At 43.0% G+C, this 72,089-nt stretch overlaps 1 pseudogene; it reads right to left on the reverse strand.

Moving 5' to 3' along the window:
* Positions 1-12,244: 12,244 nt before the first annotated feature.
* Positions 12,245-12,342, reverse strand: LOC122933597 (annotated as a pseudogene).
* Positions 12,343-72,089: the final 59,747 nt, after the last annotated feature.

The raw sequence follows: 72,089 nt of genomic DNA on the forward strand, positions 1-72,089 counted from the left end.
TTCAATTACACGTGGTCATCACAGGTGTTGAATTCCTCCAAGATCCATGCCTCATTCATTTTTAGAAAATGTGAGGTAGTCCACACTGTCGTGAGCTAGTCGAGGGCGCTTATTGGTCATGATCCCCCTTGCTTCACTGAACGTCCTTTCAGAAAGGACACTAGACGAGGGGCAAGTCAAGAGTTCCATGGCAAATTGTGCCAGATCTGGCCACAGGACAAGCCTGCACACCCAGTAGTCCAGGGGTTCCTTGCTTCTCAGAAAATCCCCATCGGCCATTAACCCGATGTATTCCGACCACTGTCAGTCTAGGCGTTCCTTGAGGCTGGATCCGTATGGCGGCTGTCAATGGGTTTGCTGCAAGAATTATCTCATATCCAAAGTGACTAACACATCTTCAAACCGCCCTATTCTTGTAGGCACGGTAGGATTGGTACCCGCACCTGTTTCGCTGTGTGTGTAAATTCCTCTGCCAGCGCCTGCAACAGCAGAATACAGCTTCTCTCGCAGCAAGGCCTGGAAATGCTGCATTCCATTTTGTGTTTGTAACGGGGTCTAAGTACGATGCCACCCAGTACTTGTCCTTGCCCTTTATGCTTTTTATAAGGGGGTCCCTCTTCAAACACTGGAGCATGAAGGTCCCCATTTGCACTTAATTGGAAGCGGTGGAGCGGCCTGGCTCCTGCTCATCGCCCAGCAGAAATTTGTCCTCGGTCTCCTCCCCCCCAGCCACGGACAACACCAAGGACCCCCGAAAAGTTTAAAGTCCCCCTCAAAACCTACTCTTCTTGCTCTTCCTCCTCCTCCCCCAGCACCATCCTTCTCTGACTCCTCTTCAGACACCTGCTGATTTGTCTCAAATGGGGTAGCCCCCCCTGGGAGTTCATTCAGCATTGCGACTTCCTCATCTTCCATCTCCTGCTACTCGCCAGCTTGATCAATGACACAATGCAATGCACTCTCCATGAAGAAAGGTACGATGTCACTGATGGCACCCTCACTGCGACTGACCAGTTTGGTGATCTCATCAAATGGCCGCAGAAGTCTGCACGCATTGCGCATGTGCAGCCACTGACTGGCACGGTGAAAACAAACCAAGCTCCCCAGAACCTGTCCTGCTGCAGAGTTCCTACAGGTAGTCATTAACGGCATGTTGCTGCTGGAGCAGCTTATCAAGCATATACAAGGTGGAGTTCCAGTGCGTCCGGCTGTCACAAATCAGACATCTGATGGCATGAGGTGTCGCCGCTGAACGTCAGCAAGGCGAGCCATGGCTGTGTAAGATCTTCTAAAATGGCCAGGAAAATGTTCCTGGCCTGCCGTAAGACGTCCTGGACCCAGGGATATTTGGCAACACAACACTGCACGACTAAGTTCAGGACGTGTGCCATGCACGGCATGTGTGTCATTTTGCCCTGTTTCAGCACGTTTAGCAGATTGGCACCGTTGTCGCACACCACTTTACCAACTGTCAAATTGAGCGGGGTTAGCCACTGATCGGCCTGTAACTGCAGAGCTGAAAGCAGTGCAGGACCAGCGTGGCTCTTGGCTTCCAGGCACAACAGTCGCAGCACAGCATGGCAGCGTCTCACCTGGCACGTCAAATAGGTTCTGGGGAGCTTGGGCCTGTTGTACCACGCCATATGTATTTACCACTCAGACCACTGTATATATTTTCTGTTTATATTGTGTTATGTCTAGTGAGCCCTTAAGGAAATTAAATATATAATTTAATATTGTGCTGTTCTGGTATCTCGAGCGCGAATCCCCACATCTATGTTTCAGTCTAGTTATAAGTTACTGCGGGTTGGCTTCTCACCCTATATAATCCCGTTAGCAGACCGGGCTTATATCAAATGAGAAGCTGGTGGCAGTTTTCCCGGGCTGAGGAGGCGCTGTTTCACTGGGGCAGTGAAAAGGCTCCCTCAGCTTGTTGCCTCTCTGTGCCCGTGTGGACAGGAGTCTGTGAACACTGTACCAAGGTGACCTTACCTGCTCCTCAGGGACAGCGTAATGTCACGCCTTGGTAACCAGTGACTGTACGGTATCTCGCTGGCTCTACGTATTTGATGTCTGACGTCAGTTGGGGTACAGTATTCGTCACATATTGGTGCCAGCAAAGTGGGATCGAGATTCTAGTGTGTGTGAGTGTGGTACCCATTTTCCCAGACACTAAAGACTACCAGCAGTAGCTTTTGCCACTGGAGTCTTAAAATCAGCTCAACACTAGACAGTCTGAGTGCAAATACAATAAGGCGTGTGTGTGTGCATCAGGTTGCAGTCTGTGTCAGTGATCATCCGTGGCAATGATGGTCAGTAATATAAGAAGAAAGGCTAAGAGGATGGCCGAGGATATGAGCTGTAGTGGGGAGGATGCAAGTCAAATAATGGGCCAAGAGGAGATGGAAGGCAACTTTATTCAATGCATGGCCTCATGGCAGCTGCAGAGGGTCGCCAACAAGCAGAAGCTGCAGAACTTCGCGAGCGAGCACAAGCTGAGCGTGAGCACCAACTGCAAATGCTCCAGCTCCAACTGCAACAGCCCTCCTCAGCCCGATGTGAGTCTCCAGAGATCCGGATTCCAAAACTGCAGGCAGAGGACTTTCCCCCTGCTGGACAAAGATGGGAACTTGGACACGTTCTTGTTGGCATTTGAGACAGCCTGTCATCAGTACCAGCTGCTGGAGGAACAGTGGGTCAGATTCCTAACGCCGCATCTCGGGGGAAAAGCTTGTGAAGTATTCGGGTACCTGCTAGTGATGGACAAACATCTGCCGGGGCGGTTCGCGAACGTGTTCGTGCAAACGCGATCAAATGTTCGCGAATCGCAAGTTTGCGGCGGGTCCCATTCATTTTAATGACAGGCGAACCTGAAAAACTTTCAGCTTATATTTGCAGCCAAGAAATAATAACTAGAAGTGCACAAATAGTCCCACAACATGGACAGTGACATACCAGATATATTATTCAAATTTGCAATCTCCATTCATTATTTTTTTCAATGCAAAATATCGGCAATATAATTTTCGCGTACGCGCATGCGCAAATGCACTATACAGTACCCAAATGCACTATAAAGATAAAGGGGGACAACTGGTATATCACACTAGTAGAAATTATTGGTTCCAATAACGCTTGTCCCTCTATATACCTGCAGTATCGCAGCAGAACCGCACACAACTGCCGCACACTGCAAAAAATGCACTATAATATACTGTCTAACATAGAAAATATATTATAACATTGTACAAGGAAGGCAATCCATTAGAATATACATAAAGATAAAACGTAACCTTTAATAATGTTACTATGAGGATCCATTCACACGTCCGTAAGCATTTTGCGGATCCACAAAACACGGACACTGGCAATGTGCATTCCGCAATTTGCGGACCACACATTGCCGACACTATAATAGAAAATGCCTAATCTTGTCTGCAATTGCGGAGAATAATAGGATATGTTCTATTCTTTTGCGGAAACGGAAGCACGGATGCGGAAGTGCGGATCCGCAAATGCAGATGCGGATGTTGACAGCACGTTCCGGCCCCATTGAAAATGAGTGGGTACGCACCCGTTCCGCAAAATTTGAGAACGGATGCGGACCCATTTTGCGGACGTGTGAATGGAAAATATATCCCTCAAAATGAAAATAAATTAAATTATTAAAGTTAAGCAAAAAGCATAGATGTGGTAGGCAATAACAAGTGCTCGGCGGCACTAAATCAGGTGTTCGACGGCCCCAAATGAGAAACCATATGTCCTACCACAATTTGGGGGGTTCCAGTGCACATCCATAAATCCCATAGGGAAAGCAAAAAACATCTATCCCTGGGCTAGACGATGTTTTATTGAAGGACATGGTGGGCAAAGAACTGTCCCTGATATTGCCTTACGGGGGATGCTATTTTGGCCCTGATAGCCTAACCACAGACCACCCGCCCTGATAAGAGCAACCCCGTCCGGAACCTTACCCTATATAAAAATGGCCCTAGTAAGCCCCTAGCCCCTAGGCCCCTGGCTTCCAGGTGATCACTATATAGATCTATGTGTTTTTGACTCATTATAAAAGTATATTATACGTATATTGCTCCCCTCTGTGTAACACACATATACCAGTCCTTTAAAAGGCTTGTGTGGCCCTATTAGCTAGCGTTTGGTGTCCCTGCTCCACACAGAAACCTCTCCCTACACTGGCAAAACACTGAATGTAAAATGGCGGCCAGATCAGGTTTATTTATAAGGTAGGGGGTTTGTGCTGTATCACCTGATGGATGTGTCATGGGTCAAAGTTCTTCACAATGTAAAAGAATATGGCGGGCGTGAATATCTCCATATGTTCGCATGTTCAGCAAATCGCGAACACGCAAAGTTCACCACCGGGCGAACTGCAAGGCCATCTCTAGTAACTGCCCAGTGAGACCGTCCTGAGCTATGAGGACATCAAGCATTCTCTGGTCCGGCAGTACAACTTGACCACTGAGTCGTACAGGAAAAAGCTCAGAAGTTTGCAGCGGGGTCCTACCCAGAGCTGGGCAGATCACATGCGGGCCCTGCTGAGAGCGGTCGACCAAAGGACCACAGGATTGGAGCTTTTCACAATCCTACAGCTGAAGGAGCTCATCGCCACAGAGCAGTTCTTGTGGAAATGCCCGGAGGACCTCCAGCAGTACCTCCGTGACCGGAAGCCAAAGGGGGCCTCCGCAACAGCAGCCCTGGCCGATGAGTACACCAACAACAGGACTTCAGAGGCCCAGAAACCTGTTGGCTGGAGAGGGGGTAAGACACACTCTGTCCTTGCTGCCCCGAGCCCCAAGTGGGCACCGGTCTCGGCTTCCCTTTCCACTTCGGTTGGGAAACCCCGACTTTGCCACCTATGTAAGCAGCCAGGACACTAAGGCCATGTGTCAACAGCACCCAAGGGACCCATCCCAGTCATCGACCCGGAAACCGTCCACTGTGTTGTGTGTGGGTGGAGGTGGTGGGAGATCCCTGGACAATTTTCAACCATTCCCTGTGTGCCAGGCCGTGGACATTGGACTGAGATGACTCTGGTACGGCCTGAACTGGTGGGACCCCACGATTTATTGCCCGGGAGATCCCTTACTGTCTCCAGGATTGGAGGAGTAGAACCGGTGCTGCCCGTCTGGGGCAGTGAAAAGGCTTCCTCAGCTTGTTGCTCTCTGTGCCCGTGTGGACAGGAGGAGTCTGTGAACACTGTACCAAGCTGATCTTACCTGCTCCTCAGGGACGGCGTAATGTCACGCCTTGGTAACCAGTGACTACAGTTTTTCTCTGGCTCTACGTATTTAACGTCCGACGTCAGTCGTTGTACGGTATTCATCACAGAACCCCTTAATCAATATTTGGTGGAAGCAGGTATATCGCACCCCTTAATCTGTATTTTGTAGAAGCAGGTATATCAAACCCCATTAATCAGTACTGTCGCCATATGTTCGCATGTTTGCATATGTTCGCATGTTCGGTGAATCAAAACTAGCAAAGTTAGCCGAAAAATGACTGCTGGGCGAATCGCAAGGCCATCTCTCTCTATATATATATATATATATATATATATAAATATCAAAAGGATAAGGCAGCACTCCAGATAAAGTGAAAAAAGGTGGATCTTTATTCCCTCTGCAGAGGAAATAAAGATCCACCTTTTTTCACTTTACCTGGAGTGCTGCCTTATCCTTTTGATATTTATCTACATATAGCCGCCTGAGCCCACGGCTGTGAGGACTTGCACCGTTTTTTTTGTCTTGTGCTGCTGAGAACCGCATTTTGTTTCTATATATATATATATATATATATATATATATTGTAAGGGATCACTCTCTCTCAGGGGGTTGCAATCACAGTCTTATCCTCTGACAATGGGGATCAAGTCCAAAAGGTGCTTTATTTTGGCACTTCAGCACCATCACATACATAAACAATGAAAATAAACACCTGCCCGTCTGGGCTCTACCTAATACACATGTTGTCTCTACCTCACCTATAGAGCGGTGTTCACACATGGGATTAGATCCGGCTTCCTCAGCCATATACGGTCCAGCAGCCTCCAGGCTGTGACCACACCAGTACCCTTGGGGGAAGATGGTCTAGAAGTCCTCCCGACTTACCGTGCGACCCTCTTTCTGTAGGCGTCGCTGCCCCCCCCCCCCTGAACTTCAGGCTTTAAAAAGCCTTGTGACCCCTCAGCCCTCCTGGCTGAAACCACACAGAGTCTCTACCAGAGGGTTGTTTTATCCCACCTTGATTATAGCAGCAGGCCTCACCTGCGATCACCTCCGACAAAAGACAATATATGTAGTGGAAGGGTGTGGACTAGCAGAACCCACTAACAAACCTATCCCCCAGTTTACATGAAATCCAGCCCAGAACAACATCTTGACAAAACTGTCTCAGCAAACTACACTTTGCTGAAACCACAGCAGCATTCTGGATTTCAGCTATCTCACCCAGCTGAGGTATCTGGGTGAGATATACACGCCTCCCAGCACTTTTACTGTACACATAACAAATATATATACAGTACAGACCAAAAGTTTGGACACACCTTCTCATTCAAAGAGTTTTCTTTATTTTCATGACTATGCAAATTGTAGATTCACACTGAAGGCATCAAAACTATGAATTAACACATGTGGAATTATATACATAACAAAAAAGTGTGAAACAACTGAAAATATGTCATATTCTAGGTTCTTCAAAGTAGCCACCTTTTGCTTTGATTACTGCTTTGCACACTCTTGGCATTCTCTTGATGAGCTTCAAGAGGTAGTCACCTGAAATGGTCTTCCAACAGTCTTGAAGGCGTTCCCAGAGATGCTTAGACCCTTTTGCCTTCACTCTGCGGTCCAGCTCGATTAGGTTCAGGTCCGGTGACGGTGGAGGCCAAGTCATCAGGCGCAGCACCCCATCACTCTCCTTCATGGTCAAATAGCCCTTACACAGCCTGGAGATGTGTTGGGGGTCATTGTCCTGTTGAAAAATAAATGATGGTCCAACTAAACGCAAACCGGATGGAATAACATGCCGCTGCAAGATGCTGTGGTAGCCATGCTGGTTCAGTATGCCTTCAATTTTGAATAAATCCCCAACAGTGTCACCAGCAAAGCACCCCACACCTTCACACATCCTCTTCCATGCTTCACGGTGGGAACCAGGCATGTAGAGTCCATCCGTTCGCCTTTTCTGCGTCGCACAAAGACACGATGGTTGGAACCAAAGATCTCAAATTTGGACTCATTAGACCAAAGCACAGATTTCCACTGGTCTAATGTCCATTCCTTGTGTTCTTTAGCCCAAACAAGTCTCTTCTGCTTGTTGCCTGTCCTTAGCAGTGGTTTCCTAGCAGATATTCTACCATGAAGGCCTGATTCACACAGTCTCCTCTTAACAGTTGTTCTAGAGATGTGTCTGCTGCTAGAACTCTGTGTGGCATTGACCTGGTCTCTAATCTGAGCTGCTGTTAACCTGCGATTTCTGAGGCTGATGACTTAGATGAACTTATCCTCCGCAGCAGAGGTGACTTTTGGTCTTCCTTTCCTGGGGCGGTCCACATGTGAGCCAGTTTCTTTGTAGCGCTTGATGGTTTTTGTGACTGCACTTGGGGACACTTTAAAAGTTTTCCCAATTTTTCGGACTGACTGACCTTCATTTCTTAAAGTAATGATGGCCACTCGTTTTTCTTTACTTAGCTGCTTTTTTCTTGCCATAATACAAATTCTAACAGTCTATTCAGTAGGACTATCAGCTGTGTATCAAACTGACTTCTTCACAACGCAACTGATGGTCCCAACCCCATTTATAAGGCAAGAAATCCCTCTTATTAAACCTGACAGGGCACACCTGTGAAGTGAAAACCATTTCAGGTGAATACCTCTTGAAGCTCATCAAGAGAATGCCAAGAGTGTGCAAAGCAGTAATCAAAGCAAAAGGTGGCTACTTTGAAGAACCTAGAATATGACATATTTTCAGTTGTTTCACACTTTATTGTTATGTATAGAATTCCACATGTGTTAATTCATAGTTTTGATGCCTTCAGTGAGAATCTACAATTGTCATAGTTATGAAAATAAAGAAAACTCTTTGAATGAGAAGGTGTGTCCAAACTTTTGGTCTGTACTGTATATATATATGTATATATACATTATATATAAACCCAACCTCATCACTGACTCACACTTCAGAGGAATCTTGCCTTGCACCTCAAAACCTAATACCACCAAGGGTACCACAAACTACCATCAGGCAGCAGAATTCCTCAAAGCCAGGGAGTACTCTTAAAGCAAAAAAGGTGTGCTCATCTCATCACTGCATGACACAGGGAGTGACATAGCAACAAGTACAACTAGTCCCTTTCTTACTGCTTTCCCTGCAGTTTTTGCCATCACAAACAAGATCATATCTGATTGCTGTGAACCCTCTTCTGTGCATGTGGTTAAAAAGAGACTTTTTCCAGAAAGTTGCCAGAATACTGCTTTCTGTGGGCTTATTGCAATCTTCATTTCTCTGAAAGAACCCTTGAGAGGATTAAGAACTGTGTGGTGGATGTAATTCAATTAATACATATTTGCAGCATCAACAGTTGTAAATAGTCGACTTTGTGCATCACTACTATTGCTTTCTGTCAGATAATGGACTATTGTGCTGTACAGGTTGCCACTGCTCAAAAATAGTTAACTTTAGAATTCTTGTTTCTCCATCATTGCTGGAAGAACTGCAACTCTGGAAGTCAGATCTTGAAAGTGCACATGGAACCAGTACTTCAACTCTGCTATGTGTGCACCACCTGAAAGCACAGAGAACGAGCTTCCACATCCAGAAAAGTGAGTACCGCTGGGGAAACAGTACTATCTAACATATCTGGGAGCATCACAGTGCAATATAGACTGTTCAAAGATTCTGCCAGGATGTTACTCAAGGTAGGACTATACCTATATAATAGATGTAACCCACAGCAATGTTAAGCTAAAGTTTTCAATTGCCTAATTTGACCTGCAGAACTGTGAGAGACTTTTTGAGCAATATCTGACCATACGGATATTGATCAGACCAGCTATAACTGGTCCCCCACAACTACAGCACCGTGTATGATGATGTTAACCACCTCGTATTAGTTTGGAGCACCATGGTTCGCATGCTACAATGTGGAAGCCTACACTCTGAGAGACTTTAAAGAGAAACTGATTGCCATATTTAAACTGTAGCCAGTTACTGCCGAACACAAGGTAGAAATGCTCATCAGCCAGCTAGAAGGTGCTGCAATGAGAGAAGTGAAATTCCTGTCCGAGTTCAGCAAAGAAGACTGTGGAAAAGATACTTGATAAACTATACACTATCTTTGAAACCAGAACTGCGTCCGAGATCAAGATGTGTTTTTTAATCACAAAACAGCAGAATGGTAAGACCCTCAAAGACTTTGTGTTATCTCTATAGGAGGTCCGGAAAGTCGTTGTGCAAGTAGACCCCTGTGAATTGGAAAACATGGATAAGACCCTGCGTGAACAGCCTGTAGTAGGTGCAGGAACAGAAACTTTAAAGAGTCTGATAAAGATGCTGTCCGCCTAACATCCAAATACCACCTTTCTGAATAGTGATAAGCGGCAGGGGAAATATTTGAATTTGTGATATTTTGTGAATATTTGGGCGAATATTCATCATATATTCGCCAATTCGCTATTATTTTCTTGATTGCGAAAATCGGCAATGTAATATGCACGTATTGAGTGCACAATACAGGCGTGGGTCACTGTTGCTACATTTTTAAAGCTTCTAAAAGTTTCCTGAGACTGGAGAAAATGGTTTAAGACTGGAGAAAATGGTTGGCAAGGAAGAACATCACAATAGCTTTATATGCAGATAGAGTGCTCCAAGATATTCGCGATTGCGCAAACTGCCTATTAATGATGTGCATATTTTGGCGCAATACGTGCAACTTCACATTTTAGCAGGACTACATATTACTGATTGGTGCACTAAGTATTGTTGTGAATTTGTGACATCACAGCACTATGTATGTAGCATGTATGTATGGACAGCAGAACCTATCAGCTACACTATATCACTATCTAACCTACACTGACTATCTCCCATTAACTATCTGTGTTTTATAAATATATATATATATATATATATATATATATATATATGCTAACTATCTATCTAGTGTAATTAAACAGTAAAGCACAGAGCACAGCAATGACACTGCTGTCTCTCTCAGAACTGCAAAAAAAATGCAGAAAATGGCTGCTGGGGAGTTTCTTATATAGTAAAGGGGTTCTTATATAGTAAAGGGTTCGCTCAACCCTACCCTTTAAGGTATTCAGAACTGACATACACACACACGCATCCACTCAGCTTTATATATTAGATATATATATATATATACATTGTAAGGGATCGCCTCTTATTTGGGGGGTCATTCTCACAGATACGACTTTAGGACACCAGGTTTCAGGTCCAAACCGTGCATTTATTGTGCACACTCCAACCAATACAGGTTATCATGAAGTCGCAGCTTCACCTAACACATGTGACATCCACATAAAATAATAAACACTTGCCCGGCTAGGCTCTAACTAACACAGAGTTTCCTGACTCACCTAAGTCCTTGTTCACACCCTGTGAACACATGCGGCTTTCTCAGCCAATGTCCCACAGCCTCCTGGCTGTACAGAGCACAGTACGCCCACTGTCTCCAGTCCAGTGTCTCAGCACATATGGGGAATAGTGGTCTCTCAGCCCTCCTGGCTTGGACCACACAGAGCCTCCAGGCCTCTGTCCACAGGCACACTCCCCCCTTGCTGACACCCTGGGAGGTGCTTTGTACCAGCCTGATTACTTCCAGCTGGTCTAACCTGTGGTGGAATAGGGGTGTGGACCGAAATATCCACCCCTTCCTTGCCTCTAACCTGCATGAGACCTGTCACTGTCTCACAACATACATACATACAGTATATGCAGTCACACATGGTGTGTTATCACATCTAGTTAAGACATTATGACTTATCTTTATATTTACTCACCTTTTTTGTTTCCTTTGTCCCCATTTATGTTTTTTCATGCTGTATTTATATTGGCATTATTGTCATAGGTCTATACACATTGATGCTGTGATATTGTTTATTTGCACAGAACATTATATTGCATATTGAACTTCATTTTCTGAAGCTTTCACTGAGAATTGGATATTCTTGTATTTCTAATATTTACTACATCTACATTTAATATATATTGTTGCCAATTGCCATAGATTGGTGTTATAACCTTGCTATAGGTGGGCACCCCTGTGGGGTGGCATTATTTTTGTGTGGAACCCAGGGTATAAATTTAAGAGGTATTTGGCGATAGCTGAGTGCTGTACTTGTCTATCTTCAGAACTTTCATATAAATTAATTCAGTGGCTGCATGCATGCCTGACTTTTTTTTTTATAAAGCCAGAGGAGTGTGCTTTCTATACCCATAAAACAAAATCGTGCAGCGTGCCACACAAAAAACGTGCGCTAGGTTACGGTCCATCGCAGACCCTCTCCCGAAGACGGGCCCCCCATAAACCTTTCCCAGTCCCTCCAGGCCAGAAGGCTCCCGCAAGGGACCGAGACAAAATAGGCAACCCATAGCGGAAGCCGGGGGTACGCCCAGGCAACCCTAAGATGAAGCCGAGGGTACCTAAAGTCTGTGCTCTGGCTTCCACCTAGGCTGCCACCCAAGGTGTCGGCACGGAGCTTGAACTACTAGGCTGGGCTCTCCCAAAGGGAGAGCCCAAGGGGTTTTGCAGGAAGGAGAGGAACCCGGATGGCCACACACAAATGGCCTAGACCTCTAGGGGGTACCCATAAGGGCGCCGCAACCCAAGAAATCCTAGTGAAAAGCAAACGTGGAAAGTAAACACACAGTGAACAAAACTTAAATAAATAGTGGATGAGTGCTGAGACTCAGCCCAGACATCCGGACGGAATTATAAAAATTCCTCCTCATTATGCCAGGCCTGGCGGCCGGGCAAAGAATAGAGGTGTGTGCCAAAATGTGAGAAAGTGAAGTGCGTGCAAATGTGTTATTGCTCAGTGGGATCCCATCCCTAGTGAATTCAGGCACCCCAGGGTCACCACTCTTGGGGCACTTGTGCACCTTGGGCTTTCAAACATCTCAGCCCCTGGCTCTGATCCAGCAGAGCCCTTGGTCACCTAGCACTGGGCACTAATGGCCCAAGCCGTACACCCTAGGGATGCTGTGTGGTTCTCTGCCCTACATTCTGGAAGCCTGGCCTACCTCCAGAACTGATAAGAACAGATTCTACACTTTATCTTAGCCAAAAGGCAGAGAAGCAACTCTCACTGATGTAATAGCTATTTCCTATCCACAGGATTATTTTATATAATTGGAATACCCCTTTACGAGGTCTCTTGTGTTTGTCTTGAAGGCAGTTGGCTGTATCCTTCCAGGTGAACATTTCCCCAAAAAAAAAAAAATTACAAAGACTTCACTATGCCAGCACTGTCAACTAGTTATATGAAAATGTCCAGACTAGTGTTGATCAAACACCAAAGTGCTCATGTAGAACACTTTGCGATGCTGGGGTGTTCTACCGAGCACAATGAAAGTCAATAGGAGAACCCCAGGCACCCCCTGCTCTGAAGAGGGGAGGGTGTCTGGACTCTAGTTCAGCTTAGGAGTCCCTGCTCTGATGCTCTGACTGCATATATAGCTATGTCCATATATGGAGTCAGTGATTGGGGACACCCCAGTGTATTTAAATCAAATTTTGCCTGTATTTCAGAAAAGCTTCTGCTGGGATTCAAACTCGCGACCTTCTGTATTAGAAGCAAGGCACTTAACCACTCAGCTATAATAGCTGCATAGCCAGTTATTGGGCTATGATGCAGAAGCTGTGAGTCTAAATCCTGTCACAAAATTTTTCAGAAATAGAGGCTAAACTTAATTTAAACATCTATATAATTTAAACACACATATATATATATATATATATATATATATATATATGTTTTTAGCCATAATATATATACACATATTATTATATATTCAGAATATATAATATATGTAAATATATTATGGCTAAAACATCAGTAGTAGTTTCCCACATATTATGCATTCATATATTTCAGAAGTATGAATATATATATGACTAACCCCCTTTTCTTTGCATATATATATAAAAATTGTAATTACACATTAATTTTGTGCCATACATTTTTTTACCTTCCACCACTGAGGAAGGGGTGAGAACAGACCCCGAAACGCGTTTGGTGCCAAGATCCCCCAAATGGACATTGAGAACTTACACTGAAGCACTACAGAGACCCGAAATTTACCCCGATTAATTCAGGACCCGACGCGCACCGCAAATAGGAATACAGCTGGAGTGCAACACGTGCACCCATTCACAAACGAGGTCCAGCGCGAAAAGAGGGGATCCTGTATACTCAGCAAGCGCCGGCTCTTACATCTACGGAGCGGCGCACAAGAGTGAGAGAGGGGAACGGGACAAATGCATTAAAGGTCCGAATTGGACAAACAAGCGTATTAATACAAGTGGAGATTTCCGAAGATACAGCCATTTTATTACAGCAGAACAGTGAGTACAGCGGGACGCCGCACTAACAAACCACTGTATCAAATAGCTGTGTCTTTACTGCGATCACATTGGATAAGAATCCTAACAGTGGGGCTTATTTTCCAACGGTCAGTCCCTCCCCAATTCAAGCATATTGATGGGGATATAAATTGAGCAGGAGGACTTCCTTGCCGAACCCTGAGGGGATCATTGTCGATGCACAGAACATTTTTATTTTATTTTCACAGTTTTAGATATTTTATTGCAGATAGTTCAATCCAGATTTTTATGGTATTAGGATGTGTTTAGAAACAATGTTCATGTATTGTTATTGTTCATAAAGTATATATACATTGTATTAATAAATTGTGTGGTTACATATATTGAGAGAGTGCCTAGTATTTTTTAAACTATTTTACACTTTACTAGAGAAAGGGTGAGACCTCTGTACTGAGAGCACCTCCACTGTTGTCTGCATCAATCCTGTGCGTCACCTACTTTACATTTATAAAAAAAAAATACTATAGCACTATATTAGCTAAATTGCAGTCTATATGTGTATTTCACGAATATTCGCTATATTGCTATAACTTTGTTTTTTACAATATTCATAATATTCTAAAGCAAGACTATATAGCAATATAGCGAATATTCGTAAAATACACATATTAGCCATAGCCAACCAATAGGAAAGTTGCCTTATACAGTTAAAAGAAAATCGCAATACGCGAATAATTAAATTGCATATTATTCGCGATAAATAGAATATTGACAAATATTCGATTTCGACGAATATAAGATGAATATTCAATCGAATATTCGCGAAATATTGCGAAATCGAATATGGCACCTCCCGCTCATCACTAGTTACATAGTGTGGAGATGGCAGCATCAGGAGGCCAGAGTGGCAAGATTACATAGTGTGGACATGGCATCAGCAGCAGCATGATACAACAGAGTGGCACAGTGACATAGTGTGGACATGGCAGCACCAGGAGGCCACAGAGTGGCAAGGTGACATAGTGTGGAGGTGGGTGGCAATACTAGTACTCGCTGAAGATGGTGGGTGAAAGAAGGAGCACTTGGCATCAGATGTTTGGCATCAGGCGGGTAACAGCATCAGAATAGTAGCTGAGGCAGGTAGCCAGAAGAAAACGGTCTCTTTTGTCAAAATGTTGGTGTGGCACCATGGATGATCTAGTCTGATGCATCAGGCATTGGTGTGTTGAAATCCTGGCTGATCCACACCTGATTCATCTTGATGCAGTGTTCCACTATGTGCTATAAGTGGGCACTTTAAACTCTTACTAAATGTCATATAAAATGTATTGTGGTATCATGCTGTAGTTCCCTTTAACAGACTGGCAGTATCATTTACCTTTATTCGCTCCTAGGTGGTGCAGGAACCACTTAGATATATAGCTGGGAGGGAGTATAAAGTTAGTGTGTCTAATGTTAATGAAGAGATGAGGAAGTTAATGGAAAAGGTGGAAATTTTTATTTCCGCCGAAATAATTCACAAAAGATTTTACCGCATATAAGTGCAGCGCTTAATGCAGAATACAAGTTTTTTTTCCACCCAAATATTTCAAAAGAGATTTTAGCACATATCAGTGCAGCTCTTAACACTGAATACAAGATTTTTTGCCACCAAAATATTTCAAGAGATTTTAGCACATATCAATGCAGCGCTTAACGCAGAATACAAGATTTTTTGCCACTCAAATATTTCAAAAGAGATTTTAGCGTGTATCAGTGCAGCACTTAACGCAGAATACAAGATTTTTTTCTGTGCTGGAGAAAAGTCCCTGTAGTGTCCAGTAGGCAATACTGTAGGTAGATGTGGGCTGGTGTAAATTATTTAGCATTTTTGTGCAGGGTTAATGCATAGTGTATTCACCTGTATTGGTTGTGCAGCTCTTATGGACGTCGTCACGTAAGTGCGCAGTGTGTTAAACTTGAATACAAAATTTCAACACAACGTAATTCAGTCCATACCTCAAAAAGGACTTTCCCACATATAACTGCAGCGCTGAACGCTGAATATATCTTGATTTTTGTACAGAATGACGCCACTAAAGGCTTTACCTCATATAACTGCAACAGTGAACGCTGAATATATTTTTATCTTTCTACTAATATACGTCAATAAATGTTTTTCAAGATATAAGTGCAGCAGCGAATGGAGAATGTATATTTCTTTTTCTACTGCTATATACGTGAATAAAGTTTTTTCAAGATATAAGTGCAGCAGCGAATGGCTAATGTATATTTCTTTTTCTACTGCTATACGTGAATAACATTTTTTCAAGATATAAGTACAGCAACGAATGGCGAATGTATATTTGTTTTTCTAATGATATACGCCAATAAAGGTTTTTCTACATATAAGTGCATCAGCGAATGGCGAATGTATATTTATTTTTATACTGTAATACGCCAGTAAAGGCTTTACCAGATTTAACTGCAACAGTGAACTGAGAATATATTTTTCTTGTACTACTGAAATAAGCCCCTATACACTTCCACCAGAAATAACTGCAGAAGTGACCTGAGAATATATATTTCTTGTTGGACTCAAATAGTCCACCACTATACGCTTTCAACAGAAATAACTGCAGAAGTGAACTGAGAATATATATTTCTTCTTGGACTGAAATAGGCCACGATATGCTTTCACCAGCAGTGCATATGTATTTTTTTTTTTTTTAATGAAATAAGCCCCTATACACTTTCACAAGAAATGAATGCGACCATACAGTGCGTTTAAATGTTTTGTGTATTACTGAAATACCGCCCTATGCTCTTTCATAAGAAATAACTGCAAATTATTTTAGCGTAAATAACAACAAAAGTGACCTGCGTATATATTTATCTTTTTCCACAGATAAAAGCCACTAAAGGCTTTTCTACATAGCACTTACACCCCAATAACTAATTGCTGGATTGACAGAGAGGTATTATGAGACTATCTGGATCCCCATGTAATGTTTCCCTGCACTTGTAAATCGCTGGTTTTCACAATGAGGAATTTACTATAACTCTCCCTAGCATCTGCACATGTATGTCCCTCACTGTGAAATGATTCATCTCCCTGTTCTTTCCCTGCACTTGTAAATCGAGGGTTTTCACAATGAGGAAATTCCAAAGACTCTTCCTACTAGCATTTGCACATGTCTCTCCCTGACTGTGAAATGATTCATCTTATTTATCCTTTCCCTGCACTAGTAAATCGCGTATTTCCTTTTTTTTTTAAAGCAGTTTTTCTTTCACTCTCCCTAGCGCCTGCATACACGTCTTTCCCTGAACAATGTACGATGGTGAATGGCAGCATCTAAGATGGCCCCTGTATTTATAGGGCTGTAACATCACCGGGCTGGCTGCTGATTGGTGCTTGCATGGCATTATGGGTCATCCCGCCTTCCCAGAGTTCATTGCCCCATGTCCTCACATGTGTAGCTGCCATTTTAGACGCCATTTTAGGAAATAATGCGATTCGTTATCACGAAGCTTGAGGAAATTCGCATTCATTCAGAATCAAATTTTCCTTAAATTCGGAACAAATTCGACTTTGTCAGCTTCGATTCGCTCATCTCTAATCACAAAAGTTGCAATTAGTTGTTCCAATAGCGTTTGTCCCGCTGTATAGCTGTGGTATCTCAGCAGAACCGCACACAACTGCTGCACAATACAAATGCACTATATAGAAATTATATTATTGGTATATCACACCCCTGCCTCAATCAGTTTTTTGGGGTGGCAACTGGTATATCAAACCAGTTGAAATTAGTTGTTCCAGTAGCGTTTGTCCCTCTGTATAGCTACGGTATCTCAGCAGAACCGTACACAACTGCTGCACAATGCAAATGCACTATATATAAATTATATTATAGGTATATCACACCCCTGCCTCAATCAGTTTTTTGGTGGGGCAACTGGTATATCACACCAGTTGCAATTAGTTGTTTCAAACCAATGCTGCACTACCCAACTGCACTACATAGAAAGTATATAATTGGTTTATAACCCCCCTGCTTCAATCAATATTTTTTGGGAACAACTGGTACATCACACCAGTAGAAATTATTTGTTCCAATGTCGTTTGTTCCTATCTGTAGCTGAGGTAACGCAGCAAAACCGCAAACAAATGCTGCACTTCCCAAATGCACTATATAGAAAGTATACAATTCGTATATCACACCCCTTTTGGGGGGCGCAACTGGTATATCGAATCAGTAGAAATGATTTGTTCCAATAGCGTTTGTCACTATCTGTAGCTGCGGTAACGCAGCAAAACCGCAAACAAATGCTGCACAATACAAATGCACTATATAGAAAGTATATAATTGGTATATAACACCCCTGCTTCAATCAGTTTTTTGGGGGGCAACTGGTATATCACACTATTAGAAATTATTTGTTCCAATAGGTTTGTCACTATCTGTAGCTGTGGTAACGCAGCAAAACCGCAAACAAATGCTGCCCTACCTAAATGCACTATATAGAAAGTATATTATTGGTATATAACACCCCTGCCTCAATCAGTTTTTTGAGGGACGACTGGTATATCACACCAGTAGAAATTATTTGTTCCAATAATGCTTGTCCCTCTATATACCTGCAGTATTGCAGCAGAACCGCACACAACTGTTGTACAATACAAATGCACTATAATATAATTTCTAACATTATACTATAATGTTAGAAAGTATATTATAAGTATATTATACCCCTCAGTAAGTCATACTATAGATAGCATACCTATATCAGTCCTTAAAAGGACTTTTGTGGCCCTAATAGTAAGTGTTTGGTGTCCCTAACAGTCCTGTCCCTGCTCCACACAGCAACCTCTCCCCACACTGTCAAAAGACTTAATATAAAATAGCGGCCAGATCACAAACAAGCAAACAAGCAAAGTTCGCCGCAAAATGACTGCCGGGCAAACCACAAGGCCATCGCTACATAGCTATAGCCGCGGACTCACACTGAGGTAGTCCCTCACTGTACAGCAATCTTCTGCATAGAAATGGAGGCTAAATTAGATTTAAATACACTGACTTGAGCATCTGGTGTTCGGCTGAGCATGCTCGCTCTACACTAGTCCCGACACGTGAAAGGTCCTCTTTAAAGCAGAAATGGAAAGTTTGTATGGTCAATGTGTATACTAGAAGAAAAGGAAGTCAGAATAAAGACAATTAATATGCTTACTTTTTCCCCCAAATATCTATTTATTACAAGTGTGTTTTCAGTTCAGTAAAAATAGATATCTGCACGTAAAATCCAGGTGAATGGATTGTAAAAGTAATTCACTCAGTGGTAAGAAATTCAGTTAGTGAACCTTAAATTGGTATTGAACATGTAACTTTTACATCAATTGCCAAAAGGTCTGCTTTTCTCTCTTTTGTTATGTCAATAACTATTCTTTATACAATTTATGTGATTAGTAAAGAGTCCATTTTTTTTTTAACTACAGAAGCAGTTATAGAGTACAAATACGAGCTATATAAGTAATCATGTCAGGTCTTGTTCTGGAAAAGAAACGATTAGAAATGCATTTAGTGACATGCACAATATCTTATTAAAGTTGCAAGCTATATAAAAATATTGCATTTGTCATGTAAAAGTGCACTTTATAAAAAAAAAATCCTGGACATATACACTTAGGTCCAATTATGAAATTAATGTTTTAATCTGTAATACATTTGCAGACCAAAGGAAAACACAGTTTATTAGAAATATGACCTTTTATCAAGGTATGTATAGGATACGTGATTTATGCACATGGCCAAGCAGCTCCACCAAGAGGAAAACTTATACAATACACAGATAAATATTTCTAAGATGAAATGTAAATGTACAGTATGCTTTTCCTATGTTGATTGAAGAAAAAAATAAAACATTTAAGAAAAAATGTTATGTAGAGTGAGAAAATGTATTTTTATACATAATACATGGAGAAAAGTGATGTATACAACTCAACTGAAATAGTAATACACTAAAGATACACCAAATCTAATAAACTGTATTGCCCTAAGGCAGCATGATAACGGCAGGTTAGATCACATAAAGATGGCTACAGTTAGCCTCTGGTGTCCAGTGGTGAAATGCATAGTCAATTAAAATGCACTAAAATAAAGGGGGTAATTTATTTAGACCGACCTTTTAGATACCGATCTTAAATAACTGTAGAGGTGCCAGCTTCTACATAACTCCGGCACATCCACCGCCGGTCTAAATCTACGCCAGCTTCCTTACTGCTGTAAATTTTGGATATTTTCTACGCCTAAAACAGATGTAGAAAATTATAAATAAGTTGGGTCGGACAACCGTTCCCTGCCCACGCCGTGCCCCCTTTTTTAGACCTGGCGTGAGCAGAGAAAAGTCGCAGATTGCAGAGCAAATAAACTTTGCGCCACAATCTACAACAGATATACGCCAGAAAACTGATGTATATCAGTTAGTAAATAACCCCCAAAGTCTTTTACTGACAGCAGCACCCACGTATCCTTCAGATTTTTTATTACAAGCTCTTCCTAGTGCATTTGATTTACGCCTCATTGACACGTCAGTGTTCTGTCAATGATTTCCATCAGTGATTTTGAGCTAAAACCAGGTGCGGCTCTAAACATAGGACAGGTGCAGACCTTTCCCTTATACCTTATGTCTGTGGAGGCTCCAATCCTGGTTTTGGCTCACAATCACTGATGGAAATCACTGACCAAATACTGACATGTGAATAAGGCCTTAGGGTGCTTTCCCTCATTAGCAGCACTTTTCTCCATGTTTGTTCTTTTTCATGTGTTTTTGCACCTGCATTTTGATGCACTTTTTGCAGTAAAAATACCAGCTCCAGATGTTAGCTGAAGGTCTATGGGAAATATAAAATTCAGGAAACACGTGTTCTCTTATAACAGTTTTTTTTTTATTTTCATTACTTGGCCTTTTTTCCATTCTGGGTTCTTTTAAAAAATGATGCAGGTGGCAGGTGTAGCATTTTTCAGGTGCTTTAGCATCACCTTTTCTAGGGGGAAAACACCATGAAGAAAACACCAGTGGTTAAACATTAATACCTTAGTGCAATACGAATAATATATTCGTCTTGGAACACTGCGATGACAAATATACTTGTCATGGCATTAAACTGTCTCCATGTCTGTAACGGATCTCCTGGCAACCCGACTGGGTACCTCCGTTAATGGATGCTCCTAGTGCTCCTGAGGGCTCCAAGCACTCCACTTGACACTGTAACCACCACAGACCCCATGAACCACCACAGCTTGGTTGGGGTCTCACCGTCCTCCACCCACACTGGACCCATGACCGGGCTTCAGCTTTCAGTGGGTGAACCTCTCCAAAATCCAGAGAGCAGAAACCAGGAACAAGCTCTTACAAGAGTTATACTCAGGGGAGTATTGTGATATAGCAGTCTCCAAGAGTGTAGTTATCTCATCACACAAACATGAGCCAATACTTCATTAAGGGTTAATAAGCACAAAGGCATTTCTTATATACAGTTTTCCTCACAAGGTTAACACCCACATGGACCTTGTGGAGTACAGGACACAAAGTCACAACAGCCAATCAACACAGTATTGTACAGTTAGACACTCCCAGCTAATGTACACAAAACCGCCTCTGCATGTGATGCAATTAACAAAATACAATGGGCATTGTCTGTGACGCAATCAACAAAATACCATGGGCATTGTCTGTGACGCAATCAACAAATACAATGGGTATTGCCTGTGACACAACTACCAAACACAATTAACTTAATCACTCACAGGCAGAAAACACACATTTTTCCCAAAACAAAGAAAACACCTCAAAACTCCACATATGCAAATAAATTATACATCCACGGATAGCTCTGATCTGGGCAAACAACATATCCAAAAATCACCCAGATGTGAGCAGAGGTTCCTGAATTCCATGGAAGTCATATTTGACCGACGGCATGCATGGCTTTCCTGCCTAAAACAGTTCCACAGATTTAGGCCTATCTTCTCCTTCAAAGTTAGTATATGGGCCATAATCCTGAGGCAAGAGGCTGGCAAACAGGCCCCTCCAAAACCCAGTGGCGAGGTTATTTTTGACACAATGTCCACGTACATGGTGACAGTGCTGAGATTACGGCTGTTACACACAGACAGGGATCTCAGCTAACCGGCCATGAATTAATGATGGTGATCCCGAACCGGTGATCGCTCTGACTGGATAGTCTGTACAGACTAGCCAATCAGAGGATTGTGATGCCCGTCACAGGTTCCGATTCCAGCAGTTCGTGACTATGAAAATTAGAACCTGGTTAAATCAATAAATGGCACACTGCAGTCGCCAATGTGGCCAATTGTGCCCCCAATCTTTTAGGATGGCCAGTGGCATGTCCCCCATTGGGCCCCCCCCAATCATGTTCAGGAATGTCTACGGCGGTAGCAGCGATTATTATCTGTAATATACAGCTAACACTCTTCTGCAATGAACAACATCAATGCTAGCACGATGTCAGCTGTTTAACCCCTTCAATGCTGCGGTTGGTAGATACCTCTGTATGGAAGGGGTTAACAGAGGGAGGAAGCTCTCTCCCTCTACCATCAGGCTGCTGCACTTCCATAGCAGCATCCCGATGGGTGAACGGTTAACAGAGAAAGGGAGCTCTCTCCCTCTCCCATCAGACCACTGCACTGCTGTGGCAGCATCCTGATAGTTACCATGGCAACCAGACACCTTACAAAGGCATCTAGGCTTGCCATGTACTCTAAGCCTAACAGGTCCTGCCAAAGGCAAGAGCTCGATGAGCCTTAGTGTCAGTGACAAATCACTGCAATACACTAAAGCAGCGTATTGTACAGCCAATAGACCCACTGGATCATCATGAACCATGTGGGTCTGGGTAAAAAAGAAGTTTTAACAGAAGTGAAAAAAGTAATAATAAATAAAAATTTTAATAAAAATATAGCTTTTTTCTATATCCACCTATTTATAATTCCTCCTCTCCTCCCTAAAAATATAAAATGTAATCAACAAAGTCATATGTACCCCAAAATGGTACCAATAAAAACTGCAATCCATCCCACAAAAAACAATCCCTCAGACAGCTATATTGGCCGCAAAAAAAAATTATGGAGGTTAGTATATGACAATGGAGAATATATAACTTATTTTTAATAAAACATGATTTTACACGCACGGAGAACCCATTAAAGAAATATAAATTAAAAACACTGACAGATTTTTAATTTTTGCTCCTCACCTCCCATAAAATAGAATAAAAAGTGATCAAAAAGTGTATCCGGAAATGGTACCAATTTAAACTGAAATCCATCCAGCAACATCTCAACATCCAAAAAGTTATGGTCCCTAAAAACAATGTAGGCAAATTCCATGTTAGAACTCTTTCCCTTCTGAATGTGGCTATGCCCCAAAACAGCAATTTGTGATCACAAATAGTGTTGAGCGCGAATATTCAAATATCAAATTTTTTATGCGAATATCGGCACTTTCGCGAATATTTCGAATATAGTGCTATAAATTCGATATTTCGAATATTCATTTATTTTTTTTAATTTTTTTTTAATTGTTATATTTTTTCCTTTCCCACTTCCCTAAAGTTGATCTTACCTGTCCTTTGGATTCCTGGCTTCCTGGCTGCTCCAGTCAGTGCCTGTTGCCGCTTCTGCCGACTTCCGTGCTCATGGAGCGTCCCCATCACCATGGGAACGTCTCCATATAATAGAATGTACTGTCGGATTTGAGAATTACGTTGAAATCGCAATTCGATTATTTCAAGTTATAATAATCGAATTGCGATTTCAACTTAACACTGCTATATTCCATATTCGTTAATTCTATCCTAATATGGAATATAGCAGTGCTAATTTGAAATCGCAATTCGATTATAACTTTAAATAATCGAATTGCGATTTCAACAGTAATTCTCAAATCCGACAGTACATTCTAGTATATGGAGTCGTTCCCATGGTGATGGGGACGCTCCATGAGCATGGAATATAGCATTACTAAGTTGAAATCGCCATGCGATTCCTTCGAGTTATATTAATCGCATGGCGATTTCAACTTGGACCTGGTTTACTATATGGTTGGCTTCAATGGCTTGGTAGAATTAGCGAATATGACGAATATATTCGTTATATTCCACAAAACGAATATAACGAATGTATTCGTCATATTCCACAAAACGAAGATAACAAAGTATTCTGCATCTTCGTTTTAGCTACCTATTCATCAACTTTGCTAATTCTAGCAATCATATAGGAAAGTTGACTATAGAGACAGCTAAGTTTAATTCGCTATGCGATTATATTACTTTGCTTTTTTATAAATAGAATAATTATAATAATTATCAGGTATTATAATTATTCTATGTATTTTTAAAAAAAGCAAAGTAATATAATCGCATAGCAAATTAAACTTAGCTGTCTCTATAGTCAACTTTCCTATATCATTGCTAGAATTAGCGAAGTTGATGAATAGGTAGCTAAAACGAAGATGCAGAATACTTCGTTATCTTCGTTTTGTGGAATATAACGAATATATTCGTCATATTCGCTAATTCTACCAAGCCATTGAAGCCAACCATATAGTAAACCAAGTCCAAGTTGAAATCGCCATGCGATTAATATAACTCGAAGGAATCGCATGGCGATTTCAACTTAGTAATGCTATATTCCATATTCGTTAATTCTAGCCTAATATGGAATATAGCAGTGCTAAGTTGAAATCGCAATTCGATTAATTCAAGTTATAATAATCGAATTGCGATTTCAACTTGGACCTGCTATATTCCATATTAGGCTGGAATTAACGAATATGGAATATAGCAGTGCGAAGTTGAAATCGAAAGTCAATTATTATAACTTGAATTAATCACATTGCTATTACAATAGCAGAGTAGCCTTAAGTTAAAATCGCAATATGCGATTATTTAAATCGCATATTAATCGCGATAACTAGAATAATGACGAATATTCGATTTCAACGAATATAAAACGAATATTCTATCGAATATTCGCGAGTTTCGTCGAAATCGAATATGGCACCTGCCTCTCATCACTAATCACAAATGGGGTGCTTCCATATACAGGAAGAAATCCATAACAAGTTGTGGGTGCATTTTCTCTTGTTACACCATGTAAAAATAAAAAATTTGGGGCTAAAGCAACATTTTATTGAGAAAAAAATTAATTTTTCATTTTCACAGCCTTCTGTGAAACACTTGTTGGATCAATACACTTACCACACCCCTCAATGAATGCCTTGAGGGGTTTAGTTTCCAAAATGGAGTCACTTTTTGGTGATTTCCTTTGTAGGGGTACATCAGGGTCTCTTCAAATGTGACATGGCATCCAAAAACCATCCCAGCAAAATCTGCCTTCCAAAATCCATATGGTGCCCCGTCAATTCAGAGCCCTGCGGTGTGTTCATACGACAGTTTATGGCCACATGTCAACTGCTGCCATATTCAGGATAAAATGGATAACAAATTGAGGGGTGCATTTTCTTCCTGTTAATCCATGAAACATTTGTAGTTCCTTTGCAAAGTTTTTCTATGAAACAAAGTGCTCACTTCCCCCCCTTTGAAATATTCCTTAGGGGGTGTAGTTTCCAACATGGGGTAACGGTTTGGTGGTTTCCACTGTAGGGGTGCATTAGGGGATCTTCAAATGCAACATGGGCCAAGAAAATTATTCCAGCAAAATCTGCTATTCAAAAACCATATGGAAATCCTTCCCTTCTGAGCCCTGCAGTGTGGCCATGCAGAATGTTATGATGACACATGGGGTGTTTATGTAAACTACAAAATCAGGATAATAAATATTGAGGTTTGTTTGGTAGTAAAACCTTGCTGTTTTACAGGAACATTGATTTGAAATGGAAAATTTGCAACAACAAAAAAGTGACATTTTAAAATGTCTCCTCTATTTTCCTTAAATTCATGTAGGACACCTAAAGGATTGACACAGTTTCTAAAATCAGTTATGAAAAATTTGAGGGGTGTAGTTACTAAAATTGAGTCATTTATGGGTGGCTTCTATTATGTATTCCCCACAAAGTGACTTCAAAACTGAATTGGTCCATTTTATTTTATGTCGGGTTGTAATAATTCAATTAAGAATTATTAATTATGGTCATAAAAATTATTAATCATAAAAAAAATTAATTTATAAAATTTTTCATAAATTCTTAAAATCATGACCTGGTGAATTGTAGACAACCAAATTGATACAATTCACATCTGAGTCCGACTATTTCCTCAGATAAATAAGTTATTTTTGACGTGAGATGACGTTAATGATAAAACATGTAGTTCTGCATTATACAATAATACACAGGTTTATAAAAATATGCAGATTTATTGGTTTCAAGGTTATAAACATATATAAGTAAATAAACACAATGATATAGGAAAATGAATATATATAGCGTTAATATAAAGCATTACAAGCTTAACAATACATGTGAGTGGAAATAACTTGTCACATTATAACCAAGCTATTATTAGGTTAGGATATCAAAGTAGGAACATAAGTTATACGTATATATATTACTTTTGTTCAGAGAAAACCTCATGATATCAGGATGGGCATGTCTATTCCTAGACATCAATATGGAATGCTAAATACATTCTTCCCCCCTCTAACCAACTACACATCACATGACTTCAGGCATGGGCAAATCCATTCAAGGATATAGCTTAGAAGAGATAACTGTATCCTTCCGCCCCATCCTGGACTATTTTCACACATATGACTTTGGTAAGACTATTAAGACAAATGACAGGGATATATGATCTTTGCTAGACCAGATCTTAAATGGAAAGGACTTGAAATAAGTCTTTCCTGTGGGAAACCATCACTTAGCTTGGCGAAGAATGTTCTATCAATATATATATATATATATATATATATATATATATCTAAGCAATTATTTACTGTTTTGCTAGATTATGAGTCTTGATTCTTCTGCAGGTAGAATGAAGTCTCACAATATCCTAAAACTACATCTCAATATGGAGATGATCAATTAATTTAATTATGTATTTATTCGCCAATCTAGATGGTATAATTTCACCCACACTATCAAATTAGTCTTAATAAAATGAAATATCATTTTCTGTATCTCTTACCAAGTCCTAGTAGAAATCTCACTTCTGCTCCCAGGAAAGCTGGGTGGTCCACCATAGCACATCTCACCATGGCTTCCATCTTGATAGACCCCTCTAGACAGCTTTACTTCTCTTTCCTCTCTTTCTTGTGTGTGTCCCTCTCTGTTCTCCCTCTGTGTATGGTTTATGAACACAAACTTATCAGTTAGACACACCTTCCTAATTTGGAAGTTTCCAATCATAGTCGGATGGGCGTGACTATTGATAAGAAATGACATCATAACCTTACCCAGAATGCACTTTTGCTACTGTTGTAATGTCACCTACTCATACCTAGGTGGCACTGCTGTGTAAGCTATTTGCATCATAGTATAAAGGGTTAACTTCTGTAAGTCTGAATAAAGGTATAATATACATTTTGACCTTAAAAGCTTTAATTCAAGGCTATAGGGATTAGATTTGACACTTTGTAGCAATTAGAGACAGACCTCTAGGCGCCTCTCTGGATGTTTCTCTCTGTTTATTGGTGTATCGTAAATAACTTGAATCTCCTTGTTTTCTCACAGAGATAACAGTATCTCCTGTTACACCAAAGAGGTGAATAATTGTTACAAAACACACATCTTCACAGACACTCTTTTAGAGACAAAAATTCTCCTAATGAGAAATATATATAATATACTGGATACATGTTGTCTTCATCACATATAACAGTATAATATATATTATATGTTCTACTGATTGTCTTATGCTAAGGACTAAGGCTCATTAAATGAATACATGAATACTATATATTTGCTTCATTGATAAATGCCTAATTGTATAGGTAATTATCACCAGCTGCATAGAGCTTATCTTTACCTCCCGTCATAAATTTATCAGTAGATAAGAAGGCCTCTTCTCAGACTGGTACATTCATGAGAAGAATAACACTAAAAAGTAGAAACCTTCGTGTGACCTTACTTTGGCCTTCTCAAGACATACAAAATTGTAGCTATAGTGGAGCATGGCTCTTAAAGGTAATGAACATCCATCTTGACTAAAAATGAATTGGATATCAATGTATTTACCTATGAAAAAGCACAACATTTCTTTCTTAAAAACTTCAAGATTCGCTTCTAAATTTCTAAACATTCAAAAAATAAAATGCCAACATAAAGTATACATATGGATAATGTTAATTTATAACTATTTTATGAGGTATTACTGTCCGACAAAAAAAGAAGAGAATTTCAAATTTAGAAAATTGCAAATTTTTCCAAATTTGTGGTTAATTTAGAATTTTTTAATAAATAAAAGTAATACTTTTTGACTCAAGTTTAAGTATGACGTGTCACAAGAATCTCAGAATTGGTTTCAGAATTGGTTAAATAAGTAAAACCATTCTAAAGTTATTACCACATAAAGTGATCCATGTCAAATTTGCAAAATTTGGCCTAGTCCTTTAGGTGAAAAATGACTCGGTCCTGAATGGGTTAAACACACTGGGGTTGGGGGTAATTTACTTATATATTTAATGTAAAATTGTCACACTACCCCTATTTTGCAACTTTTTAAATACCTATATGAAAATATTCGTTGCATGGATGTTTTTTTTCCAAGTTTGAAACATAGGAGTGTCAATGGAGTAGTGGGGGTAGAGCAGGGGCATGGCGGGAACTGGGTTTGGACACCGGCCCCAGAAAATTTACTTATTTTAAACCAGAAAAAAGATGTAAAATTTGCTGAAAAACGACACCAGCTATGGACTGGCATCGATTTTCCAGCAGGTCCAAGGACTACCAAAAGATGCACCATAATTTTATGAAGAGGCACACATCCCATAATAAATTAGGTGCATCTTCTGTCAGTAACACCGTCACAAAAAAACTAAAACAACCAAAAATAACAATCATATAGCCCCCACTGTGAAAAGCATCAAAAAAGCATCAGAAATTGCAGACAGCCAATAAAATATATATACTTTTATTTTTCTTATAGTTCAACATTGGCCAGTCAGAAGCACAGATTTAGCATAAAGGAAAACTAATTAAATGCTAGAGTGATAAATATAAGAAGTAGTGTTGATCGAACACCAAAGTGCTTGGGTGCTTGAGTAGTACACCTCGGGATGCTCGGATGCTCTACCGAGCACCCGAGCACAATGGAAGTCAATGGGAAAACCTGAGCATGAAGCCAGGCACCCCCTGCTCTGAAGAGGGGAGGGTGCCTGGTTCATAGGAAAAGGTCAGAAATTGATGGAAACAACACCGAAATGGTTCAGGAACAGCATGGGGAGGATGTCTGGATGCATCTTGTGCTCCCAGGTGTTGTTCGAGTAGTACGCCACTTTTACAGACTGACAATAATACGGACAAAACTAAAGATAAAATCGATTTTAGAGGAAAAATTGTTAGGAAATGTTCTTTCCTGTATATTTGCTTGTATATAAAGTGCAAGTGCTGCCAACAATTATACGGAAGAGGCACTCCGATACAACCTGTATATCACATAAAGGAGGGCCACATTCACATTGTGGTACAATTGTTCAGGTAGTGGGACTCCTACACTCATAATGCCTATGCACTAAGTAAAAGGGCTGCCAAAAATTACAAGGAACCAGCACTCCAATACACCCTTTATTACACATAAAGAATGGCATCATACACGCCCTTGAAAAATTATGATTGTTGGCCTGCTGGTGACCCTCCAAAACATTAGGAGCAAGGGCATGCTGGTGACCCTCTAAAACATTAGGGGTGAGGGCCTGCTGCTGAGTTGACCATCCAAAAATTATGGTTGAGGGTCTGCTGGTGAGCTGACGCTTGAAAACATTATGGGCAAGGACCTGCTGCTGAGCTGACCATCCAAAAAATAATGGTTGAGGGTCTGCTGCTGAGCTGACTCTCTAAAACATTAGGGGTGAGTGCCTGCTGCTGCTGATCTGACCATGGAAATATTATGGGCGAGGGTCTGCTGCTGAGCTGACCATCAAAAACACATCTGTGTTGATTCCTCAAAGTTGAGTTAAACCTCACAGAAGTCAGACATCCATGCCCACTCTTTGCTTGTGAAGAGCGCAAGCTGACTGGAAAGGCGATGACCATGTTGCAGCTGGTATTCCACTACTGCCCTCTGCTGCTCACAAAGCCTGGCCAACATGTGGAATGTGGAGTTCCAGCGCGTGCTCACGTTGCACAACAGTCGGTGAGCTGGCAATTACAAGCGCTGCTGCAGAGCTGCCAGACCGGTGGCAGCTGCAGATGACTTTCTGAAATGGGCACACACGCGATGCACCTTCACCAGTAGCTCAGGCAAATTGGGGTAGGTTTTGAGGAACCACTAAGTTGAACACGTAGGCTAGGCACGGGATGTGTGTGAGCTTGCCGAGCTCCAAAGCCGCCACCAAGTTATGTCCATTATCAGACGCAGCCATGCCTGGTTGTAGGTTGAGTGGTGAGAGCCACAGCTCAGTCTGGTCCCTTATACCTTGCCACAGCTCTGCGGCGGTGTGCTGTTTGTCACCTAAACATATTAGTTTAAGCACAGCCTGTTGCCGCTTCCCTGCTTCTTTGCTACACTGCTTCCAGCTACTGACTGATGGCTGACTGGTGCTGTAAGATGATAATTCAGAGGTGGAAGTGGAGGAGGAGGTGGAGGAGGAGAAGTGTTGCAGCCACTTATTTAGGTGGTGGAGGAAATCCTGATGGAAGTAGGGCCTGCAATCCTTGGTGTCGGTAGCACCTGTGCCATCCCAGGGTGTGACTCAGCTCCCGGCATCCACAACGTTTACCCAGTGTGCCGTCAGGGAAATGTAGCGTTCCTGGCCACAAGCACTTGTCCATGTGTCAGTCATTAAGTGGAACTTCCCAATAACTGCGTTGGTCAGGGCACGGGTGATGTTACGGGACACATGCTGGTATAAGGCGGGGACGGCACACTGGGAAAAATAATGACGGCTGGGGACTGAGTAATGAGGGACGGCCACCGTCATCAGGCTGCAGAAAGCCTCAGTGTCTGCAAGCCTAAATGGCAACATTTTCTGGCAAGCAAATAGGAAAGGTGCGCATTTAGTGCTATGGCCTGTGGGTGGGTGGCTCTGTATTTGCGCTATCGTTAAAAGGCCTGGTGTATGGACATCTGTATACTGCGCTGGGACACAGAAGTGGATGTGCTAGCTGATGGTCCAGGTGTAGGGCTGGAGGCATTTGGGCCTGCGTCTTGGACAGGAGATTGGCCAGCACATAACACAGGGGAAGAGGAGGCAGTGGTGTTACCCGCAGACATTGATTGTGGACCCGAGCATTCGGCCCACCTATTAGAGTGCTTTGATGCCATGTGGCGGATCATGCTGGTGGTGGTAAGGTTGCTAGTGAGGTGCTGGTTCACACCCCTGCTCATTTTTGTACAAGTGACAATACTTTTATCATCCGCACTTTCCTCAAAAAAGCGCCAGACTACGGAACACCTCGTCCTTGGCAAGGGAGATTGCAGCAAGGGGGTGCTCAGGGGAACAGTTGTGGGCCTGTTTGGTGTGGGCTGCCTTCTCCCTTTTGCCACCCCACTGCCTCTTCTAGCCTGTTGTGGTGCTGCGGATCCGTCCCCCTCAGTACTGCTGTCCTCGATCGGCTTGCCACCTTCTCAGGTTGGGTCAGTGATTTCATCATCCACCACCTCCTCTTCCACTTCCTCACTCTGATGCTTAACATACTGTACAAGATCCATTTTTTTCTTTATTTTTCTCTTCTTTTAAAGTATCAGAAGAATGGAAAAATAAACAGTGATGTGACTGTAGCCTTACACACCGCATCTCCTAGCAACAACTATTGAAAAATGGATTACAAACGGATGCTGTCCGTGTGCTGTCAGTTTTTTCACTGACCCACTGACTTGATTAGACCAGTCCTGTGTGATAAACTGAGGAAGAGAAAGCATGCTGCAATTTTTCCTGAAAAGACAGTGAAAAAAATGCAATAGCCATTGGAATGAATGGGTCAGTGTTAATTTCAGTTCAGCCATGCATTGTAAAAACTGGCCGCTTCTGCATGAAAATATCCTCCATGTGAAATTAGCCTAAAAACATAAGGAGGGTGTCTATTACTAGAACTATTGTGTCTCCAGCAGGCCGTGTGACAGAATTATTAAATATGAATGAAATAAAAGTAATGTGGAACTACAGTCATGGTTGATTAGTAAAGTTGTCACTGTTTACCACACAAGTCTTAGCTGACCCCGTTTACATAAAGAAGTTCCACCAGTTGAATAAAATACTCATACTGTATTCACAATGCAAGGATCTGATCTGTAACTAAAAAATATGCAATATCTGTATTCTGTACTGTGGGCAAAACTATTTAAGTTTTTATCATGGATGAGTGGTAATTGTATTTCCTTGAAAAGTGATTCTTTAGTGAAATATGTTATTATGAATTCAAGAATACAAAACCAACTATAAGTATTGTAACATTATTCCATGACATAGTGAAATGACATAACAATTTACTTGTCAGTCAAATGTCAAACAAGATGATTTCAAAGCAATTTGAAATATTCTTATTCATCGTTGATAAATGGAGCTCTTTTTTTTCAACTTTACACTAGTTTTTCAGCATTGGTAGACATTCTTGGAAGTTAATAAACTTTGCTGCCATTTACATTTAAAAAAAATTGTATCACAAAAGAAATATTGTGTATGGTTTGTGCAATCCAATAAGAGTGTCCATTTCTTTTTGTATAGAGTGAATCCTAAGTGTTTGTGATTATGGTGGATTCTCTTGGCAATAGAGACAGGGGTGAATCAAGATACATCATGGTTTTTCGGTAAAGCACTGAGATTATAATAATGCAGTATTCTAAAATAACCAAAATAGTTGCACACTCACAAGTCTTTTAAATAAATATGATAAAATGTACAAATAACAGTACCATGCAGTATAAAAAAAAAACTGCACTAAAGATAAATGAATCGATTCTAAATAAATCAGATTCATTATGAATTTCACAAAAATTCATCCGCAAAACAAACCCAAGGTTTTTGTTTCATTAGGGATGAATTACATAAAAACAGCACCATTTTACTGTGAGCATTGGTAGGGAAAAACATGAGGGTGGAAGATGAAGGAGGATCAAATGATACTTGAAGGTACTTTGGAAGAGCACTTGCCAGGGGTGAATTGGCCATAGACTTTACAGGGAAATTTCCTGGTGGGCCGATGCCCAGGGGGACCCCTGGCCCTCATCATGGTCAGCCAGTGGATGTTTTGGGGATGTATTTTGTTTCTTTTGGCAGTAATTTTTAATGGACTGTGGTATATGGCTCTGTTAGGGTGGTATAATGTGCCACAATATGATATTGCTGGCTCTGCCTTCCATCAATTTAGACCTGACTACAAAACGGGGCCACTTTTAGTATTTTTTCCAGGTCCTCTTTGAGTTCCCAGTCTGCTCCTGGGGTTTGCCCTGATTTGCTCAGAGGATGACAGACAGTCTGGATAAGCCAATCAGGGATATAATTGAGGATGGTCCTTTGCTGAGAACAACAGAGAACAGCATTCTGTGTTCAGCTCCTGACCTGAAAAGGTGTCATGTGGCAGTGTCTGACAAAAAAAGATTACAGCCACAAGCCACTACTGTAGTGTGATAGGGACACGATAAGCAGAATATAGAGAGAAAATAAGAAGATATAATTGGGTACATTTTAGGGAATTGATCTGGGAAAGCTTTGAAGGAATGAGTGGTTGTCATTCAGTTGTGTGCTGGCAGTTAGATCTACATTACAAACCCCCCTAAGAAACTCATTTTTCTGTATATTAATAGACAGCTTCTTTTTTCTTCTTCTTTTTTTATAGCTTTATTGCTAGCAGCACCCCATTAGCATTCTGCTGCAAACCTTTTCTTTCTAAAAAATATTTCAGTGCATTATACTCATGTTATTAAAGATGTTGCATATTACTACAAAAAAGTAGTTACAGCAAAAGCAATTCTGCAATAATGCAATTTTTATGCCTGTGATATTGAATGCAAAGTTCAGGCATTTTGCCGCAAACATTGCATTATCACATCTGTTTTACAGACATTACTGCATCAGACTGTGTTGTTTAAAGACTTTAAAGATTTTACTAAAAATATTTAATTTTTATACCCATTATATTGAATGCATATTTCAAAGGCAATTTACCACAAAATGTGCATTATTACCAAAGTAAATTGTCAATACCAGTGTGCAGCATGTTTGTAGAAGGGGAGGGATATTTAATTGCACCTCTGCCTTTAAAATACAGAAATACTTGCAATTTTGCTAGTACCATTTATACATTTGTGCACCAAACATTTTTATTTTCATTTATAGGCCTCATAATAAAATGTCTGGAAAATGGAGGAGTGCAAAATGAAATACCCAGGCCTCATCATCCCAGAGTCAGGATGTGGATAGTAGCAGCAATAGCAGCACCAGCAATCTGGCCAATAGTAGTGGTAGCAGCCTACAGTTCTCCCTGGCACCACATTATTGTTGAGAACAAAGAAGTTGAGACTGTAGACTGGATGGCTCACTCCTCCTATCAGTCACAGCAGGATAATGTTAATATCACCTCTGAGTCTGACACAATGCGTTGGAGCCAGGGGTAACAACATTCCTCCTGCTCCTTCTCCTTGCAACCCCAGAGAAGCCTTTCAATAGCAGCATCTCTGTCTTTATTCCTAATTGGTGCCTTTTTTTCCCCTAAGAAGAGGCAACAAAACTGTATGTGCTATGGAAAATACTCAAGATAGTCTCTGTGTTGATGACTTGTGTAAGAACAGTCAGTGTTTGGACGGCCATGAGAAGGAGGTTCAGGTGGAGGCAGGGGATCCAATGCATAGCTGTGTTGGTAGTGATTGTGGTAGTAGTGGCACTTGTATCCATGGTGGTGGCAGTAGGAGAAGTGGTAGCAACAGTAGCAGTTAGGGTAAATATAGAGCAGGGAACAGAGAGGGAGCAATAAGCCCATGATGACATATCATATGCTGATAAAAGTGGTGGGGAGGGTGAGGACAACAATGATGATAATTGTGTTTTAAAGAGGACGTAGTAGCCGGATACAGGTGCTGAGGTGGAGGTAACATCAGAGGAGAAGGGTGCTGGCAATGGTGGCAATAAAGAGCAGAGGCAATGTATGGCCATAGCCTCCCAAAACACAAGCAAGGCCAGATCTGCTTCTATTATGGTCAGATCAGAAACTAGTGATGCAGCCGATACTGTGTGTGCGAGCTCAAAATGTGCCAGACCTAAGCTAACCTAAGCTGCCACTAGCTCTGTAGGGAGTGTGTGAATATCTCCCCTCTGGCAGTTTTTCTCTACAGTGACAGAAGAAAAAAGCATTGACATGTGCAGGATTGGCAGGAATTAAATAAGCTGTGGGCATTCAAACATAGGCACCACATGCACTACTGAACCACATGAAGCGGCATCACCAGTTACTGTGGGGAATTAAAAGTGGTGCAACAAGAGTGTACCCCTCCATCTGGTATCCTTTGAGGCAGCTAGGCTACATGCACATATAGTACAGTGTCCTTGTCATCGTCATTATTAGTTATTGCTTCTCCTGCTCAAACTACTCCTCCTCCTCCTATTCTGCTCAGTCATCAGCTATCGATAATAGAATTTGTGGCCAGTGTAGGCAGTGCAGTCGGTGCTGTACCACTTGGAGGATTTTGTTTCCTTTAGGACCTGATGATGTGTGCTCAGCTTTGATGAGAGATACCTAGCCGGCATTATTTCTTGGCCACCATGGTCACTTGAAGCCACTGTTACAGGCAGGGGAAATACATGTCTTTCAAGCTCCATTGGGTAAATGTTTTTTGGGAGCACCATAGCAAGAAGGCCAGGTAATATTAACACCTCCACATTTGTGTTGGTCTGATTCCCGCACTAAGCGCTTATCTATCACCTCCACGTCCTCTTTGATGGATATGCTCCTGTCCCCAAAAGCAGCAGGGAAGAGCATCGCTCTCAGAACCCCTTCCTCTTTTCATATGTGTAAAGTGGAGGGTTGCCATACAATGTTAGAGGTAATGAGCCTGGGAGAAAATAGGTACACAGTTGATAACTTTCTAAAGTGCATCAAGCAGAAACTCCAACTGGGTATGGTGAACAGCGATAATAGCAGGAACATTGAGGCCTTGCTACATTTGAGAGACATAACACAGGCTCCATGCATGGTGCAAATTATAGATCTAGTTGTGCAACAATTTTTTAAACAGTACACTGGCTTTCTGGCCATGTTCAAGAGACTGTTCACGCATTTCAGCAATCCTTATGTGGCAAAGAACGCCCTCCTAAACTTAAAGCGACGAAACGGTTTGCAATTACATTGCTGCTGCTGCTGCTGCTGCCACTACTACTGCGGCCATATGACACTATTACCTTACCCTTTCCACATCCACACTGTACTGCTGCTGCTCCAAATTAAAAGGGAGACATTTTCCAGGCCCATTCAGAACAAGCCACAGGAGCAGAGATCTGCCACCATTAAAGCATATTTTTGGGATGCTTGGTCCTAACAAGCCACTGTTTTTTCCAACAAGTCCATTTTTATTTATTTTACTAAATTATATAGCACTGTTTTATTCCACAGAACTTTATTGACATTATCATCACTTGCTGTCTCCAGAGGGGCTCACAATGTTAATTTCCGTATGTCTTTGGAGTGTTGGAGGAAACTGGAGTGCCCAGAGGAAACCCACAAAAACATGCAGAGAACATGCAAACTCCATGCAGATGTTGTCAGATTTGAATCTAGGACTCCATTGCTGCCAGGCACCAATGCTAACCACTGAACCACCATGATGCCCTGATACGGTATAAGTTTTAGACCTTCATGCAAAACAAGCCACTCTTTCTTCTGACAATAAACACTTGTGTATGTATAAACAGGGGCAGAGATCTGCCACCATTAAGGCATAATTTTTGGATGCTTGGTCCTAACAGGCCACAATTTTTTCTAAAACACTGTGGGTCTTTAAGCATAATCTGCCCACCGATGAAGGACATTTTTTGGAAGTTTTCTAACATGAAAAAGCATAATACATGTGTCGGTGCAGTATGGTTTTAAGCACATTGCAAACCATTCTTTTACCTATAGCTGCATATGTTAGTGTCACTTTGACATTATTTGCTATTTCTGTCATTATGTTGAAAAGCTTAAAAGGGTGTTATAAAAAAAAGTAAAAGACAATAACAAAGAGAGTCCTAGGAGACCACAAAATATCATATATCAAATTTCAGGACAAATACCTATAGAAAAATTACCAGTCCGCATATAATTGTTCAAATACTTTATTGAAAAACATTAAAAAGATTAAAACCAGTGCAGGGAAAAAATGGCGACATCACTGGGCAAGAGACAGAAAGGCAATAATTTATGGCAATTAGAATCAATGGTAATAATAAAAATTGCAAGTGCTATGAATAAACAATAATGCCAGGATCATTTACCCATAATGTGTCTCCTCCAAAATGGTGCCAACCAGTTTCAGGCCAATTCGAGCAACGTTGATTCATGTGAATTAATTTGGACCCAAATAAAATTTTTACAAATGTTTTGTCCAACCGGAAACAAATCGAATTTCAAGAAATTCCTTAATCTCGTTACTGCATCATCATATATTAAAATACCAATGAAGAGAAAAAGGGCCCAAATAAGGGTCCAAAATTGTAAAGCAAACATGATTTACAGGTGCTAAATAACAATAAAACCTATATGGGGAAAACTCCAAGCACTCTGTAACAAAACACATATTTATTGTATCTGATAGAAAGCAATTCAATACATACAAACATGGTATGGCAATGGCAAACACAAATACAAGGAGAGTGCCAAGCCAAACCAAAGGGTCCAATGTTGTTAGCAGCACAAAGCCATAATATAAGCAGTGTGAGATGTAAGCAGTAGTGATGGACGAACATCGGCCGGGACAGTTCACGAACGCGTGTTTGAGATCAAATGTTGGTTCCATGCCGGAGAGGGAGCCTGAGATTTGTATCGCATTCTGAATGTCAGTGCTCAGGGTCTACTGATACTATACCAATCAGATTGCACAACAGCTTCAAGGACTGAAACCGAGGAACTTAATTATATTTTTCATCCATTATCTCATTTATTTTAACAATCGTGAATTACTATTACCTTGAATTATTAGAATCTAGAATAGTCATTTTATAAAAAAATTGAAAAGTCTTATTTGCTAAGTCTTCCGTGTTCTAAGCAAAGGAATTAACAAAGCCTGTCTCTGAAGAGAGTAACGTTACCATTTTGTGTGAGAAAGGTCATTTTGATTGCTGCTTGGCTGAACGATTGTGATCGGTCAGCAAGCGGTAGCTGGTTAATTCCCTACTCTGCGTGAGGATGAGTGACCGGTAGTCGGTTCGTGTGCCGTTAAAACACGTGGTGGCAGTATACCGAATTGTATCTATAAAGGGTTAACAGGAAGTTAACCACCCCTTGTCACGTGCGGAATGCATACAGGTATGTTCATGACATACTCCACTGCAGCTCGTGCATTGCACTTAGATGCCTGGTCATGCAGGTTGTGCTCAGGTTTAGAAGGTTTACGCCTCGCTTCAGGCTCTGATTGCACAGCGTGCAAATCACTTGTGTCTTGTCGTCAGCACATTGTCTGAAGAACTGCCACGCCAGGGAACTCCTTGGATCTGGCTTTGGTGTGCTCAGTCCTGTGCTGCGGTGGGCAGTAGTAGGCGTACTATCTAGGGGATGGCCACTCCGCTTTTTCACCCTGCTACCTCTTTTTCTGTGCTGGTGGCTCTGTGTGACCACTGCCTCTTCCTCCAAACTACATAAGTCACTCGCATGACCTTGATTCCATGTGGGGTCGAGGACCTCCACATCATCTTCTACCCAGTCTTCACCCCTGCCCTCCTTGTCGGTCTGCACACTGCAGATAGCCACAGCACGTTTGAGGCGTGCCCCATTGACTTTAATGGCAGGCGAACCTGAAAAACTTTCAGGTCATATTTGCAGCCACCAAATACTTACTAGAAGTGCACAAAAAGTCCCACAACATAGACAGTGACATACCAGAGAGGGATCATTGGCAAAAATTCTGACAAAAAATATGTATTTTAATTAGGGGCCATTTTTATGCGTCTTAAAGAGAAATGCAAAAAAATGTGCCCTGCTGCAGCCTAGAAAATATGTATTTTAAGCCACGGGAGTACAGGCCCCAAAAATTAGTCATTCTCCTGACAGAAAAGAACTTGTGATTATTTGGCTCGAGGTACATTAGGCTGTCACTGGATAAAAATTATACTGTAGGCCTTTACAGGCCCCAAAAATTAGGAATTTACCTGACAGAAAAGAACTTGTGATGATGTGCCTGGAGGTACATTAGGCAGTCACTGGATAAAAATTTTATTGTTGGCCACTGGAGTACATGCCCCCAAAATTAGGCATTCATCTGACATTCTGGGGGCCTAAGTACGTTGCCACCCAGTACTGGTCCTTAGCCTTTATGCTTTTTATACGAGGGTCTTACAACCTCTTCAAACACCAGATAAAAAAAAACATTTGCACTAAATTGGAAGTGGAGGAGCTCCCTGCTCATCGCCGAGGAGAATGTCGTCCTCGGTCTCCACCCAGCCACGGACAACACCAGGGATCCCTGAAAAGTTTAAAGTCCCCCTCAAAGCCTGCTCTTTATGCTCCTCCTCCCCCCAGCCACCATTTTCCTCTTACTCTTCTTCAGACTCCTGCTGATTTGTCTCAGATGGAGTAGCATCCCTGGGAATTCATTCAGCATTGCGATTTCCTCATCTTCCAGCTCCTCCTCCTCGACGGCTTGATCAATAACACAAAGCAATGCACGCTTTGGAAAGAAGGAATAAGGTACGATGTCACTGATGGCGCCCTGGCTGTGACTGACTAGTTTGGTGATTTCATCAAATGGCCGCAGAAGTCTGCATGCGTTGCGCATGAGCATCCACTTGCGCGGTGAAAAGAAACCAAGCTCCCCGGAACCTGCTGCGGAGTTCGTACAGGTAGTTGTTAACAGTACGTTGCTGCTGGAGCAGCCTATCAAGCATATACAAGGTGGAGTTCCAGTGCATCGGGCTGTCACAAATCAGACATCTGAAGGGCAAGTGCTGTCACCACTGAACCTCAGCAAGGTGAGCCATGGCCGGGTATTTGGTAACGAATGGCTGCATGACTAAGTTCAACACGTGTGCCATGCACAGCACGTGTATCATTTTGACCTGTTTCAGTGCTCTCAGCAGATTGGCACCATTTTCGCACACCACTTTACGAACTGTCAAATTGAGCAGGGTTAGCCACTGATTGGCCTGTGACCGCAGAGCTGAAAGCAATGCAGGACCAGTGTGGCTCTTGGCTTCCAGGCAATACAGCCGCAGCACAGCATGGCAACGTCTCACCTGGCACATTGAATAGGTTCTTGGGAGCTTGGGGGACGCAGCGGAAAAGGAGGAGCCAGCCGAGGAGGAGACGGAGGATGGAGTAGGAGGAGGAGAAGAAGAGGCAGGACTGCATACAATCCTTGGCGGTAACACCAAATCCACACGGGAGCCATGGGTTACATGCTTGACGGCCATCAGAAGGTTCACCCAGTGGGCAGCAAAAGTTATGTAACTTCCCTGCCCATGTTTGCTAGACCACATGTCTGTGGTCAGATGTATCTTGGCACCGACACTGTGTGCCAGAGATATATTCACTTGCCGCTGAATGTGGCCATATAGCTCTGGGAAGCCCTTCTGGGAGAAGAATTTCCTTCCAGGGACCTTTAATTGCAGTGTGCCAATGGCCACAAATTTTCTAAAGGCCTCCGAGTCCACCAGTTTATATGGCAGTAGTTGGCGGGCTAGCAGTTCCGACAAGCCAGCGGTCAGCAATTGGGCAAGAGCGTTATCTGGCATCATCAACTTTTTACGCTCGAAAATTTAGGCCACGGAAGCCTGCCTTCTGCCAGATGAATGTGACAACGGCACGGTGGAAGGTGGAGTGTAGGAAAAATGGGAGGAGAGCGGAGAAGGAGAAGAGGGAGTACGTGGAGCGCCAGGAGTGTGGCTTTGTGGGTTCTGACGGTGTTGCTCCCACTGGGCTCAGTCATGGGAAGCCAGGTACCTTCTTAGAGCAGTCGTCCCTTGATGAGTGTTGGGCTTTCCGTGACTTATGCGTTGACAGCACAGGCTGCAGATGGCAACACTATTGTCAGCAGATGAAACTTTGAAAAAAGCCCACACTGCGGAGCCATGTGCCAGCATCCTGGGAGCACCAGAAGTGACCGTGCATGGTGGATGGCTTGCTCCATACACATTTGCAGTCTGCTTTTTGCCTCCGGTGCCCTGCGAGCTCTGCCTGCTTCTCCTCCTTCTCCTCCCTCTCTGCTGCTCCATCTCTCCCTCTGAACTAACCTCCTTATCCTCTCTTGTGGGCAACCACGTGACGTCCATCGACACGTCATCATTGTCACCTTCACTACCACTGACATTTGAGATCTTGGAGCAGGCAGCAACAGTGGGGACCTCCCTGCTTGGGCTGATCTGGGTAATGTCGTCAGACCGCTGGGTGGCGGCTGTTGCTACCTCCTCTTCCTCATCCGATGTCAAGAATCACTGCACGTCAGTAAGGTCTGGGAATGGATGGAAAAATAATTCCTCTGACTCGAGTAAAAGGGCTATGGGGGTGGTGGTGTTTTTGGTGGTGCACGCAGCAGAGAGTGAGGAGGGTGAAGATACAGAGGATGAGGAGTGTGCAGAAGCGAAAGGGTGAGTGAGCCACTCAACCAACTCTGGTGCGCCATTTGAAGTAATCGAACGCGCCTTCTCCAACTTCCCACTTAGGCTCCGGCCCGACCTCTACCACCCCTGTGGAATGGCCAGCCTCTTCCTCTGCCTGTCATTTTTAAACTGACCCTGTGCCAAAGTCCCTAGAGAAGAGCAGTATTTGTGGAAGCAGGTATATCTCGGGCCTCAATCAGTATTTGGTGGAAGCTGGTATATCGAACCCCTTAATCAGTATTTTGTGGAAACAGGTATATCGCAGCCCTCAATCAGTATTTTGTGGAAGCAGGTATATTAAACCCCTTAATCAGTATTGTGTGGAAGCAGGTATCTTGCAGGCCTCAATCAATATTTGGTGGAAACAGGTATATTGAACCCCATAATCAGTATTTTGTGGAAGCAGGTATATAAAACCCCTAATCAGTGATTCAGACCTAATAGATGAAAATCCTGATTGTCTGGACCAGCCGGTATAAAAGCATTGGCATATGACACTTCCGCATCGATCAGCTGATCAGGTGGGAGGCAGGCGCACAACTAAAAAAGATACAGCAACCCCACCATCTTAAAAAGTACTAATTGTCACCAACACAGAAGAAAACCCACAGAAAGATGACAGAAGTGTAGCATGCAGTGACAGACAAATAGTAGCACCAAAAAGGTTTGTCAAGCATATGCAGACCTGTGATGTGGGGGAAGGTGAACCACTTGGTTTGATTATGTATGTATATTAATCCTGCTTTCTAGTGTTGTGCGCAAATATTTGTATCGCGAATTTTAATCGTGAATATCACCACTTTGAGAATTCGCTAAAATTTTGAATATAGTGCTATATATTCGTATTCGCGAATATTCTACATTTGTTTTGTTTAATTACATTAGATAGTTATTTAGTTAGCTTATATATATATATATATATATATATATATAAAAGAGAAATCCTGAGGGAGCACCACCTTAAACGTGGGTGCAAAATCCACAAGGGCAACGGCAGAGACCCAATATTATAACTGAAGAAAGATAGGACTGCACTCCGGATAAAAGTGAAATTCTGTGAGGCTTTATTCACCCATAGTATGGCAACTTTGCGACGTTTCGGCTCACAAGAGCCTTCTTCCAGGCTGGAAGAAGGCTCTTGTGAGCCGAAACGTCGCAAAGTTGCCATACTATGGGTGAATAAAGCCTCACAGAATTTCACTTTTATCCGGAGTGCAGTCCTATCTTTCTTCAGTTATATATATATATATATATACAGTGGGATGCGAAAGTTTGGGCAACCTTGTTAATCGTCATGATTTTCCTGTATAAATCGTTGGTTGTTACGGTAAAAAATCTCAGTTAAATATATCATATAGGAGACACACACAGTGATATTTGAGAAGTGAAATGAAGTTTATTGGATGTACAGAAAGTGTGCTATAACTGTTTAACCAAAATTAGGCAGGTGCATAAATTTGGGCACTGTTGTCATTTTATTGATTCCAAAACCTTTAGAACTAATTATTGGAATGCTGGGTAAGCTCAGTTACCCCTGACCTACATACACAGATGAATCCAATTATGAGAAAGAGTATTTAAGGGGGTCAATTGTAAGTTTCCCTCCTCTTAATTTTCTCTGAAGAGTAGCAACACGGGGGTCTCAAAACAACTCTCAAATGACCTGAAGACAAAGATTGTCACCATCATGGTTTAGGGGAAGGATACAGAAAGCTATCTCAGAGATTTCAGCTGTCTGTTTCCACAGTTAGGAACATATTGAGGAAATGGAAGACCACAGGCTCAGTTCAAGTTAAGGCTCGAAGTGGCAGACCAAGAAAAATCTCAGATAGACAGAAGTGACGAATGGTGAGAACAGTCAGAGTCAACCCACAGACCAGCACCAAAGACTTACAACATCATCTTGCTGCAGATGGAGTCACTGTGCATCGTTCAACCATTCAGCGCACTTTACACAAGGAGATGCTGTATGCGAGAGTGATGCAGAGGAAGCCTTTTCTCTGCCCACAGCACAAAAAGTGCCACTTGAGGTGGGCTAAAGCACATTTGGACAAGCCAGCTTCATTTTGGAATAAGGTGCTGGGGACTGATGAAACTAAAATTGAGTTATTTGGCCATAACAAGGGGTGTTATGCATGGAGGAAAAATACCACAGCATTCCAAGAAAAACACCTGCTACCTACAGTAAAATATGGTGGTGGTTCCATCATGCTGTGGGGCTGTGTAGCCAGTGCAGGGACTGGGAATCTTGTCAAAGTTGAGGGACGCATGGATTCCACTCAGTATCAGCAGATTCTGGAGACCAATGTCCAAGAATCAGTGACAAACTGAAGCTGCGCCAGGCTGTATCTTTCAACAAGACAACGACCCTAAACACTGCTCAAAATCCACTAAGGCATTTATTCAGGGGAATAAGTACAACGTTCTGGAATGGCTATCGCAGTCCCCAGACCTGAATATAATTTAAAATCGGTGGTGTGACTTAAAGAGAGCTGTCCATGCTCGGAAGCCATCAAATGTGAATGAACTAAAGAAGTGTTGTAAAGAGGATGGTCCAAAATACCTTCACCCAGAATCCAGACTCTCATTGGACCCTACAGGAAGCGTTTAGAGGCTGTAATTTCTGCAAAAGGAGGATCTACTAAATATTGATTTCATTTTTTTTTTGTGGTGCCCAAATTTATGCACCTGCCTAATTTTGTTCAAACAATTATAGCACACTTTCTGTAAATCCAATAAACTTAATTTCACTTCTCAAATATCACTGTGTGTGTCTCCTATATGATATATTTAACTGAGATTTTTTATCGTAACAACCAACGATTTATACAGGAAAATCATGACGATTAACAAGGTTGCCCAAACTTTCGCATCCCACTGTATATATATATATATATATATATATATATATAGAGAGAGAGAGAGAGAGAGAGATCGTGATATAGTGTAGCTCATCCAGTGCAGGGTGTTAGGTAGTGTGATAGGTTCTGCTGTCCATACATACATGCTACAGACATAGTGCTGTGATATCACAAGTTCACAACAATACTTAGTGCACCAATCAGTAATATGTAGTCCGACCTGCTAAAATGTGAAGTTGCACGTATTGCACAAAAATATGCGCATCATTAATTGCAGATTTGAGCAATTGCGAATATATTGGTGCACTCTATCTGAATAGAAAAATTTAGTCATTTTCTGCTGTGCCAACCATTTTTTCCAGTCTCAGGAAACTTCTAGCAGCTTGAAAAATTTAGCAACAGTGACCTACGCCTGTATTGCGCACGCAATACGCGCATATTACATTGCCGGTTTTTGCAATCAAGAAAATTATTGCAAATTCGAGAATATATGACAAATATTCTCCAAAATATTCCCAAAATATCACAAATTCGAATATTGCCCCTGCCGCTCATAACTACTGCTTACATCCTGCTTAAATTATTGCTTTGTGCTGCTAACAACATTGGACCCTTTGGCTTGGCAATCTCCTTGTGTTTGTGTTTGCCGTTGCCAAACCATTTTTGTATGTATTGAAATACTTTTTATAAACTACAATAAAAATACATTTTTATACACTTTTGTGTGTTTTGTTACATATAGAGTGCTTGGGGTTTTTCCCATATAGGTTTTATCATCATATATTTCATAAAATAATGTTACTACAAGGTCTAAATTACAGAGGTGCTATAGAATCCCTAAATAATAATACATAGTGTCCTAATAACATTGGCATATGTAATGTGGACCAGCTGAGATGCGGCCGCAACCTAGCAAAAATGCAGAGAATTACTGCCGAATCTCCCGAACGCTAGTGTTAAACTAGCCTTATGCTATTCCAGGCGATAATACTACCTAAATAACAGTACAATATAATGCCCAAATAACAGCACCTAGATCCAGAATTTTCAAGCCAATCATCACTTATACATCAAACACTATAGTTAGCAAAGAGGAAGCGCCACCTTGTGGAAATGGCTCCCTATGAGTCAAAATCTGACTTTTCAACTAAGCCTTAGGATTAGGGATGAGCGAACTCGAACTGTATAGTTCGGGTTCGTACCGAATTTTGGGGTGTCCGTGACACGGACCCGAACCCGGACATTTTCGTAAAAGTCCGGGTTCGGGTTCGGTATTCGTCGCTTTCTTGGCGCTTTTGTGACGCTTTCTTGGCGCTTTTTGAAAGGCTGCAAAGCAGCCAATCAACAAGCGTCATACTACTTGCCCCAAGAGGCCGTCACAGCCATGCCTACTATTGGCATGGCTGTGATTGGCCAGAGCACCATGTGACCCAGCCTCTATTTAAGCTGGAGTCACATAGCGCCGCCCGTCACTCTGCTCTGATTAGCGTAGGGAGAGGTTGCGGATGCGACAGTAGGGCGAGATTAGGCAGATTAACTCCTCCAAAGGACTTCACTTGATTAATCGATCGATCTGCAGCTGTGCATCATTGAGCTGCTGAAATTCAAATGCTCACTCACTGTTTTTAGGCTGCCCAGACCGTTTGTCAGTCACTTTTTTCTGGGGTGATCGGCGGCCATTTTGTGTCTTGTGCGGTGCTGCGACCAAGTGCATCCAAGCTGCGACCAAGTGCATTTAACCCTCAATGGTGTGGTTGTTTTTTGGCTAAAGCCTACATCAGGGTGAAGCTGTCACACCAAGTGCATTTAACCAGCAATAGTCTGTTCATTTTTTTGGCCATATACTAAATCAGGGGCAAGCTGCGCCTGTCACCAAGTGCATTTAACCCTCAATGGTGTGGTTGTTTTTTGGCTAAAGCCTACATCAGGGTGAAGCTGTCACACCAAGTGCATTTAACCAGCAATAGTCTGTTCATTTTTTGGCCATATACTACATCAGGGGCAAGCTGCGCCCGTCACCAAGTGCATTTAACCCTCAGTAGTGTGGTGCGTCAAGCTGTGACACCAAGTGCATTTAACCAGCAATAGTCTGTTCATTTTTTGGCCATATACTAAATCAGGGGCAAGCTGCGCCCGTCACCAAGTGCATTTAACCAGCAATAGTGTGGTTATTTTTTGGCCATATCCCAGTCTAATTCTGTCACTAAATCCATACCGGTCACCCAGCGCCTAAATACTAGGCCTCAAATTTATATCCCGCTAAATCTCTCGTTACCGCTGTCCTGTTGTGGCTGGGAAAGTTATTTAGTGTCCGTCAAAGCACATTTTTTGTTCTGGGTTGAAGTACAATTCCCAATTTAGCAATTTCATAATTTAGTGGTTCCTGCTATATCAGAGCTATTTGAAATCTATCCCTAAAAGGGTATATAATATTCAAGGTGCACATTGGGTCATTCAGAATAACTTCACACACACCCGCTACTGTGTATTTCCAAGTCTAATTCTGTCACTAAACCCATACCTGTCACCCAGCGCCTAAATACTAGGCCTCAAATTTATATCCTGCTAAATCTCTCGTTACCGCTGTCCTGTTGTGGCTGGGAAAGTTATTTAGTGTCCGTCAAAGCACATTTTTTGTTCTGGGTTGAAATACAATTCCCAATTTAGCAATTTCATAATTTAGTGGTTCCTGCTATATCAGAGCTATTTGAAATCTATCCCTAAAAGGGTATATAATATTCAAGGTGCACATTGGGTCATTCAGAATAACTTCACACACACCCGCTACTGTGTATTTCCAAGTCTAATTCTGTCACTAAACCCATACCTGTCACCCAGCGCCTAAATACTAGGCCTCAAATTTATATCCTGCTAAATCTCTCGTTACCGCTGTCCTGTTGTGGCTGGGAAAGTTATTTAGTGTCCGTCAAAGCACATTTTTTGTTCTGGGTTGAAATACAATTCCCAATTTAGCAATTTCATAATTTAGTGGTTTCTGCTATATCAGAGCTATTTGAAATCTATCCCTAAAAGGGTATATAATATTCAAGGTGCACATTGGGTCATTCAGAATAACTTCACACACACCCGCTACTGTGTATTTCCAAGTCTAATTCTGTCACTAAACCCATACCTGTCACCCAGCGCCTAAATACTAGGCCTCAAATTTATATCCTGCTAAATCTCTCGTTACCGCTGTCCTGTTGTGGCTGGGAAAGTTATTTAGTGTCCGTCAAAGCACATTTTTTGTTCTGGGTTGAAATACAATTCCCAATTTAGCAATTTCATAATTTAGTGGTTTCTGCTATATCAGAGCTATTTGAAATCTATCCCTAAAAGGGTATATAATATTCAAGGTGCACATTGGGTCATTCAGAATAACTTCACACACACCCGCTACTGTGTATTTCTAAGTCTAATTCTGTCACTAAACCCATACCTGTCACCCAGCGCCTAAATACTAGGCCTCAAATTTATATCCTGCTAAATCTCTCATTAACGCTGTCCTGTTGTGGCTGGGAAAGTTATTTAGTGTCCGTCAAAGCACATTTTTTGTTCTGGGTTTAAATACAATTCCCAATTTAACAATTTCATAATTTAGTGGTTTCTGCTATATCAGAGCTATTTGAAATCTATCCCTAAAAGGGTATATAATATTCAAGGTGCACATTGGGTCATTCAGAATAACTTCACACACACCCGCTACTGTGTATTTCCAAGTCTAATTCTGTCACTAAACCCATACCTGTCACCCAGCGCCTAAATACTAGGCCTCAAATTTATATCCTGCTAAATCTCTCGTTACCGCTGTCCTGTTGTGGCTGGGAAAGTTATTTAGTGTCCGTCAAAGCACATTTTTTGTTCTGGGTTGAAATACAATTCCCAATTTAGCAATTTCATAATTTAGTGGTTTCTGCTATATCAGAGCTATTTGAAATCTATCCCTAAAAGGGTATATAATATTCAAGGTGCACATTGGGTCATTCAGAATAACTTCACACACACCCGCTACTGTGTATTTCTAAGTCTAATTCTGTCACTAAACCCATACCTGTCACCCAGCGCCTAAATACTAGGCCTCAAATTTATATCCTGCTAAATCTCTCGTTAACGCTGTCCTGTTGTGGCTGGGAAAGTTATTTAGTGTCCGTCAAAGCACATTTTTTGTTCTGGGTTTAAATACAATTCCCAATTTAACAATTTCATAATTTAGTGGTTTCTGCTATATCAGAGCTATTTGAAATCTATCCCTAAAAGGGTATATAATATTCAAGGTGCACATTGGGTCATTCAGAATAACTTCACACACACCCGCTACTGTGTATTTCCAAGTCTAATTCTGTCACTAAACCCATACCTGTCACCCAGCGCCTAAATACTAGGCCTCAAATTTATATCCTGCTAAATCTCTCGTTAACGCTGTCCTGTTGTGGCTGGGAAAGTTATTTAGTGTCCGTCAAAGCACATTTTTTGTTCTGGGTTTAAATACAATTCCCAATTTAACAATTTCATAATTTAGTGGTTTCTGCTATATCAGAGCTATTTGAAATCTATCCCTAAAAGGGTATATAATATTCAAGGTGCACATTGGGTCATTCAGAATAACTTCACACACACCCGCTACTGTGTATTTCCAAGTCTAATTCTGTCACTAAACCCATACCTGTCACCCAGCGCCTAAATACTAGGCCTCAAATTTATATCCTGCTAAATCTCTCGTTAACGCTGTCCTGTTGTGGCTGGGAAAGTTATTTAGTGTCCGTCAAAGCACATTTTTTGTTCTGGGTTGAAATACAATTCCCAATTTAGCAATTTCATAATTTAGTGGTTTCTGCTATATCAGAGCTATTTGAAATCTATCCCTAAAAGGGTATATAATATTCAAGGTGCACATTGGGTCATTCAGAATAACTTCACACACACCCGCTACTGTGTATTTCCAAGTCTAATTCTGTCACTAAACCCATACCTGTCACCCAGCGCCTAAATACTAGGCCTCAAATTTATATCCTGCTAAATCTCTCGTTAACGCTGTCCTGTTGTGGCTGGGAAAGTTATTTAGTGTCCGTCAAAGCACATTTTTTGTTCTGGGTTTAAATACAATTCCCAATTTAACAATTTCATAATTTAGTGGTTTCTGCTATATCAGAGCTATTTGAAATCTATCCCTAAAAGGGTATATAATATTCAAGGTGCACATTGGGTCATTCAGAATAACTTCACACACACCCGCTACTGTGTATTTCTAAGTCTAATTCTGTCACTAAACCCATACCTGTCACCCAGCGCCTAAATACTAGGCCTCAAATTTATATCCTGCTAAATCTCTCGTTAACGCTGTCCTGTTGTGGCTGGGAAAGTTATTTAGTGTCCGTCAAAGCACATTTTTTGTTCTGGGTTTAAATACAATTCCCAATTTAACAATTTCATAATTTAGTGGTTTCTGCTATATCAGAGCTATTTGAAATCTATCCCTAAAAGGGTATATAATATTCAAGGTGCACATTGGGTCATTCAGAATAACTTCACACACACACGCTTCTGTGCATTTCCAAGTCTAATTCTGTCACTAAATCCATACCGGTCACCCAGCGCCTAAATACTAGGCCTCAAATTTATATCCCGCTGAATTTGAATACAATACATTGGGCCAAATAATATATTTGTTGTTGTGGTGAACCATAACAATGAGAAAAACATCTAGTAAGGGACGCGGACGTGGACATGGTCGTGGTGGTGTTAGTGGACCCTCTGGTGCTGGGAGAGGACGTGGCCGTTCTGCCACATCCACACGTCCTAGTGTACCAACTACCTCAGGTCCCAGTAGCCGCCAGAATTTACAGCGATATATGGTGGGGCCCAATGCCGTTCTAAGGATGGTAAGGCCTGAGCAGGTACAGGCATTAGTCAATTGGGTGGCCGACAGTGGATCCAGCACGTTCACATTATCTCCCACCCAGTCTTCTGCAGAAAGCGCACAGATGGCGCCTGAAAACCAACCCCATCAGTCTGTCACATCACCCCCATGCATACCAGGGAAACTGTCTCAGCCTCAAGTTATGCAGCAGTCTCTTATGCTGTTTGAAGACTCCGCTGGCAGGGTTTCCCAAGGGCATCCACCTAGCCCTTCCCCAGCGGTGAAAGACATAGAATGCACTGACGCACAACCACTTATGTTTCCTGATGATGAGGACATGGGAATACCACCTCAGCATGTCTCTGATGATGACGAAACACAGGTGCCAACTGCTGCGTCTTTCTGCAGTGTGCAGACTGAACAGGAGGTCAGGGATCAAGACTGGGTGGAAGACGATGCAGGGGACGATGAGGTCCTAGACCCCACATGGAATGAAGGTCGTGCCACTGACTTTCACAGTTCGGAGGAAGAGGCAGTGGTGAGACCGAGCCAACAGCGTAGCAAAAGAGGGAGCAGTGGGCAAAAGCAGAACACCCGCCGCCAAGAGACTCCGCCTGCTACTGACCGCCGCCATCTGGGACCGAGCACCCCAAAGGCAGCTTCAAGGAGTTCCCTGGCATGGCACTTCTTCAAACAATGTGCTGACGACAAGACCCGAGTGGTTTGCACGCTGTGCCATCAGAGCCTGAAGCGAGGCATTAACGTTCTGAACCTGAGCACAACCTGCATGACCAGGCACCTGCATGCAAAGCATGAACTGCAGTGGAGTAAACACCTTAAAACCAAGGAAGTCACTCAGGCTCCCCCTGCTACCTCTTCTGCTGCTGCCGCCTCGGCCTATTCTGCTGCTGCCGCCTCGGCCTCTTCCTCCGCCTCTGGAGGAACGTTGGCACCTGCCGCCCAGCAAACAGGGGATGTACCACCAACACCACCACCACCACCTCCGTCACCAAGCGTCTCAACCATGTCACACGCCAGCGTTCAGCTCTCCATCTCACAAACATTTGATAGAAAGCGTAAATTCCCACCTAGCCACCCTCGATCCCTGGCCCTGAATGCCAGCATTTCTAAACTACTGGCCTAAGAAATGCTGTCATTTAGGCTGGTGGACACAGACAGCTTCAAACAGCTCATGTCGCTTGCTGTCCCACAGTATGTTGTTCCCAGCCGGCACTACTTCTCCAAGAGAGCCGTGCCTTCCCTGCACAACCAAGTATCCGATAAAATCAAGTGTGCACTGCGCAACGCCATCTGTAGCAAGGTCCACCTAACCACAGATACGTGGACCAGTAAGCACGGCCAGGGACGCTATATCTCCCTAACTGCACACTGGGTAAATGTAGTGGCAGCTGGGCCCCAGGCGGAGAGCTGTTTGGCGCACGTCCTTCCGCCGCCAAGGATCGCAGGGCAACATTCTTTGCCTCCTGTTGCCACCTCCTCCTTCTCGGCTTCCTCCTCCTCTTCTTCCACCTGCTCATCCAGTCAGCCACACACCTTCACCACCAACTTCAGCACAGCCCGGGGTAAACGTCAGCAGGCCATTCTGAAACTCATATGTTTGGGGGACAGGCCCCACACCGCACAGGAGTTGTGGCGGGGTATAGAACAACAGACCGACGAGTGGTTGCTGCCGGTGAGCCTCAAGCCCGGCCTGGTGGTGTGTGATAATGGGCGAAATCTCGTTGCAGCTCTGGGACTAGCCAATTTGACGCACATCCCTTGCTTGGCGCATGTGCTGAATTTGGTGGTGCAGAAGTTCATTCACAACTACCCCGACATGTCAGAGCTGCTGCATAAAGTGCGGGCCGTCTGTTCGCGCTTCCGGCGTTCACATCCTGCTGCTGCTCGCCTGTCTGCGCTACAGCGTAACTTCGGCCTTCCCGCTCACCGCCTCATATGCGACGTGCCCACCAGGTGGAACTCCACCTTGCACATGCTGGACAGACTGTGCGAGCAGCAGCAGGCCATAGTGGAGTTTCAGCTGCAGCACGCACGGGTCAGTCGCACTACAGAACAGCACCACTTCACCACCAATGACTGGGCCTCCATGCGAGACCTGTGTGCCCTGTTGCGCTGTTTCGAGTACTCCACCAACATGGCCAGTGGCGATGACACCGTTATCAGCGTTACAATACCACTTCTATGTCTCCTTGAGAAAACACTTAGGGCGATGATGGAAGAGGAGGTGGCCCAGGAGGAGGAGGAGGAGGAGGAGGAAGAGGGGTCATTTTTAGCACTTTCAGGCCAGTCTCTTCGAAGTGACTCAGAGGGAGGTTTTTGGCAACAGCAGAGGCCAGGTACAAATGTGGCCAGCCAGGGCCCACTACTGGAGGACGAGGAGGACGAGGATGAGGAGGAGGTGGAGGAGGATGAGGATGAAGCATGGTCACAGCGGGGTGGCACCCAACGCAGCTCGGGTCCATCACTGGTGCGTGGCTGGGGGGAAAGGCAGGACGATGACGATACGCCTCCCACAGAGGACAGCTTGTCCTTACCCCTGGGCAGCCTGGCACACATGAGCGACTACATGCTGCAGTGCCTGCGCAACGACAGCAGAGTTGCCCACATTTTAACCTGTGCGGACTACTGGGTTGCCACCCTGCTGGATCCACGCTACAAAGACAATGTGCCCACCTTACTTCCTGCACTGGAGCGTGATAGGAAGATGCGCGAGTACAAGCGCACGTTGGTAGACGCGCTACTGAGAGCATTCCCAAATGTCACAGGGGAACAAGTGGAAGCCCAAGGCCAAGGCAGAGGAGGAGCAAGAGGTCGCCAAGGCAGCTGTGTCACGGCCAGCTCCTCTGAGGGCAGGGTTAGCATGGCAGAGATGTGGAAAACTTTTGTCAACACGCCACAGCTAACTGCACCACCACCTGATACGCAACGTGTTAGCAGGAGGCAACATTTCACTAACATGGTGGAACAGTACGTGTGCACACCCCTCCACGTACTGACTGATGGTTCGGCCCCATTCAACTTCTGGGTCTCTAAATTGTCCACGTGGCCAGAGCTAGCCTTTTATGCCTTGGAGGTGCTGGCCTGCCCGGCAGCCAGCGTTTTGTCTGAACGTGTATTCAGCACGGCAGGGGGCGTCATTACAGACAAACGCAGCCGCCTGTCTACAGCCAATGTGGACAAGCTGACGTTCATAAAAATGAACCAGGCATGGATCCCACAGGACCTGTCCGTCCCTTGTCCAGATTAGACATTAACTACCTCCCCATAACCATATATTATTGGACTCCAGGGCACTTCCTCATTCAATCCTATTTTTATTTTCATTTTACCATTATATTGCGAGGCTACCCAAAGTTGAATGAACCTCTCCTCTGCCTGTGTGCTAGGCCTAAATATATGCCAATGGACTGTTGCAGTGGTGGCTGACATGAAGCCTGATTCTCTGCTATGACATGCAGACTAATTCTCTGCTGACATGAAGCCAGATTGTCTGTTACGGGACCTCTCTCCTCTGCCTGGGTGCTGGGCCTAAATTTATGACAATGGACTGTTGCAGTGGTGGCTGACGTGAAGCCTGATTCTCTGCTATGACATGCAGACTGATTCTCTGCTGACATGAAGCCAGATTGTCTGTTACGGGACCTCTCTGCTCTGCCTGTGTGCTAGGCCTAAATATATGCCAATGGACTGTTGCAGTGGTGGGTGACGTGAAGCCTCATTCTCTGCTATGACATGCAGACTGATTCTCTGCTGTCATGAAGCCAGATTGTCTGTTACGGGACCTCTCTGCTCTGCCTGTGTGCTAGGCCTAAATATATGCCAATGGACTGTTGCAGTGGTGGGTGACGTGAAGCCTCATTCTCTGCTATGACATGCAGACTGATTCTCTGCTGACATGAAGCCAGATTGTCTGTTACGGGACCTCTCTCCTCTGCCTGTGTGCTAGGCCTAAATATATGCCAATGGACTGTTGCAGTGGTGGCTGACGTGAAGCCTCATTCTCTGCTATGACATGCAGACTAATTCTCTGCTGACATGAAGCCAGATTGTCTGTTACGGGACCTCTCTCCTCTGCCTGGGTGCTGGGCCTAAATTTATGACAATGGACTGTTGCAGTGGTGGCTGACGTGAAGCCTGATTCTCTGCTATGACATGCAGACTGATTCTCTGCTGACATGAAGCCAGATCCTCTGTTACGGGACCTCTCTCCTCTGCCTGGGTGCTGGGCCTAAATTTATGAAAATGGACTCTTACAGTGGTGGGTGACGTGAAGCCTGATTCTCTGCTATGACATGAAGACTGATTCTCTGCTGACATGAAGCCAGATTGTCTGTTACGGGACCTCTCTCCTCTGCCTGGGTGCCGGGGCCTAAATATCTGAGAATGGACTGTTCCAGTGGTGGGTGACGGGAAGCCAGATTCTCTGCTATGGAACCTCTCTCCAATTGATTTTGGTTAATTTTTATTTATTTAATTTTTATTTTAATTAATTTCCCTATCCACATTTGTTTGCAGGGGATTTACCTACATGTTTCTGCCTTTTGCAGCCCTCTAGCCCTTTCCTGGGCTGTTTTACAGCCGTTTTAGTGCCGAAAAGTTCGGGTCCCCATTGACTTCAATGGGGTTCGGGTTCGGGACGAAGTTCGGATCGGGTTCGGATCCCGAACCCGAACATTTCCGGGATGTTCGGCCGAACTTCTCGAACCCGAACATCCAGGTGTTCGCTCAACTCTACTTAGGATATGACAAGGGAATATTGCAAAGTCTAATATTTATCCGTAGACAACTGTTTTGGGGTGCATGCCCCTCATCAGTACAGAGTAGGATTCTGTACTTGTAGTTAGAAAATCCTGTGAGTTATCCAAAGGAGTGTGGTGAGAACCAAATGACATTTGCCTCTTTCAGCTTTCTTATCATGCTGCTCTGAGCAGAGATCATTCACTTTGGGATATTTGCCCACCTGGTTTTTACTAAGGTGCAGCTGTAAGGTTGCTGACCTAAATGGAATGTTGTCCTTTGTTATGAAGATTCACACAGCAATATCCATAGTAATATAATGGGCACAATTATCTCACGACTGATAATAATCTAAATAGTCGGAATCATTATAGGACACACTAAGTGAACTCAATGTAATGATTTTAGATTATGTGCATTGACCTGTAAATTCATTTTTTAACCAGAGCTTTTAAAGAGGACCTGAACCACAAAATGCAATGCAATCTGAAAGAACCGTGTTATGGAGCTTAGCAGATTAATATACAGTGGATATAAAAAGTCTACACACCCCTGTTAAAATGTCAGGTTTCTGTAATGTTAAAAAAAAAATGAGACAAAGATTTCAGAACTTTTTCCACCTTGAATGTGACCTATAAACTGTACCATTCAATTGAAAAACTAACTGAAATCTTTTAGGTGGAGGGAAGAATAAAAAAAACACTAAAATAATGTGGTTGCATAAGTGTGCACACCCTCTTATAACTGGGGATGTAGCTGTGTTCAGAATTAAGCAATCACATTCAAAATCATGTCAAATAGGAGTCAGCACACACCTGCCGTCATTTAAAGCAGTGTTTCCCAAACAGTGTGCCTCCAGCTGTTGCAAAACTACAACTCCCAGCATGCCCGGACAGTCTTTGGTTGTGCGGGCATGCTGGGAGTTGTAGTTTTGCAACAGCTGGAGGCACACTGGTTGGGAAACACTGATTTAAAGTGCCTCTGATTAACCCCAGATAAAGTTCAGCTGCTCTAGTTGGTCTTTCCTGAAATTTTCTTAGTCGCATCCCACAGCAAAAGCCATGGTCCACAGAGAGCTTCCAAAACATCAGAGGGATCTCATTGTTAAAAGGTATCAGTCAGGAGAAGGATACAAAATAATTTCCAAGACATTAGATATACCATGGAACACAGTGAAAACAGTCATTATCAAGTGGAGAAAATATGGCACAACAGTGACATTACCAAGAACTGGACGTCCCTCCAAAACTGATGAAAAGATGAGAAGAAAACTGGCCTGGGAGGCTACCAAGAGGTCTACAGCAACATTAACCCCATAGGGACACAGCCTTATTTTACCTTAAGGACCAGGCCATTTTTAAAAAATCTGACCAGTGTCACTTTAAGTGGTGATAACTTTAAAACGCTTTGACTTTTTAAAGGGACCGCGGGGATCAGAAACTGCAAAAAGCGCATCAAACCGCGGGTCTGAATTGACCTGCGGTTTGTTGCGATCACCGACATAGGGGGGTCACAGGACCCCCCCCCCCGTGCATTTAGCCTAGGTGCCTGCTCAATGATTTGAGCAGGCACCTTGTTCCGATCACCGCCGGCCAGGCGGCAGTGATCGGAACAACACATGACGTACCGGTACGTCATGTGTCCTTAAGTACCATGACATCATAACGTACCGGTACGTCATGTGTCCTTAAGAGGTTAAAGTAGCTGCAGAAGTATCTGGCAAGGTACATGTGACAAACAATCTCCCATTTTCTTCATATGTCTGGGCTATGGCGTAGAGTGGCAAGACAAAAGCCCTTTCTTACAAAGAAAAACATCCAAGCCAGGCTACATTTAGCAAAAACAGATCTGAAGTTTCCCAAAAGCATGTGGGAAAAGGTGTTATGGTCTGATTAAACCAAGGTTGAACTTTTTAGCCATAATTCCAAAAGATACGTTTGGCGCAAAAACAACACTGCACATCACCAAAAGAACATCTTACCCACAGTGAAGCATGGTGGTGGCAGCATCATGCTTTGGGGCTGTTTTTCTTCAGCTGGAACTGGGGCCTTAGTTAAGCTAGAGGGAATTATGAATTATGAACAATTCCAAATACCAGTCCATATTGACACAAAACCTTCAGGCTTCTGCTAGAAAGCTGAACATGAAGAGGAACTTAATCTTTCAGCATGACAACAACCCAAAGCATACATCCAAATCAACAAAGGAATGGCTTTACCAGAAGAAGATTAAAGTTTTGGAATAGCCCAGCTAGAGCCCAGACCTAAATCCGATTTAAGATCTGTGGGGTGATCTGAAGAGGGTTGTGCACAAGAGATGCCCTCGCAATCTGATTTGGAGTGTTTTTGCAAAGAAGAGTGGGCAAATCTTGGCAAGTCAAAAGTGTCATGCTGGTAGACTCATACCCAAAAAGACTGAGTGCTGCAATAAAATCAAAAGGTGCTTCAACAAAGTATTATTTTAAGGGTGTGCACACTTATGCAACTATATTATTGTATTTGTTATATATTTTCTTCCCTCTACCTAAAAAATTTCAGTTTGTTTTTCTATTGAGTTGTACAGTTTATAGGCAACATTAAAGGTGGAAAAAGTTCCGAAATGATCTTATCTTTATATTTTTTTTTACATCACAGAAACCTGACATTTTAACAGGGGTGTGTAGACTTTTTATATCCACTATACATTTTTTAAAAGTGCAGTAAAACTTGTAATTTATACATTTATATCTTTGCTATGTTCACCTCTAAACAGCTCTCAGTGCATGAGGGAGGTGTGATTGATAGTATTGGATGCCTAAGTGGGCATAGTGAGATAGCTGTCAGTCACTGATAACCCCTCCTCCCTGTGCCAATAGCTATTCACAGGGGGTAGAAAAAGCAAATATACAAATGTATAAATTACAGGCTTTACTGACTCTTTTTCCACAAAAAAATATACATCAATCTGCTCAGCTCGCTCTGCTCTATAATACTGTGCTTTCAGATTGCATTTTGTGGTGACAGGTCCTCTTTAAGGGTACTCTCACACTTGTGGCAGAGTGATCTGGCAATCTGCATGCAAACGGACAGCATTTGTAGACGGATCCGGATGCGGATCCGTCTCACAAATGCATTGTAAGAACGGATCCGGCTATCCGTTTTGTCATACGGACAAACGGATCTGTTTCTATTTTTTTTCACATATTTAAAGGTCTGTGCATGCGCAGACCAGAAGGTCGGATCCGGCATTGCGGTAAGTGTTCCGGAATTTTGGACGGAGATAAAACCGTAGCATGCTCCGGTATTATCTCTGTCCTAAAAAGTCAAAAAGACTGAACTGAAGACATCCTGATACATCCTGAATGGATTTCTCTCCATTCAGAATGCATGGGGATAAAACTGATCAGTTATTTTCCGGTATTGAGCCCCTAGGACGGAACTCAGTGCCGGAAAAGAAAAACACTAGTGTAAAAGTACCCTAAGAGTGATCAGTTGGATTTTTTCCAATCTAGCCACTGATCTTGCTCTACTATACTCTATGCAATCATTTTAAAAGGAATATATTTTTATGACATATTTTTAAGGCAAAGCGTTCTGCCCTGCCTTTATAAGTGCTTTTACCACCACTAGTTGAAGAAATTCATACATTAATAGCCCCTGTCCTGTTATACAGTGATAACAAAAGCCACCAAATGCAGTGTCACTGCTGCCAATATGCCACTTATGATCCGTCATAAGAACAATCCCAAAAAAACTGATCCTGTCTTTTGAGTATCCACCTTCACCTGGTCAGCATTTGGTCAGTAATCAATCAGTATTGCTAAGGCCAAAAAGAAAAAAACAGAAGTGGATCCAAAACAGAGATGACACGTAATTGGAAGGTTTGCATGTCTTCTGTGTTTTGTACCCACTCTTGCTTTTGGCTTCCAAATCATGATCCATGATAGAGGCCTCCAAAGACAGGAACCGTTGTGTTTTTCATTTTTCCGTCCTGACAGATCAGAAGAAGGGTAAAATAAATGGTAATGTCAACAAGGACAAACAGGGACAATAGTGGCCCCGTCAGATTGGTGAGGGTGGCAACCGCATGAGAAGTCAACACAGTGGCCCAGTTGCAGAGTGGTGAGGTGGCAACCACATGAGGAGTCAACACAGTGGCCCAGTTGAAGAGTGGTGAGGTGGCAACCACATGAGGAGTCAACACAGTGGCCCAGTTACAAAGTGGTGAGGGTTGCAACCACATGAGGAGTCAACACAGTGGCCCATTCACAGAGTGGGGAGGTGGGGTGCAACAGCAGTGGCAGTAACAGCACAAGATGGTGGGTGGCAGAAGGAGAACATGACAGCAGAGGCAGCAGGTGTGTGGCATCAGATGGGTGGCAGCATTAGAATAGTGGCTGAAACAGGTAGCCACAGGAAATGAGTCTCCTTTGACAGTTTGGATGTGGCACCCAGAAAGATCTAGTCTGATGCATCTGATTTATTTTCACAAAGGTTAGTCTTTCTACATTTTGGGTGGAAAAGTGAGTTCTCCTTGAGGTAACTATGCCCCCGCCGCACTAAACACCTGCTCTGATGCCACACTACTATCTGGACAGGAAAGTTTGTCAAGGGCAAACCCGGCCAGTTGCAGCCTCAAATCAAGTTTGGCTGCCCAGTAGTCCAGGGAATCTTGGATGGTGGGTGGCAGGCTGCAGTCCAAGTATGCTACCACCTGCTGGTTCAGGTTCTGCTCCATGTCTTGATGATGCAGTGAAAAAAAAGTGCTAATCAGAGACTCTAGACTTAAGTTGCTGCTGATGGAGCTGATACTGCTTATGCTCCCCCCCCCCCCCCTTCAGCAGCCATGCCAGTAGTTCAGTTTTTCCTCCCTCTCAGTTGGTGGAAAAAAGGTCCCCATATAATTTGGCTGTCACTACACAAGCAGCTCCGCATACATCTGGCCATTTGCATAAGGGACTCCCTGCCTCCATTTCCACTGCATTCTGCCACGGGGTGTTGGGTTCATCTGCCTGGTCTTCCTTATCTCCCTCTAGCTCCTCATGCTCCTCCTAAAATAATATTATCCCATATAATGCCTTCAGTATTAATTATTCCTCCATAGTGCCCTAGTAGAAATAATTCCCCTAGTGCACACATTAACAATGATGCCTCTATAATGTCCCCAGTACCAATAATACAGCAATCTGAATTGCAATGCAGTGCAAGCCACAGGCTTTTTCCTGCTTGTGTCTCAAACTGCCTGCACAGGCTGTCGCACCATTTGTGCCATTGTTCCGTGATCTCGTAATCTCTATGCCTAGTGACCTATAGCCTATGATGGTGAACTTCAGGTGGTCACAATTATGTAATTGTTTCGCGATTGCCCTTGATCAGGCATCAGGCCTAGTGGTCAGTGGCCAAGAAGGATAGACAGCAAGTGGTCTAATGTTCTTCAATTATATAAATGGTAAAAAGTATAAATCTGAAGGTGTCGGCCCTCTACAGAACAATGAGGGGGGAGTTGCAGAGAGCGACGAGGAGAAAGCAAAGATATTAAATATTTCTTCCCCACTGTATTCACTGGGGAAAATAAACTGTCAGATGAAATGCAGAATGTAAAAGTAAATTCCCCATTAAAAGTGCCCTGTCTGACCCAGGAAGAAGTACAACAGCGACTTAGAAAGATTAAAACAGACAAATCGCCAGGGCCAGATGGCATACACCCCCGTATCCTAAGAGAATTAAGTAATGTCATAGCCAGACCCTTATTTCTGATATTTACTCTATACTGACAGGGAGTGTTCCACAGGATTGGCGGTTATTAATGGTACACACTCAGATTTGGTCACTGTCACTAGCAGAGTACCTCAGGGGTCAGTATTGGGCCCTATTCTCTTCAATATATTGCACAGTAAAATATACATTTTTGCAGATGACACTAAACTGTGTAAAGTAATTAACACTTAAGAGGACACTATACAACTACAGATGGTTCTAGATAGATTAGAGGCTTGGGCAGAGAAGTGGCAGAGGAGGTTTAACACTGACAAATGTAAGGTTATGCACATAAAACACTGGGTAACACTGACATGGAAAAGGACCTAGGAATTTTAATAAACAGCAAACTAAGCAGTAAAAACCAGTGTCAGACAGCTGCTACCAAGGCCAATAAGATAATGGGTTGCATCAAAAGGGGCATAGATGCCCGTGATGAGAACATAGTCCTACCACTTTACAAATCACTAGTCAGACCACACATGGAGTACTGTGTACAGTTCTGGGCTCCTGTGAACAAAGCAGACATACAGAGGTGGGGAGGGGTCAGAGGAGGGCAACTAAAGTAATAACTGGAATGGGGCAACTACAGTACCCTGAAAGATTATCAACATTAGGGTTATTCACTTTAGTAAAAACACGACTGAGGGGTGATCTAAATAATATGTATAAATATATCAGGGGTCAGTACAGAGATCTATCCCATCATCTATTTATCCCCTGGACTGTGACTGTGATGAGGTGACACCCTCTGTGTCTGGAAGAAAGAAGGTTTTCACACAAACATAGAAAAGGATTCTTTATGGTAAGAGCAGTGAGACTATGGAACTCTCTGCCTGAGGAGGTGGTGATGGTGAGTACAATAAAATAATTCAAAAGGGGCTTGAATTAATTTCTGGAGTGTAATAATATTACAGGCTATAGCTAGTAGAGAGGTTGTTGATCCAGGGAGTTATTCTGATTGCCTTATTGGAGTCAGGAAGGAATTCGCCCCCCCCCCCCCCCGTGGGGAAAATTGGCTTGTACCTCACTTTTTTTTTTTTTGCCTTCCTCTGGATCAACTTGCAGGATAACAGGCCGAAATGGATAGACAAATGTCTTTTTTCGGCCTTATATACTGTTATTATGTTACTAGTGCCCTCTGCACAGGAGAATGCGCCATTTGCTCCCATTCCCCACTGCAGCATTCAACTGTATCACTGTCCTAAGGATACACAGATAAAAAATGAGGCAACACTCCAACATCAGGAGAAAGGGTGGTGGGCTTGCTTTATTTACCCCAAATGCAACATTTCAGCCCAACAGACTAAGGGCTTTCTCAAGCAATTAGGCATGTGTTTTCATGTGATATATACAAACATGAAAAATTATTCAGATAATTAATTAATCCATTAATACATAAAATAAAATATAAAATACATGATTGCACATTAAAAAATACATCCATTATTGTACATACATAGCTATGTGCATAATAATGAAGTGACTGTAATAGATGAACACATATATGATATAAAAAGGTGCATGATTGTTTGAATAAAAACTGATGAGGTGTCACCAAACAGTTGTGAATTTATAAAAAAAAAACATGTTGTACACATGTTCAGCAGGTGCAAGCCCGCTGTCCCACAAGACCAACTCCATCAGAGGAAAATGTCTAAGAACACCCCTTGTTCTTCATAATATCTCTGATGGTGAGGATAGATTTTCCCAAGGGATGTACCAGGTGCTACCTCTGAGGGGGGTTGGGACACGAGGGAAGCGGAACCTGGGTGTGAACCCATTGGACTGTCCTCCAGGTGGTACGGTACACCTGGAGGGCGCTGGGGGGAAAGCATAGTCAGGGTAAGAAGCCTGAGGTCAAGGCAGGCCTCAATGAGGCAAAGTCCGTTTAAACAAGAAGCAGGGTCCGGTACATAGTAAAGCAGAATCACACTAAACACCTTCACACAACAGTTGCTCAGGCGTTGTCCTGTAGAAAGACACCTTTAAATACATCCTGCTAACCAGCCATAGGCCATAGGAGTGTGCATGCTTCCTCACATAAGGAGGAGAGACACACCGGTACAAACACTATATGCACACAAGGAACTCTCTGGAATGGGCTGTATAGTGGAGCACAACATCTAGTGAAACACAGTGTGCAGTTGCCGATCAGCCAGTCCATGCAGGTGCAGAGAATACATGCTCACAGTGCCCCACCAGGGTTGGGCGTCTGTCTTGCTGTGCGCATGTTTCAAGACAGTCCTATTTTGTCATCAGTAATAATGCAAATGTCCCCTATAGTGCTTCCATTAATTAGCACCTATAGTGCCACCTCTGGTATGTCCTACTGATGACAGTACAAACGCTGATTGTTCTCACACAAGTCATCAACAGGGAGACTATCTTGAGTATTTTCCATAGCACGTGGGGTTTTGTTGCCTCTTCTTAGGAAAAAAAAGAAGATGCCCCACTACAAGGTTGCAGTGAAGACAGAGATGATGCAAATGAAAGACTTCTCTGGGGGCTCAAAGAGGAATGATGTGACCCCTAACTCCAAGGCACTGAGGTGACATCAACCTCATCATGCTGTGACTGAGAGGAGGAGTGAGCCATCCAGTCCACAATCTCACCCCAGGGGTGTAACTACCATAGTGACATACCATGTGACTGCTATGGGGCTCAGGGCAAGAGGGGGCCCAGTTGGGATCATATCCTCTTCTACAGGGGGGTGAAAACTTGGTCAGGACTCTCTAAAGGAAAAACTTTTAGCAAATGAGGCAGTAGAAACAAATGACCCAAGGGTCAACTAAAGGGATTTAGGCAGACTACTGTGGCCTGTTGCTACTACTATTGCTACTACTGGCCTGACGGCTGGTGTTGCTACTACAGCCACCCACAGACTGATTCTCGAATGATGAGGCATGGGTCTTCCATTTTCTACTCCTCTATTTACTAAATATTTTATTATGGGGCATATAAATGAAAAGCCACATGTTTAGTACACAGATTTTTAAACAGTAGCAAAATTGCAAATGTTTGTCCTGTAATTTAAAAGACAGAGGTGCATTAAATATGCCACCCCTTTTACAAACACACTGTACACTGGTATTAAAAATTTACAATTTTATATTGATACAATACATTGTTTTGAATGAAACTGATATACTAATGCAGTACAATGCGCTACGTAAAAATGCAGATACATAATTTTAATAGTCTATTGAGGCAATAAGATGCGTTAACTAAAACTGCATAGTATATTGACATAAAATGCATTGACTGAAACTGCCATATTAATGCAGTACAGTGAATTTACTAAAACTACACAGTACATTAATGCAGTACATTGCTTTAACTACAACTGCACAGTATATTAATGCAGTACAGTGTGATAATTATAACTGCACAATATAGTGACGCAATACAATTCATGAACTAAAACTGCACTGTATATGGACACAATACAATGCGCTAACTGAAATTGCATGGTATATTGACACAATACAATGCGTTAAGTAAAACTGCATGGCATATAAACGTAATACAATGCATTGAATGAAACTGGTATATTATTGCTAGAGATGAGCGAATTTCTTAAAAGTTCGATTCGGCTGATTCAACGAGTAAAAAAAAAAGAATTGCTTCGTGACAAATGACTTCGTCACGAAGCGCATTTTTTTTGTAAGTAGCAGGTGCAATGAAAGGGAGCTGCGATAGCGCTGCCCCCACCATTGCACCCCTCAAATGCCGCGTTCATACATGATCGCGGCATCTGAGTGTAAAATTAGCAATTAAAAAAATAATTAAATCAAGCGTTATTCTTCCATTTGCTCACGACGGGCCGGCCGCCTCCATCTTGCTTGAAGATCTCGGCCGAAATCCTTTGTGGGATTCGATTCGCTCATCTCTAATTTTAGCAATACAATGCACTAACTAAAACTGCACAGTATATTAACCACCTCAGGACCGCATATACGCGTCCTCCCGCGAGAGCCGAGATTTCCTGTGAACGCGCGCGCACAGGCGCGCGCGCTCACAGGAACGGAAGGTAAGCGAGTGGATCTCCAGCCTGCCAGCGGCGATCGCTCGCTGGCAGGCTGGAGATCCGAATTTTTTAACCCCTAACAGGTATATTAGACGCTGTTTTCATAACAGCGTCTAATATACCTCCTACCTGGTCCTCTGGTGGTCCCTTTTGTTAGGATCGACCACCAGAGGACTCAGGTAGGTCAGTACAGTAGCACCAAACACCACACTACACTACACCCCCCCCCGTCACTTATTAACCCCTTATAAACCCCTGATCACCCATGATCACCCCATATAAACTCCCTGATCACCCCCCTGTCATTGATCACCGCCCTGTCATTGATCACCCCCCTGTCAGGCTCCGTTCAGACGTCCGTATGATTTTTACGGATCCACGGATACATGGATCGGATCCGCAAAAAGCATACGGACGTCTGAATGGAGCCTTACAGGGGGGTGATCAATGACAGGCGGGTGATCACCCATATACACTCCCTGATCACCCTCTGTCATTGATCACCCCCCTGTCATTGATCACTCCCCTGTAAGGCTCCATTCAGACGTCCGCATGATTTTTACGGATCCATGGATACATGGATCGGATCCGCAAAACACATGCGGACGTCTGAATGGAGCCTTACAGGGGGTGATCAATGACAGGCGGGTGATCACCCATATACACTCCCTGATCACCCCCCTGTCATTGATAACCCCCCTGTAAGGCTCCATTCAGACGTCCGCATGCGTTTTGTGGATCCGATCCATGTATCCATGGATCCGTAAAAAATCATGCGGATGTCTGAATGGAGCCTTACAGGGGGGGTGATCAGTGACAGGGGGGTGATCACCCTGATTACCCTGATCACCCCCTGTCATTGATAACCCCCCTGTAAGGCTCCATTCAGACGTCCGCATGCGTTTTGTGGATCCGATCCATGTATCCATGGATCCGTAAAAAATCATGCGGATGTCTGAATGGAGCCTTACAGGGGGGGTGATCAGTGACAGGGGGGTGATCACCCTGATTACCCTGATCACCCCCTGTCATTGATAACCCCCCTGTAAGGCTCCATTCAGACGTCCGCATGCGTTCTGTGGATCCGATCCATGTATCCATGGATCCGTAAAAAATCATGCGGATGTCTGAATGGAGCCTTACAGGGGGGGTGATCAGTGACAGGGGGGTGATCACCCTGATTACCCTGATCACCCCCTGTCATTGATAACCCCCCTGTAAGGCTCCATTCAGACGTCCGCATGCGTTCTGTGGATCCGATCCATGTATCCATGGATCCGTAAAAAATCATGCGGATGTCTGAATGGAGCCTTACAGGGGGGGTGATCAGTGACAGGGGGGTGATCACCCTGATTACCCTGATCACCCCCTGTCATTGATAACCCCCCTGTAAGGCTCCATTCAGACGTCCGCATGCGTTCTGTGGATCCGATCCATGTATCCATGGATCCGTAAAAAATCATGCGGATGTCTGAATGGAGCCTTACAGGGGGGGTGATCAGTGACAGGGGGGTGATCACCCTGATTACCCTGATCACCCCCTGTCATTGATAACCCCCCTGTAAGGCTCCATTCAGACGTCCGCATGCGTTCTGTGGATCCGATCCATGTATCCATGGATCCGTAAAAAATCATGCGGATGTCTGAATGGAGCCTTACAGGGGGGGGTGATCAGTGACAGGGGGGTGATCACCCTGATTACCCTGATCACCCCCTGTCATTGATAACCCCCCTGTAAGGCTCCATTCAGACGTCCGCATGCGTTCTGTGGATACGATCCATGTATCCATGGATCCGTAAAAAATCATGCGGATGTCTGAATGGAGCCTTACAGGGGGGGTGATCAATGACAGGGGGGTGATCAGGGAGTCTATATGGGTGATCACCCCCCTGTCATTGATCACCCCCCTGTCATTGATCACCCCCCCCCTGGTAAGGCTCCATTCAGACATTTTTTTGGCACAAGTTAGCGGAAATTTTTTGTTTGTTTTTGTTTTTGTTTTTTCTTACTAAGTCTCATATTCTACTAACTTGTGTCAAAAAATAAAATCTCACATGGACGCACCATACCCCTCACGGAATCCAAATGCGTAAACATTTTTAGACATTTATATTCCAGACTTCTTCTCACGCTTTAGGGCCCCTAAAAAGCCAGGGCAGTATAAATACCCCACATGTGACCCCATTTCGGAAAGAAGACACCCCAAGGTATTCCGTGAGGGGCATATTGAGTCCATGAAAGATTGAAATTTTTGTCCTAAGTTAGCGGAAAGTGAGACTTTGTGAGAAAAAAACAAAAAAAAAATCAATATCCGCTAACTTATGCAAAAAAAAAAAAATTCTAGGAACTCGCCATGCCCCTCATTGAATACCTTGGGGTGTCTTCTTTCCAAAGTGGGGTCACATGTGGGGTATTTATACTGCCCTGGCTTTTTAGGGGCCCGAAAGTGTGAGAAGAAGTCTGGGATCCAAATGTCTAAAAATGCCCTCCTAAAAGGAATTTGGGCCCCTTTGCGCATCTAGGCTGCAAAAAAGTGTCACACATGTGGTATCGCCGTACTCAGGAGAAGTTGGGGAATGTGTTTTGGGGTGTCATTTTACATATACCCATGCTGGGTGAGAAAAATATCTTGGTCAAATGCCAACTTTGTATAAAAAAATGGGAAAAGTTGTCTTTTGCCAAGATGTTTCTCTCACCCAGCATGGGTATATGTAAAATGACCCCCCAAAACACATTACCCAACTTCTCCTGAGTACGGCGATACCACATGTGTGACACTTTTTTGCAGTCAAGGTGGGCAAAGGGGCACCTTTCGGATTTCGCAGGCCATTTTTTACACATTTTGATTGCAAGGTACTACTTACACATTTGGGCCCCTAAATTGCCAGGGCAGTATAACTACACCACAAGTGACCCCATTTTGGAAAGAAGACACCCCAAGGTATTCCGTGAGGGGCACGGCGAGTTCCTAGAATTTTTTATTTTTTGTCACAAGTTAGCGGAAAATGATGATTTTTCTTTTTTTTTCTTTTTTCCTTACAAAGTCTCATATTCCACTAACTTGCGACAAAAAATAAAAAATTCTAGGAACTCGCCATGCCCCTCACGGAATACCTTGGGGTGTCTTCTTTCCAAAATGGGGTCACTTGTGGGGTAGTTATACTGCCCTGGCAATTTAGGGGCCCAAATGTGTGAGAAGAACTTTGCAATCAAAATGTGTAAAAAATGCCCTGCAAAATCCGAAAGGTGCACTTTGGAATATGTGCCCCTTTGCCCACCTTGGCAGCAAAAAAGTGTGACACATCTGGTATCGCCGTACTCAGGAGAAGTTGGGCAATGTGTTTTGGGGTGTCATTTTACATATACCCATGCTGGGTGAGAAAAATATCTTGGTCAAATGCCAACTTTGTATAAAAAAATGGGAAAAGTTGTCTTTTGCCAAGATATTTCTCTCACCCAGCATGGGTATATGTAAAATGACACCCAAAAACACATTCCCCAACTTCTCCTGAGTACGGCGATACCAGATGTGTGACACTTTTTTGATGCCAAGGTGGGCAAAGGGGCACATATTCCAAAGTGCACCTTTCGGATTTCACCGGTCATTTTTTACAGATTTTGATTGCAAAGTTCTTCTCACACATTTGGGCCCCTAAATTGCCAGGGCAGTATAACTACGCCACAAGTGACCCCATTTTGGAAAGAAGACACCCCAAGGTATTCCGTGAGGGGCATGGCGAGTTCCTAGAATTTTTTATTTTTTGTCGCAAGTTAGTGGAATATGAGACTTTGTAAGGAAAAAAGAGAAAAAAAAAAAAATCATCATTTTCCGCTAACTTGTGACAAAAAATAAAAAATTCTAGGAACTCGCCATGCCCCTCACGGAATACCTTGGGGTGTCTTCTTTCCAAAATGGGGTCACTTGTGGCGTAGTTATACTGCCCTGGCAATTTAGGGGCCCAAATGTGTGAGAAGTACCTTGCAATCAAAATGTGTAAAAAATGGCCTGCAAAATCTGAAAGGTGCACTTTGGAATATGTGCCCCTTTGCCCACCTTGGCAGCAAAAAAGTGTGACACATCTGGTATCCCCGTACTCAGGAGAAGTTGGGGAATGTGTTTTGGGGTGTCATTTTACATATACCCATGCTGGATGAGAGAAATATCTTGGCAAAAGACAACTTTTCCCATTTTTTTATACAAAGTTGGCATTTGACCAAGATATTTTTCTCACCCAGCATGGGTATATGTAAAATGACACCCCAAAACACATTCCCCAACTTCTCCTGAGTACGGCGATACCAGATGTGTGACACTTTTTTGCTGCCAAGGTGGGCAAAGGGGCACATATTCCAAAGTGCACCTTTTGGATTTCACCGGTCATTTTTTACACATTTTGATTGCAAAGTTCTTCTCACACATTAGGGCCCCTAAATTGCCAGGGCAGTATAACTACGCCACAAGTGACCCCATTTTGGAAAGAAGACACCCCAAGGTATTCCGTGAGGGGCATGGCGAGTTCCTAGAATTTTTTATTTTTTGTCGCAAGTTAGTGGAATATGAGACTTTGTAAGAAAAAAATAAATAAATAAAATCATCATCATTTTCCGCTAACTTGTGACAAAAAATAAAAAGTTCTATGAACTCACTATGCCCATCAGCGAATACCTTAGGGTGTCTACTTTCCGAAATGGGGTCATTTGTGGGGGTTTTCTACTGTTTGGGCATTGTAGAACCTCAGGAATCATGACAGGTGCTCAGAAAGTCAGAGCTGTTTCAAAAAGCGGAAATTCACATTTTTGTACCATAGTTTGTAAATGCTATAACTTTTACCCAAACCATTTTTTTTTTGCCCAAACATTTTTTTTTATCAAAGACATGTAGAACAATAAATTTGGCGAAAAATTTATATATGGATGTCGTTTTTTTTGCAAAATTTTACAGCTGAAAGTGAAAAATGTCATTTTTTTGCAAAAAAATCGTTACATTTTGATTAATAACAAAAAAAGTAAAAATGTCAGCAGCAATAAAATACCACCAAATGAAAGCTCCATTAGTGAGAAGAAAAGGAGGTAAAATTCATTTGGGTGGTAAGTTGCATGACCGAGCGATAAACGGTGAAAGGAGTGTAGTGCCGAAGTGTAAAAAGTGCTCTGGTCATGAAGGGGGTTTCACCTAGCGGGGCTGAAGTGGTTAATACAATACAGTGCAATAACTAACCTTCACAGTATATTGAGGTATATCAATCACCAAAACTTCAGATTTGTTTGGCTCCAGAATTTTTGTGAAATTTGTTTAGAATTTATTCACTCATCTCTATATGGAAAAGCCCTTTTTTTTCAAATATATTCTGTAAAATCATATAGGTGCACGGTCAGCATTGACAGCTGCACCTGAGGGGTTAAACTGCTAATCAGACACAGAGGAGTGTTTTTCACTCTTTTTCTGAAAAAATGCTTTCTGATTAATTTGGTAGAACACGAATCAGCAACCTTCGGCAATCCAGCTGCTGTGAAACTACAACTCCAGCATGCAGTTAGTTGGCAGTTCTTGTAACTCCTAAAGAAATTAAAGGAGGATTCTGGGGGTTGTAGTTTCAGAAAAGCTGCAGTGCCGGAGGTTTATGATCCCTGTGGTAGAAGATAACAGGAATGGTTAATGTTATTGTTTTCCCTGTGTAGGACTAAACCAATAAAAATGATTTTAGGAATTTAGGTCAAAAGCTTAGGGCAAGGTCCTCAAACTTTGTGTTTTCCGAAATACTGCCTGTACCATGAGCCACACAAGAAAGGCAGCAGTAGATTAGGGAGGTTAACAAGTGGCTCAAGAACTGGTGTAGGAAGGAGGGGTTTGGGTTCCTGGAGAACTGGGCCAACTTCTCTGTCGGCTACAGGCTCTATTGTAGGTATGGGCTGCACCTCAATGGGGAAGGGGCAGCTGTGTTGGGGGAGAAGATGGCTAGAAGGTTGGAGGAGTGTTTAAACTAGGGACTGAGGGGGGTAATTACGTTACAGGATCGGAATAGACCGGGGCGAGATAATGGAACTGGGGGAGGAATGGAAGGAGGGACTAGAACATAAAGGCAGGAGGGACTAGAACATAAAGGCAGGGGGAGGCATCTGCCTTTATGTAAAGTCCTGTCTAAAGCCCACAGTCCGAGAAGATATAAGTGAGGGACATGAACATGTCACAGTGGGTCACAGTGGGTAGAAATACATGGAGGCAAAAACAATAATGAAATACTAATAGGAGTTTATTATAAACCACCTAATATATCAGAGTACACAGAAAATCTACTATTAAATGGGATAGATGAGGAGGCAGATCATAATAAGGTCGTTTTTATGGGGGACTTACAACTACCCAGATATAGACTGGGAAACTGAAACCTGTACATCTCATAAAGCAGCGGTCCCCAACCGCCGGGCCGCGGCCCAGGACCGGGCCCTGGAGGATGGTTTGCCGGGCCGCGGCGATCAGGGCAGTCTTTAACGCTGTGCTAATGAAGCGCTTCCATTATGGAAGCGCTTCATTAGTACAGAATGACCAGGAAGTGGTGAAGGATCTGTACTCACCACTTCCTGGTCCTCGGCTCGGCTATCGGCTGTGCAGGGCTGCGCACAGCGTGAGGTCGCTCTGTGACCTCACACCGTGCGCCGCGATACACAGCCGACAGCAGAATGAATGAAAAGGATCGCGATGGTGACTAGGAGCAGGAGAGGTAAGTGTTTTTTTTTTTTTTTATTTGCACTGGGGGCTGATGGCTGACCTGGGAGACATTGGGCAGACCTGAGGGGCTAATGGGGGACATTGGGCAGACCTGAGGGGCTAATGGGGGACATTGGGCAGACCTGAGGGGCTAATGGGGGACATTGGGCAGACCTGAGGGGCTAAGGGGGGACATTGGGCAGACCTGAGGGGCTAATGGGGGACATTGGGCAGACCTGAGGGGCTAATGGGGGACATTGGGCAGACATGAGGGGCTAATGGGGGACATTGGGCAGACATGAGGGGCTAATGGGGGATATTGGGCAGACATGAGGGGCTAATGGGGGGCTTATGGCTGACATGAGGGGCTAATGGGGGCTTATGGCTGACATGAGGGGCTAATGGGGGATTTATGGCTGACATTGGGGGGGGTTTATGGCTGACATTGGGGGGTTTATGGCTGACATTGGGGGCTAATAGATGGCTAAAGGTTTGGGGGTCTGATCTGAGGTCTGATTAACATTGGGGGTCTGATTGCTGGTCTGACCTGAGGTGTAATGAAAAAAATGTTTTTCTTATTGTTCTCCTCTAAAACTAGGTGCATCTTATAGGGCGAAAAATACGGTACAGTGCAGCAGAGACCAGTGCAGCAGAGACCAGTGC

The sequence above is a fragment of the Bufo gargarizans genome, chromosome 3, assembly GCF_014858855.1.
Source record: "Bufo gargarizans isolate SCDJY-AF-19 chromosome 3, ASM1485885v1, whole genome shotgun sequence".
NCBI classification, from domain to species: Eukaryota; Metazoa; Chordata; class Amphibia; order Anura; family Bufonidae; genus Bufo; species Bufo gargarizans.